Source organism: Antechinus flavipes, chromosome 6 (assembly GCF_016432865.1).
Source record: "Antechinus flavipes isolate AdamAnt ecotype Samford, QLD, Australia chromosome 6, AdamAnt_v2, whole genome shotgun sequence".
Classification (NCBI taxonomy): Eukaryota; Metazoa; Chordata; class Mammalia; order Dasyuromorphia; family Dasyuridae; genus Antechinus; species Antechinus flavipes.
In genome coordinates, this window is record NC_067403.1 from 117985687 (window position 1) to 118057775 (window position 72089).

The following is a 72089-nucleotide window of genomic DNA, read 5'->3' on the forward strand; positions in this document are numbered from 1 at the left end:
CATAGTGGGATGATTAAAATATACTGTCCTAGTTGAGAAGTGATGAGGAGTGGATGGTGGAAAAATGGAGTCCATTTATTTCAAGGACTTCCCCCTTTTTATACTCTCATACCTTTATGTAATAAAAACACTGCATATGCTCCCAGTATATATTGAGCATGTGGGACCACATAAACAATTTGCTATTGTACATAATTTGCCACCTGGTATCATTCTTCCACTTGGTATCACTCTGCTTCAATCACAACACAGGTTGTCATGCCCCCTGACTTCTCAGGAAGTCCGAGAGTCATTAGGGGAGATGGAGAGCCGAACCAGACATTGTCAGCAGGTTCCCTCTGGGCTGAAGGATCTTATATCTCACCTAGAGCTCCCCCACTGTCTGTGACCCTCTACACTGGAGTACTTGAAAGCGAGAAAGAGAAAGAGAGAGAACACATAGAGATATATGCATATATGTACTGTAAACTGAAACACAAACCCTAAAGAACCTGTGTCCCTTTTTTTCCCAAAGAGAAGAAAATTGTGAGATGCACAGGCTAGCCCTCTTTTCACATGGGAAGAAAACTGGAGGGAGATAGGATGATCTTGTGGAGAGACCAGCCTAATGCTAAAACTTTTTGGGGGGAAAGCAAGGAGAGGTTTATATTCTTTTAAGAAAAAGGGAAGTGGAAAATGGCTGATCTGGCAAGGGAAGAGGGCATATTATGGATGGAAAGTTCCAGAAATGAAATGGGGAGAGTTCTAGGATCAGGGGCCCTGACTTCTTGGTAAATGAAGATAAGCACAATGACATAGAAGGTGCAAGACTTGAATACAGACAAGAGGAGAAGAATGTTTAGGAAGTACTGAGCAAGGTCTTAAGTCTACAGCTTCTATTCAAGGTTATCCTTAAACCAATTAAGGATGGTTTTGTGGTTTCTGACAGCTACAAATGTCTCTAAATTCAGCTAGAGTTCATTCACAAAGAATTATTGGTATCTTGAACAGTTCTGTATCTGTATCTTGAATGGTTAAATAAGTGATACTCCATTCATTCAACAAAATATATTAAATGCCTATTACTTTTAATTCATTACATTACATGCTAGGTTAGGGGAAAGACAGTTCCTATGAAGTGTACATTTATTTCTCAACTTAAAACAAAGGATATTTTATTGCTAAATTTCACTATAAAGCATAACATTTTTCATCATCTTTCAGTTTTGTACTATTTCTATTGGGAAATGTCAAGGAATATAATAATAAAATTATGTGAAATACATATTTTAATTATGTGATAAAATATTTAAAATACCTAAAAATTTATAATACTCTAATATGGAAATGGCATTCAAGACAATTCACAAGTTAAACATACAAAAAGTGAAAATATAATACATAGCTCATAATTCTGATAGCATTTTCATATCCCTTACTTGCTCTCACTGCAAGCCCTAAAGCTATAACAATTTTGCCAAGTTTTTTCATCAGCTTCAAACTAACTTCACACTTTTAACTTCCTTTTCAAAGAAAATCTTTCCTTTTTTTCTCATTTTCTATCAATTAAACTTGTTGGACAGTTTCCAGACATTTTCACCTAGAAAATGGTGTACAATTTGTTACAGTATATGGGTTTGGGAGGAGAGAGGAAATTGCAGTGCAGAAAGATACAGACTAAAATGTTCAGTTTTTACCTGATTCTTCCTTAACTGTGGAGCTGTCCAATATCTAATGTTCTTCAGTGTTCACCTGGAAAAGGATCACTTGTCCTTGCCTTAGAAACAGATTCCAGAGTCTTTCAACAAGTATTTAATGATGACATAATCTGTATGGAGTACTTAATTCAAGTTAGAAGGATAAGTTATTTCTTTTATATAAATATCCAGTACGCAGGAAGGCATCAGAGTTCATCAAAAGAGACTTTGGCTCTGGGAACAAAAGAGATGGTTTCCTCTTCTACTTCAAATGTTACCTATCTGTGTGTCCTTGTAAAAGTCATTTAATCTCCTTGAGCCTCAATATCATCTATAAATTAAGGAGCTTGGATTAGATCATTTTGGTGGCTCTTTCCCTTTTAGATCAAGGATCCTGTGTTCATTGTAGAATAAAATCATTCTGCAACTTGGTCTGCAACCTTTAAGTTGTCCCAACACACACACACACACACACACACACACACACACACACAACACACACACACACACAAACACACATAATAACCTTGGGATCAACATAGAAACATTAGCTATATTAGTACTACCATGCCAGATAGTTTTCTAGCTTAGAATATCCTTGTCAAAGCTCACATTCCATTGGAATAAGTTTTAAGAACAAAGCCTTGAGGGAACCATGTCAGCATGGGATACTTTAAAACTTTAATGGGGCTAAGATATACCACAGTGGACAAAAAGAAAATATTATATTCCTACATAAGTTTTTGTGTTAAAAGGAGATAAGACTAATGCATAGGAAATAAAAACAGCTCTGAGATACCACTACACACCTGTCAGATTGGTTAGCACAACAGGAAAAAATAATGCTGAATGTTGAAGGGGATGTGGGAAACCTGGGACACTGATGCATTGTTGGTGGAATTGTGAATGGATCCAAGCATTTGGAGAGCAATTTGGAACTATACTCAAAAAGTTATCAAACTGTACATACCCTTTGATCCAGCAGTGCTACTACTGGGCTTATATCCCAAAGTGATATTAAAAAAGGGAAAGGGACCTGCATGTGCAAAAATGTTTGTGGCAACCTTTTTCATAATGGCTAGAAACTGGAAATTGAATGGATGTCCATCAATTGGAGAATAACTGAGTAAATTGAGGTATATGAATGTTATGGAATATTATTGTTCTGTAAGAAATTGCCAGCAGGATGCATACAGAGAGGCTTGGAGAGAGTTACATGAATGATGCTAAGTGAAATGAGTAGAATCAGGAGATCATTATATACTTCAACAACAATACTATATGAGGATCAATTCTGATGGAAGCGGCTGTCTTCAACAATGAGAGGATGCAAATAAGTTCCAACAGATCAGTAATTAACAGAACCAGTGACACCCAGTGAAAGAACTCTGGGAAATTTGTGTGGACCACAACACAGCATTTCTGCTCTTTCTGTTATTGTTTGCTTGAATTTTTGTTTTGCTTCTCAGGTTATTTTTACCTTCTTTCTAAATTCAATTTTTCTTGTGCAGCAAGATAACTATATAAATATGTGTACATATATTGTATTTAACATATATTTTAACATATTTAGCATGCCATCTAGGGGAAGGGGTGAAGGGAAGGAGGGGCAAAGTTGGAACAGAAGTTTTTGCAAAGGTCAGTATTGAAAAATTATCCATGCATATGTTTTGTCAATAAAAAGCTATAATAAAAAAATAGAATCTACCATTTGCCAAATTAAAAGAAGACTAATGCATAGGAATTAAAAGATAATAATGAAACTATATATTCACAATATCCACTCAATAAATTAAATTGTTTGGTGATTAACTTTAATTAACATAGGATCTCAGAAAAAAAGTAGATCAATAAAAGTTGTCATAATCCAAGAAGGCTTCAAGGAAAAGAGAGGGATTAACATGGGATCGTACAATTGTAGAGTTCTTATGGAAGTTAGGAGAGACATTGGTTGGAGTACTAGACTGGTATCCAGAAGATTTGAATTGAAAGGAGAGACATTGGTTGGAGTACTAGACTGGTATCCAGAAGATTTGAATTGAAGTCTTGTTTCAGATACATATTAGCTGTGGATCCTGGCCAATTCACTTAACTTTGTGCAACTACCAAATGAGATAATACATATAAAATGATTTACAAATATAAAAGTGCAATATCATTATTTGTAGTATACTTTTGCTATTATTAAATTCCCTCTAACTCAGCATCATTTTTATAAATGGATAAATTGAGCCACAAATAGGCTAATTAAATTTGCTCATAGTCATTGGTCATTGTATGAAGTGTATCATTTATATTGGTAGAGTAGAAAAGGAAGTATGTTTCACTAAGGAAAGTAGCACATTAATATTACAGGGAACACATATTAACATGGCCAGCCTTCATGGAACAAAAGATTCTAAAATAAAGTAAAAGTTATATCTTAATCCTAGGCAGAGTTCTGTGAAATAAATGCTTAATCAATGCTTGTTGAGTTACTGCCCAGTTTTTCATGAACAGTTATGTTGGGATGAAAAACTTTGTTAAATTGGAGCTTTCTGAAAGGCAGAAATATCATTTGGACTTGAACCAATGGGCAACAGAATTTTTAGGGTAATGCAATGAAACTTAGTTTTAATAATGCCTAACATTTATACAAGCATTTCCTTTGTGCCATTCGCTGTTCTATTAGCTTTACAATTTTATTCCTTTTGACCCCAGGAGGTAGGTGCTATTATTTTCCCCATTTTACAATTGTACAAACAGAAACAAAAGTTTTTCTCAAAGCAGAGAAACAAAAACGTAGGTCAAATAACTTGCCCAAAGTCACACAACAAGTGTTTGTTTGGGTCTTCCTGATTCCATCCCCAGCTATCTATTCAACTAGCTTAATGTGCCTTGGAAGGGAAAAGAGTGGGGACAAGAGATGCTAACTAAACATATTAAGTTGAGGGGGGCTTAGATTAAAGTGACAGTGGAATCAGAGTGGATATGTTGAGAGATTGGATTCAATAGGTATTTTAATGAACAGAATTGGATGACTAATGATAAAGTGCCAGTGAAATAAGTTCACAATGATTTACTTAACTATAGTGGTGACAATGGCATTAAGGAATTTTTTTAAATGCCTAAGAGAATTATGGGTTTGGGGACATTTTGAACTAATAAAAGAATATCTTATTGGATATAAAAATATACTTGGAAATACCTGAAGCACAGTCAGAAATACCAGGGATGGACTACATATTTGGAAGTTATTAACGTGGAAGTTAACATGAAGAAAAAAAAAAAGAACTCTCTCTTGGAACACATTGGGGGGGAGGGGAACCTTCTGATAAAATCACACAGTTGTAAAACAAAACCAAAATATTTTAGAATGTAAAAAAAAATAGTTTAAAATGGATCTTGAAAGATTAAAATGAAAACAGCTGAAACATGGAATGTTTTAGTATTTTTCAACATTTTCTTACAAATTATTTAAGCCATTCCCCCTTTAAGAATACAAAAATTTAAAACTAAATCACATGGACTAAGAATAGTGCTCAAAATAATCTGACTCTTTCCCCCCCTCCTACCTTGTTTATAGTAGCAAAATTTTTCTCTTTGGCTAGATAACTAATCTTGGTCTGGTTTGTGGTGATTATTGTTTTTAAAACAAAGGCAACATGTGAATATCAAAATTTCTCAAATTACACTAGTTAAAGGGAATTTGCAATTTAGCTATTTAAATTATCTATCTGTCTGTCTGTCTGTCTGTCTTCTGATCTATCTAATAAAGAACACAGATGAAATCCCATTCCTTCAAATACAACTAAAATTCATGGAGAACAGAGATACTTCCAAGTCTTAGAGGAATTCTGGCTCAGCAAAATAAAATTGAACCCTCTCTTCCAGTGTTAATTTTTTTGTTTCACTTTTCTTATTTGTTATACAAGAATTTCAGTAAGGAGGAAAATGAAAGGGGAATAAAATTAATGCTTTTTAATTAAAAATAAATTTTAATTAAAAATAGTAATAAACAATGAAAATATAACCTGTCTAGATAACTATTCTAAGATGGATTGCATCTCTTGGTGATCTACAATTTTTGTTCCTGCATCATTTATGGTACTCTGGGTTAGCTTTATTCTCTTGAAACTGAAATTTTTTACTGTGATAACTGGGTCATTACTATAGACAGATTTAGAATAGTGTGAAACTTTGCCAAGGTCTAGAATGTATAGATGGTAATCCCTTTCACTGTATTGTTTTGGGCTAAAACAATAAACACATAAAAATATTCTATATCAACAATGCATTATCTGTTCTTCTATGAAAGATAATTTTATTCATTAAGAAGAAGCAATATCAGATAATAACATTCACATTTGTGTGTGACACAATGAAATAAGCTTAACTCAATATAAGAATAACCATGGTGAACTCATGAAACAAAGAACACATAGAAAATAGCTGATTAGATTTCCATGTTAGTTTTACTGCAGCATTTCCATTAATAATCTGAGCCTCCATCCTCCCATTCTCTTAAGATATTTCAATTTGAAACCACTTCTGACTTCATCTTTCGTTGATGTAATTATCCTGATGTATAACAGCATTTTAATTGTATGTGAGGTAACTGAGTGCATTTTTATTCTTCCTCAGGTCTTTTCATCTCCAGTCACTGGTGAAAGTAATTTATTTAGCATATAGTCTTGTTTTGAAGTTGATGCTTGTTTTGAAAATATTAGTAAGAAACAGGCTTCTCAATAATGTAGAAGCATTAGGAATAAAACATTAAATTATAACTTCTGTGTAGAGTTCTGGCTCTCTACATCCCGGCCCTCTACACTGCTATGTGTCCAGATTTATCCTATATCTCAGGTATATCTGCTTATTTAACATGTCTCATTGTTTTTTTATGTGCAATTATTTGGAATAAAAGCATATATCAAATGGTCCTAGAAATTAATGTTATTTCTTAATGAAAAATCCCAGAGTATGTATATGTATATACATATATATGAGTATTTAATAAGATAATGTGCTCAAAAAACTTTGCAAAATCCCAAAGTAGTAAATAAATATGTTATAATTGTTGTTAACTATATACCATTGTTGTTATCTAATAGTGCTGTTCCTGAACTCCTTTTGGTATACTCATCAACTACTGACCTGCCAAATTAATTAGCTTTTAGAAAAGCTAGTAAGCATAGTAAGAACAATTTATACAAAATATGTCTCCCACAAAGTCTCAGATATACAGTGTCAAAAATGCTCATGATTTACCTGAGAATGGGTTTTAAGTTAGAATATAATGATAGTGAAGCACATGTATAAAGATGTGTATAAAGATAATTCATAATTCTTGTGATGGAAGCCTTAAATTTTCTTTGAAGAATCCTTTTAAAGTTACCCTTAGGTTTCTCTCTGTGCTATTCTTGGAGGGTTTCTCCCTTTCTAGAATCCTTAGTCAGCACCTCTGCCCATCATCAGAGTTCATGCTCCTGGAAATTGATGTTCTTCAGGTCATTAAGAAATATGAATAAAAGAGAAGGAAAAGGATAAGAAAAAGATGATGAAGAAGATGATGATATCCACCTCTTTTTATATACACCTTGATGTCCAACGCAGCCACCCCTGAGAATATTTGCTTCTTCTGTCTTCAGCAGCATTATCTTCAAACAGTATAAAATCCCTGAACCATTAGGGTTAGAAGTAGGTTTAGGCAAATCTCTCACATAGTTGCTTGGACTAGAACCAGGCAGTGAATATCTACAAATGTTCCAAGGAATGGCTCCCATAGGCCAGTCCATATCCATTAAATGTTTATAATGCATTTGGATTTACAAAACATTGTTTCCACAATAATCCTCTTAGGTAGGTAGAGCAAATATTAATTTTCCTATTTTACAAGTGAGGTAATTAAGGCTTGAGTATTTAATGAACTTGCCTATGCTCCCTCGACTAGTTAATGTTATCGAGGGACTTCATTTATATGCTTTCTACTCTAGTCATAAGGATTTTTCTGTTACATCATTCTGATGAACTAATGATAAATATTTATCCATTGAGGGTGTATTTGATTTGTGGAAATAACCAAAAATAATACAGAACTAAGTCTCATGGATAAGAAAATTGATCAAGTAGATAAATAATAAATTTCAGCTAGGTAATAATGAAATTGATTTTATGGTTTGTAGACTAGCTTTGATGGAAATCCCCAAATATTTTCACAAATAGTTTAGGCAATGACAAAAAATTGGGATACACACATTTTTAAATAAAACAGGTCATATATATATATATTATATATATATATATATATATATATATACACATACATACTTTAGAAAGTCTATGTATTACTTTATAACCATATGTGGTATTGTTTGTAATTAGCTACCAAGAGCTAAAATGAATTTTACACCTAAAGCATATCTATTGTATCATTATAAGGAAGTGCTTTTGAAAAAATGTGTGTGTGTGTGTGTGTGTGTGTGTGTGTGAATATACAAACATCAGATTCTTGCTCCAAGATAATGAGATATGTACAAAATTAGAATATTTCTAGACTATTGATGTTGCCTTCTTCTTTTACCTAGGACATATTTTCTTTTTTGCTTCCACTGGATCAATTTTCTCTCGTTTTATAGACTCCCAAATCTCCTTCATTTTCAAGAAACTTATGATCTCCTGTGTTGCTTCAACACATTCCTCTGAATGAACTGTTTCCTTAAAATCTCCAGGCCAAATAAATTACTGCCCTATGATGCTGAAGCAATTTGCAGTTTGAATCTTTGAGCATTTAGTAATGATTGTTGAAACAAAGATTGGCAAAAAAAAAAAAAAATCAAAAGATCAGACATGGGCAAATATCCCTTAAAAAAAAAAAAAAAAAGGATTGACGAATAACCAGAGATTGAAGAATAGTCTTGATATCTGACCAAATTCTAGATTTATAAAAACAATAATTTGCAAGAATTTTGAAGTGATTTTCCTCATTGGGAACCAAAATAGATACATGAAGATATCCCAACACAAAATAATTTCATTCCTTTTTTGATAGAGTTCCTCGGTTTGTTAGATTATAAATGCTATGGACAGAATATATTTTATTTTTGTTATGCATTTGACCATCTTGGTTTTGATAAGATGGTCAAATGTATTCAAAATGTTCTTTTGCTCAATGGATTTTGACAACCATGGCTAACTCTGTTGATTAGTGGGTCCTGGCAACTAGCAAAGGTTCTTTCTTCGCGTAAGTTAGGATTATTTTCTTTGTTCTATCACATATGACATTTTTCAATGACATATAAGTATACAGAGAGTATGCCTATCAATTCAACCATGACTTAGAAATAGGAAGGATACATAAGAAACTACATGCTAGAATCAAAATTGAGAATTATCTCATTAGGCTAAATTTATAGGCTACTTTAATGTACCATATCTAGAATAAATGTGAAATCCTGAATTTATGTTAAAATAGAATCATAGATTCAGCATTGGGAATGTATGGCTTGAGATAATAGATAAGAGCAACTGCTATATATATAATAAGCACAGGCTTATTGTGAAGTCCAAATGAGGTGACATTTGTAATTTATTTAGTAAATCTTAAAGTGTTATGTATTTGGAGGCCATGATGATGATGAAGAAAATGATAAAGATGATGTGCTTTCTATTCAAAAGGACATTTTGGTGCATTCATAGAAACAACTCCTATGATATTTGGTCAATTGTGACAACACGATTTAACTGTAAGTTCCTAGAGGGAAGGAACTTATTTTTTTTTCTAATTCAGCATCTAGCATGCTTCCTATTACATAGTGTATTCTTCATAAATACTTGATGATGGACTGTTTAATTATTAAATTATGTACCTAAGATAACATAAGTAATAAAAACCAGAGCCAAAATTTGAAATCAGAGAAGTAATGGCTCTATTGTACTCTACACTGGTAAGACTACATTTGGAATATTATATTCAGTTTAGTTGGGGGGGAGGGAGAACTACATTGGCAAATTAAAAAGCAAACATAGAAAGGTAACTATAATGGTAAAATATCTGGATGAAGTCACAAAGACTCCTGGAGAAGAAAATGATTATATTTTATATTTACCAGTATTGGTTTTGAAAAGTTTTTTTACATGCATTATCTATTCTGATCTCCATAATAAATGGAATACATATTATAGATATTATTACTGCCTTAAAATAAAAAGAACAAGACTCTGGAAGAAAATTTGATTGCTCATAGATACACATATAATGACTGTCAGAGGTGGACTTTGAACTTAAGGCTTCCTGACTGTAAATATCACTTTATCCTTTAAACTATGTGGACCCACACTACTACCCCACACACAATTCCAAATAGAATAAAAATCATCTCTCATGAGACCTTCAAAGCAAAAAAATTTTAAATGAGCATCATTATCCTCCTTTTACACATGAGGAAACTAAAGTTGCAAGAATGAGTTACTTGCTCATGGTTTCAAAATTATTATCAGAGTCAGGATTTACACTCAGATCTCTCTTGATCCCAAGTCCATTAATCTTTCTGTTTTACCAAGCTGAAAAAAAGAGAAATTATAGAGAAGATATTGGTATCAAGCAAAGATTTGGAATAGATTAACTAAAAATTCCCCACCAACTTTTGTCTATGTTTCAGACCTCTTGAGTTAATATTCCAATATCTCTTTTGGAAATGCCTTTATGTCTCTCCTTAAAGATAATTTTCCCTATTTTTCCTTCTAACTTACTCTTCTGTCATTCCCAAAAGAAACAATTGCTGTGACTCTATAGAAATTCAGTCTCTGTACTTTGATTTATATTTCAGAATCTTCAGCATCTATACTCCAAGGGAGTTCTTCCATATTCCATATTCTTTGTTCCACTCAGGCAGTGGGATGATAAAATGGTAGATGCAAAGCTTTCATTTTTGGTATACTAATTAAAGATAGTGAATGGAGGTAGACTGGATATGCATTTGGTTCTAAATTTCTAATATTTTGGGCCAACATTATAAATATCTAGTTTACCTACCACCCACCAGAACCTTGTGCAAAACTGTTAGGAAAGAAACCTGGAAAAAGTATAATCTCATGTTTTAATTGTGTAATATAAAAACAAAATAATCATAAAAGGCAACATTTCTTAAATATTTTTTCAGGGTATTAGAATCCTTTACTTTAAATAAAACTTTGAAAGAATGTAGTAAAACCTTCCAAAATTATTTGTTATAAAAATATTAACAAACAACCTGAGGTTCATTTAAAAAAAAAAAAAAACTTGGGATATTTCATGGTTCTTTACAACCATTTAAGAAACATATAACTTAGGAATCACTTCTTAGGAAGGCATCCTTTCTAAGAACTTGTATTTCAATAGTTTTTGAAGGTTTATAATGTGCTTTTACCTCAACAATCCTGAAAAGTAAACAATATAAGTATTATTATTTTCATTTTATAGCTGAGGAAAAAAATCATGCTCAGAAAAATTGTGTTTTTCTTAGGATCATTCCCCTTAGTCAGTGTCAGAGCCAGGTTTGAACTGAGGTGTCCTAACTGCAAGTTCTTTTGAATACATTATCTTGCTCATCTGTAATTTGTATTTAGTATGCCAAAGAAAAGTTGAGAGAATTATTTACTACTTTATGTGCTATACTCTTGGTAGGAAATACTTGAGGATAAATAAATTTAGGGAGTTGTTGTATAAAATTCTTAAATTTAATACTAAGCCTCCTTGAGCTTTACTCACTTTTAATTCCCACCTTTTAAGTATTAAGTGCTCCTTTTAAAAATTACAAATATATAACTAAATTCTGATTTGACAGATACTTCAGAATTAATCATACAGTTATAATGACTTAATTTTCAGGACCACATGACTTGGTGTTCTATAGCTTCTCAAATAAAATGAGAAGTTTTGGTTGTTTACTTAGTTGGCCACAGAAATCTTTTTTTTAAGTGATCAGGTTTTATTTTTTAAACAAAAATCAGATGTCTGATTTGTTTGATTAAGATTGAAGAACCCAAACATCCAAGAGAGGCATTTTCCCATATATTCCCATTAAAATTTTAAAGAAAAAGTTTAATTTATGAAGGAAAGATCTTTGTGCAAAGGTGGGACTCTAATATATTTGTAATATATGTATATAAATCAACAAGTATAATTTATTAAGTGATGTTTACTGTGGTAGGTGATGGGAAACAAAAGGACAACCCTCATAAATATGAGCACACATACTCATACATACCATACAATATTTAAAATGATAAGGCTATTTCACCAAATGTTTCAGTTTAAAAAACGGTTTCTTTGGTGCCCAAGGCAGCCAAAGAAAATTTCCAAGAACAAATGAGCATAGTTTGTAAATAGACTATTTTCCTAATGAGGAAAAAGGGTTATTTAAATCATCTCACTGCCCTGAGAATATATATCATAAGTAGTGATCAGACTTATAGCAATCTGAACATTCTAGGGAAGTCCACAAAGTAAAAGCAATCACAAAATGCCTCTAAATAGAAATTATTTTCCTGAAGCCTATGCACTTTACTTGATAAACCTCTAAACATTTTTGACTAAGCTTCCTGGGCAAATTCTTGGTTATTTGGCTTCCCTTGGCAACCGTCAGCTCTGTCTTGTGTTAGGGTGCCCTGTAGGAGGCAGATGGTCAATTTGGGGGATCACTACCAATTAAGAAAGCACTGCAGTCAGGGAGAATTCAGGGAATAGGCAAGTTAACTTAGCTAAGCCTCATACACTTCAATAGCCCCTCAGGGCATCCCTACATTAAGCCCAGTATAATAAATGATGTTTATAATGATGACCCTGAGTCATCAAGAAAAGCTTAAATTATGTTCAAAATATATAGCTTACTAAGGTAGGGATAAGGGTGAAGAGAAGTATATAATATACTTTAGACTCCTATAAAGAAAATTAAGGGTTTTTATTTTTGTTTTTTGGGGGAAAAAAGCTCTTTTTAGATTTTCATCTATTTTATGAATCGTAGAATGACATAGATTAATTAGGAGGCCTCAAAACCCATAGAAAGAGTTAGGTTTAATTTCCCTCTCTGACTCATGCTTTCTTTATGATCCTGAACAAGTTCATAGACCATGGCTATTGGTCCATTAGACTACAGAATGATCAATTCCAATGTAAATTAGTACATTGAAATATATCATCATTTGGGGATGATGGGTAGATAAGATCAGTCAATAGAATGTTTTTTGTTTTTATTAGATATTTAAAGAAATCATCATAGATTCATTTGTGCTTTACTCATTTATTAAGAAGGAAATAAGGAAGTTTTTATGGATACACAGGAAAAGATACCTGAGATTTCATAATTTCTTACTAAACTCCTTAAAAGACTATAAAGTTTTGTAATGATTTTTTCCCTAAGTACATGAAATAAGTAGAAATTTGAAACTGGGTTCTTGTCTTGAATTAAAAATCCTTAAGCATGAAATTATAATTTCATAATAGAACAGTATCTAGTACAATGTTGAGAAAAGGTCTTCTGTTCTTCTTTACTATGGAATTTAAATAACAAAATTAATAATAATAATAATAATATCTAGCATTCTGTAGCTCTTTAAACTCTGCAAACTCTTAGTTGTTATCTTATCTTCATGAACTCTTGAAATAATGTTTTTTTATATGTCTCACTTTATAATTGAAGAAACTTATGCTGAAAAAGGTTAAGTGATTTGCTTAGAGTAATACACTCTTTAGAAAGTGGTTGGGGCAAGATTCAAACTTGGATCTTCTTGATTCCAGGTCTGGCTCCAGGCCACTTAGCTGTTCCTTACTGTTAAATGCTCCCACACTAGACCATGTGTTCCTTAGAAGTCACTTCAGTTAAAATGATAGGGTTTAAATGATAGGATATAAGGCACTTTTTTTTTTCATTACAGCCTATGTTCTGTGAACAACAGGCCATATTCCGAGCAGTATCCAGAAAATTTATATATTTTCAACGCAGATTCTGGTTCATACCAGCTCAAAGGGGGAAAATTGTTAAATTTTCAGATTGTTTTGTTCATTGTTTAAACTTACGATAGTGATGGAGAAATGTTAATAATACAAATTAAACTTGTGTGTTTAAGTACTTTTTTACTCCTCCAGACAGCTGCTTAACATTTATCTACCCCCAATAGTTCTTTATTCATGTCAGCTTCCCTTATTTTTATGAACATTTCATTAAAAAGAGGGAAAAAACTTGCTTGTCACAGTCCTGAAGTATGCTCTGTGTGCCATCTTAAACCTCCCCTTTTTTTAAGATCACATAAATGAAATCTGGACTCAAGTCCTACCTTTCCCGTGTATAAGCTATATAACTTAATAAGTATCAGAGACAGAATTTGAACTCAGGTCTTCTGACACTAGATGTAACACTCTAGCCATTGTACAACCTAGCCAGCTCTTTTCTCGTCACCACTGTTATTTGAATATAGATACCATGTTTTAAGTATAATGGGAAGAACAGGAAAAGGAAAACACAAGGGCAACTGTTTATAACCCTAGTCTCTGTAATATGATGTGCAGAGAAGGGGAGAAGTTGCTGAGATTGCTATAAAAGGACTGCTGATTTTTTGGTGGTACTTAAAATCTCGAATGATTCTGTTTGTTGACTATGTACTTTCTGTCCTTTAGCTTTCAGACCCCTTTGGGTCTAACTTGAATAACTCCTCAAGACTTCTTATGATTGAGTTCTGGCATTATATATTTAAAAGTGCAGAAGCTATTAAATGTGTAATATTTTGTGACTCAGTGTATTGAAAGAAAAGTTCTTTGTTTGAGGTCTGGAACCTGCCAACCTACTTTATTATTGCAGAATTTCCCAGCAGGCATATTCACCCAGATTTAATTATTAAGCCATAAAAATATCTTTGAAAATTTGCCTTTATACTAAATGCCTTGAAGTAATTTAGAATTGCTTTCTCAATCATCTGGGATGGCAAATCAGTCTTTAATACCTAAGAAAAACACATTTTGTGAAATACATTCTGAAATGTTTGTGGAAAAGGAAAGTTAGAAAGTTGGCAATTGTACATGACATGACAAACTTAAAAACAGATAATTGGAAAGACTGAATGATGAAAAGGATCAGTGCTCAAGCTAATTTTTACATGTACATAGCCTGATTTCACTGTGTACTCTATATATCCCTACCTATTTCCCCTGACTCTTATTCACTCCTTATTCCTTCATTAATAGTAACAGTTTCTGGGGTTAGTTGGCTGGGCTAATAGATTCCATCTGTATTTCAGGTGTTGTAAATGACAGATAAATTATTTTCAGAGTGAATTGAATGATATAGGAAGTACATCAGGATGAACATATGACCTTGAACTTAAAGGCTTTCACAAGGAAAAAAAATATCTCTACAATCTCTTTAGTCATTTTGATTTGTAAATGGCATAACAAGTCATCCTTATTAACTGCTAGAAAAAAAGGAGTTGGATGGGACCATGGAAGAACTAAAGACTTTATGAAACAGGAAAAAAAAATTCTTGTGAAGTGTTTCCACGGGGACTTCAAAGTAATACAGTGATAAAAGCTGAGCTTTCCACATGTAATGACATTTACAAGATGGGTTTGGAATGTTGAATGTTTGGCAAATATTTTCTCCACTTCCAGCCTTCTTGAAAAGAAAATTATTTGCAATGGAGAAAATGAAATTAAATTCAACGTTCTTAAGTATTTATCTATCTTTTGTCATAGGATAACATAGGTAAAGAAGGTATAGTAAGGTAGAGAGCAGAAATGTGTTTGTGTATATGTGTGTGTGTGTGTGTGTGTGTGTGTGTGTGTGTGTAGCATTTAAAGCTATTAGGTATGAGTTGACATCACTTGACAAATAATAGAGCTAAATGAAAAGATATTGGACTTAGGAAGTCTCAGTTTGAATTTCAGCTCAAGTAGTTATTTAGTGATTGTGAGATTAATAACTTAACCAACAACACCCAGTAAACTGGAGATAATGATTTATAGATATGTAGATAGATATAGATATAGATTTATGCCCTATAAATATAGATATATGGTCATTCCCATTTGTCTCCATCTGTAAGAGCTACACTCTCATATCTCTGCCTGCTACATACACCTGGATGTCTCCTAGGCCTTTCAAAGTCACCTTGTCCAAATATTATATTTTCTCTTTAATTCATACTTGGTTTAACTTTTTGTAGTTTTATATTTCTACCATCTTTCCACTTACCTGTTTACACAGCCTACAAGTTACCCAAAACAATTCCTCAGATCCAAGAAATTTTAAGAATGATCATTTCCATCACCAAGACATTTTTCACAAACTTCTCCTACTGTTTATTCATATAACAACTACTATAACCTTCATCATCTCTCTAATAGAGTATTGTTCTGGCCTTTTTTTAGTTTCTCTGCATCCAGTCTCTCAGTTCTCCACACAGCTAGCAAATTGATATTCCTAAGGTTTAGGTACAAGCATGTCACTTCTTTGTTAAATTTCAGTGCCCCTTTTGCCTCTAGAGTAAAATGCAAAATATGATGATATAAATGTAGTCTATATTTCAAATCTGATTTATACACTATTATTCTTCCAAACCATATACTTTGACAAAACTAGCCCACTTTAATTACTCAGTCTATGATGCCATCTTTTATCTCCATGACTTTAAATATGTTGTTTCTCATTTTTTGAATATACTCTGTATACTCTTCTACTTTTTGGAATGCTTAACTCCTTTCAAAACTGAGCACAAGTACTAAATAGTAGAAGAGTCTTTGTTGATTATCTTGAAATTACTATATATACATATATATGTATATATGTATGTATATGTATGTATATATATATATATATATATATATATATACATATATATATTCTGTGCTTATTTGTCTAAGTACACATTAATTCCTCCCCAGTAGAACATATGCCTTTTGATGGCAGGAATTGCTCTGCTTTGGTTTTTGCCTTCCTAGTGCTTCCTAGTGCTATGCTATTATATCCAACAGCGTAATTGCACAACAAATGCTTGAAAAAGGAATTGCAAGAAAGTATTTGACAAATCTTAAAACATTAAATAAATGTGAATTATTTCTAGAACCTATATGTAAATAATACTTCACTTCACTGCTCTCAAATGTTGTTCTTAAGAGAGAAAAAAGTCAGAAAAGTTGAATCATTTCTCTTCATCCAGAAGTAGGAAAGAAGAAAACATAAAATCTACTATAAGTCCAACACCAATGTTGGATTGAATTATAATTTATTTATTATTCCAACTTATAAACATATCAAAGCAGAAATCCTCCAGGCTTGTATACAATAAAATATGACAACATTAAAATTAAATTATAAAATGTCAAAGATAAAGGGCTCATAAGCTATTTAGGCAGTTCTCCCAGATGTCCTAGGAAAGGGCCTCGCTGAACACATAAACCTTAAAGATGCATGTCTTCTTCTAATAGACATTTGGGACTCTACTCCAGCACCATTTTTAAGAGTACTTTAGTACTATCTACCTAATGATTAGACTTAATGAGAATTTCCACATTCCCATTAGATTTGAGAGCAATATGGGATTTCACCAATAAGAAACTGAACTTTTCATAGTCCGTGAAGGATACAGATCAAACCTTTCTTTTTATTTGAAATTCTCCAAAAATTCTCACTAATGTTAAGGAGCCTCAAATCGAAAGTTATAATTTAACTTACTCTTTCATGTAGATAAAATATCAAAGATAAAAGCCATTCTTAAAATATGTCCTAACTAAAGAGATCACCAATACTTCTACTTCTTTAATAGCTACTTTGTCTTCTAAACCATGCAAGAGCTCTCTAGTTCTCTATCACCTTCAATGTCTTCTTAAGTATAAAAAACAGAGACCTTTTTGCAACATTCGACTTTGTCAATCATCCCTTCTTGGTGTATAATGATTTCTCTTGATTGCATGCACCACATACAAAACATACAGTTTTCTGGTTGTCCAACTTTCTACTAACTCTTCTCCTTTTGATTAATGTGGATATTTCTTATATTTTTCTCCTCTCTCAATAGCTCTTTTTATTTGGCAAACTGACTCATTCTATGTCTTCAACAACTAGTGCAGATGTCTCTAGGATCTTTATCTCTACTCCTAAACTCACATCTGAACTCAGACTCACATCTTAAATTAGATCAAACTCAACATGGATTTATCACACCTACTATGTGCAGGGTACAGTTCTAGTCATGGAGATATAACCATTTTAAAACCAAACAACTCAAAATTAAATCTTACCTTTTCTGCTTATAGTGATTGTCACTAGGGCAAGTATTTTAAACATTCAAGACCAGTTTCTTAATTTGTGAAATAGTAGAGCCATGTTAGATGACTTTAAGATCCCTTCCAGCTCTAGATCTGTGATGTTAGGACATGACCTTTGATCTATAAGACCTTACTATATGCAAGAGGATATTGCATTTATATCAATAAGTATAATAAGAGACCTTGCATAACAGATTGTCCCAACTCAGATTCATCCTCTATTAGTTTAGGTTCAATGTTGGAATGAAATGAGATACCTTAAGTCATTCCTCATTTCAAAAATCATCATTTATTTAGCCAAAGCATAAAAAAGAATATGAATGAATAAAGCATTTAATAAGCAATTATACTATGTACTAAGTAGTGCACCAAGTGCTGAGCATATAAATAGAAAAGTAATACATCCTCTTCTTTGAGCTCACATTCTGTTGGGAAGACAACATATAGAAAGTTGCAGTCAAATAGAAAAAGTCACCTAATCCTTAGAGAAAAATGGCAAAGCAGTTCTGCTTCTTCTCTTGAATATCAGTTACACTGATAACTTCATATCTGTTTGTGATATCGAACCATTTGATAATATCAAGAATTTTATAGTTAAGAATTTATCTTGTGGGTCTTCAGGAACTGTGGCTATAAACTAAGCAGGAGCTGTTTCAAGACTGCATCTCCATAGAGACTGCTTCCCAGGAATGTAGCTGAGGGAACAAGTTTGGAAGCATTGCTATTTTCAATATTCGAGCTCAGTGTCCCTATCTGTCTGTTGGTGAAAATTAATCAGCATTTATTCCTAATGGTGTTTAAGAAGCTGGGCTCTCCCTCCACAATAATTTCCCTCCTTAATAACAGTTATATGAACTGGGTTGGAAGCAGGTTTGATAATATGCATGGCATTTTTGTCCTAAAGGTCTCTTTCTCAGGGTATAAAGGAAGATGGTGATCAAGGAGCTGATATTGGTTTGCTTTGCCTAGCACATGCTGCTTCCTGTATTTCCCTCAGGACATCTTACCTCTTCAGGTGTCCTGGCTTTCCTACCTGTTCACAAAAATATTCCAGCACTTAACTTGTGTAGGTAGATGCTTTCCCCTTATGGATGTTTGATTAGTCAGAACAAGACAGGATGTGATAACTGTCCAGGTCCTGAGATGTGTGCTGTTGAAAGGGCTCTTACTCCATGTCACTGAGCCTTTTTATGCCTTTAATGGCCACCTAATAAGCCAACTTAAGAGAGGGTCTATTCTATCCAGTTTCTAGAAATAACTTTGTTGGTTTTTATGGAAAAAGAACACCTTAACCCACATGATGCCAAAGGGAAGAAGGATCAAGGTGGAGGGAATAATGATTCTATTTCAAGGGTACTGTGGGCAAGAGAGTGATCCAAGCCCTACAGTTTAAGAATATTTCAAAGGAGACAGGACACCTTTAGCTGAGTGAATCCAGAAAAGCTTTTTATAGAAGATTCTACTTGAACTGAACTTTAAAAGAAAAAGCAAATTTTGATAGATGCAGGTGAAAAAAGGCTAGATGGTCCAGTCCATGTATTCAAGCAAGCAATCCTTAAAATTGTTTTTTGTGAATTCATAGAGGTGGGATATAGCAAGCCAGATTTAGGAAGTAGTTAGTAGTCCCTGATCCTCCAGTTTCTAGTAAGCTTCCCTTTCAGATGTTACAGAATATTTGATTTTTTACCTCTTCACTTTGGATAATAATAACCTTTATTTTTATCTTCTTAACAATGAATCCATACCTCAAAACCTTCCCTGTACCACAGTGGAGAACCCAGTAGTCTGCACATAGTAGCCACTTTATAAACGTTTGTGGTGGAATTTTGTTATGCTAATTCCTCACAGAATCAATTAGATAAGCCTGGTATTGAAGTGAGATTTAACACTCAATCACTCTTGGTAAAAAAAGGTTGACAATAGCATCTTTCATTTCTACCCACCCAGAGGCCACTAGCTTGGCTTTCAGCCCAGTCAGAAATTAACCCTTGTGGAAAAGCAGATAGACATCCTCACCCAAGGGCTAAATAGATAGCCCCTCTAGGACAGAGCCTGTCCTAGCTAAAGTGCCAAGTCACCCTCAGGAAGAAAAAAGAGGCAAAAATGGGTTTTGTGAGTGAACCCAATTGCACTACAGCTAACTTCTGACCCATTGCCAGCAACCATTAAGGCCTGCCTCCTCAGTTTTCATAGCGTCTGAAGACTCAGAAAATAAAGTTCTTATCATAAAACTATTTGACCCAGTCAAATGGTTCTATCTCAGAAATATATATGGTTTTATTATTGGACAAGGCATTCAATATGATGCACAATTCTCTCTACTTTCCTACTATTCCCAAAGATTGCATGGTACCTAGCTTATCAACCTGCTTAGATGTGAGCTCTTTGCAAGCAGAAATTATCTGCAATATTTTTAGTTGTATCTCCAATGCTTAGCACTTAATAAACATTTAGTGAATGTGTTTTTACTTATTATGATTCTTTTTAAAAAACGTATCTGTGGAAAATAGACCCTTTGACCAGTCAATTCAATCAACTTGGACTGAGTTTTCAAGCGAATTAATTATCTGTCTAGGCAGTTTAGGGTATAAATAATTGATTGTGTCAAAATAGCCTGCCTCTGCTTTGCTTTTGATGAAGGCTTGTGTAGCTTCATGTGCATTTAGGTTTATAGATAACCATAAACTATGCTTAAGTTTTTGTCTATGTGGAAGGACTAAATCCAGTTGAACCTGTCAAATGAAACAAACTGACCCTTTCCTCTTGCAATATTCCCTTTAGGCATCCTTCCACTTCTCTATTTAAAAATTACTGAATGTTTTAAATGTTTAAAATCCCTACAGGATGACCCATGAATACTGCAGGTCAGTTCAGGATTGTCTGGGACTCTGGAAGACGAAAAGAAAGTCTTTTTTTAATTACACAATTGGTGGTTGCCACTATCTGTGTCAAAAGAGAAGGGAGAATGAATGTGTTCTCAGTATCACAACTTTCCCTTCTCCCTAAGGGCCAGGCAAGGTGAGGAAAAATTAGGTCATCTTTACCTTCCTGCAGGCCATTTGCATCTAAATTCAGGGTTGTTAGAATCCTGCCCAAATTCTGCAGTTCAAAGACATCTCACAAAGCAGTGCTTCCAAATTCTGGGTCCAAATCTGTTACTTCATCATTACTTCAGTCCCTTTCATAAAGAACTTCCTCTACCTATAGTGACTTGTCTAAAATATAGTCTTCAGATTACAATTTAAATATAAATTAGTATTTATATTTATTTATGATCAGAAAGTTACCAATGTCAGAGATGAGACCTGAACTTGAAGACCTGCCCTCTCTCCTCTATGCCACAATGAATTATGGGTTTTAAGTGATGAAAAAACTATGCATCCATTGTATCCATATTTAAATAGAATGGTTGAGATAAATGATTTATTGCTATTTTTAAACACAGCAATGTGTCCAAAGGATAAATTCTATTTGTTTGTTAATTATTTTTCTTTAAAATACCTAATCTGTCTTCCTTTGCTGGTTTATTCTTCTTCATAATTAAATATAGCAATAGTTTATCTAATAAACTACGTCATTTTTGTTTATAAACAAAATTGTAGTAGTTGATTTTTTTTTTCCTTCTAGAGAGAGTGGTAAGTCTAGATGACTTCATCCATCTTTTAAAATTATCTCCTGACAGTATGCAGTAGTTATGGTCAGCATGTTTTATTTAGACTGTTTGGGGGCAAATGTTGTTGACCTTATGGCAGGTTCTAAGGTGATAACTATGTGGCTATTTCACTGCTGAATTTGATTTAATTCAAAATGAGTCTATCATTGAAATTGTTATTACTTTAGCTGGGATTTTTTCCCAAATTATGTCCAGTTAAGAAATTGAATAAGGTGAGAAAGGAATAGGAGGAAGAATCAGTTGTAGAAAAAAAAAATTAAAACAAATAGAAAAATGATGCATACACCCAAGCAGCAGCAAATAGACCCAAAAACCTAAGGTTGAGTTCTTGACGATGTCCTTTGTGAATAACAACAAATTAAGTAATACAAAAATTCATATCTTTGGTTAGAAGAACAAAAATTTACTGTCTCTCCCAAAGTTGAATGTGTCTATTACCACTGTCATGCTCTTAATCAAGAAACACAACCTATAGAAACTGACAAGGAATGTGTAATGGAGCCGTCTTGTTAAATGTCACTTGGCAGAAACTTCACATAACAGGACTAAGCATACTTGTTCACTTAATAAAATAAAGCAGACAGTTCACATAAAGGTGCATCATGAATTTTTTTCTATCTTAAAAATAACTACCCTAAATGTCAGTAAAGTTTGAATGTGTTCCTGTCATTGTTCGGTCACATAAAAATTTAAATATTAGCAAGACTTGAGTTCTAATCCTGCCTCAGACACTAGCTGAGTGAACATGGGCAAGTTGCTTAACCACACTTAGCCTCAGTTTCTCCATTATAAAGAATAGATAGTAATAGCATCTATCTACCAACATTGTGCTGGGATGAACAAATGAGATAATATTTTAAAACATTTGTAAATTATAAGTGCTTACTAATTAATAATAATAATTATTATCATTAAATAACTAAATTACTGTAACAATTAGTATCAGCTTTATTATTTAGTATTGCTGAATGAAGTTTCTAATATTTTTAAATGACTAATTCTTTATCACTTCCAAAGTATATTCCTCACAACAAGGAGATAAGAGTTATATTATATACTATATGCCAGGCCATAGGCTAATTGATTTAAAAATATCTTATTTGCTTATAATCTTATTATTATCCTCATCTTATAGTTGATAAAACTTATACAACAAGGTAGAGTGACTTTCCCAGTATCACATGCCTAGAAAAAGGCTGAAGCTTCATTTGAACTTAGTTCTTTCTGACTCCAGGCTCAGTACTCTATATTCTATGCCATCTAGCTATATGGGTATCTATGGGTATCTGTGTGTGTGTGTGTGTATAGAGATATGGATATAGATATATATAGAGAGAGACAGACAGACAGACAGACATAGATAGATAGAGATAGATATATATATCTTCTATTTTTTTTTCTTTTTAATTGGGCCTGTGCTTTCATCTACATAAGAAAATCCAAGTGAAGAAACTCCTTCTGCCAATGCAGATAAACATCTGCAAATTTGAGTCTGAAGAGAGTCATCCAGATTATTAAGTAGTCACCTAGGTAGTTTTTATGAGTGGGGTTATGAAACTGAGTCTGGCAAGGGCAACTCTATCCATCAAGTTATGCTTCTGCTTCTTACAGAAAAAAAGTGAGGATTGAAGAGATCAAGTGACTTGTCCATGGCCATATAGTAGAAAATAACAGAGATGGGACTCAAATTCATGTCTTTTATTCAATTCTAATGTGTTTTCCACTATACCATACTGATTTGAAAATGCTGCTTATACAAAATAAATTACCATGTGAAATACTCATGGTGTTTTCAGTAGGACCATATGCATGGGTGATAAGCTGCATTTTTCACTGCATATCAAAGCTGAAATGCAAATTCTGGAGAAAATTCATTTAAAGACCACAATGAGGGTATGGGAAAGTAGGGTGTGAGAGCCCATCCATTTATCAGGCACACATGATTGGTGTAATGAGCAAAATTGCCAACTTGTACCTGGGGAGTACTATTCTACATATTGCACGATAAACAGTAAATGGCAGGAAAAATGAAGTGAAATGTATGGGAAAATATGTGAGGAGAAAGGACTGGGAGAGGATTATAAAATATCTTTATGAACATTAACATAAATGATGTGTTACAATTTTATAGCGTTATTCTACTGACAAAATGTGTATATAGCAATGTTTGCATGTGTGCACTATCATTTAGAAAAACGCAGCTTATACTACTAGGTATCCGTAAAATCTATTGCTTCTTTTGTCAGCTGTGCTGATATTATTCAGGTATGCTAGTTAGGTGGCAAATTTATAGTGCACATGATAACTGGATTTCCTAAACACCTTCCTTAGTAAAACAGTATGAAATATAATAGCAATGAAGAACACCAGAATGTACATTTTGTTATTTTAAGACAGCTAGCAAAACCTTTCTCATGTTCTGATGAGTCTTCTTATTGTACTCTTTCTGTCTGCTAGAGAAGTATCCTCATAATTATTAATTATTCCATGTACTGTATTTGGACAGCACCTTAGTTTCCAAGTTCCAGCTATCAATTTCCTTCCAGAAAGTTAATTTTGCTATCTTTTTCACTGTTGCTCTTTTTCATTTTGTGATTGGTGTTTTTATTTGCTCTCTCCATCTTTGTACAGACTTCCCATTGCTAAATTCATTTTCCCTTTGTTTTTGGTATTTCCTTTTTTTCAAGATATTGGCAAACATTTATTCTTGTTCTCTCAAGCATGAATTTCTTTCTGAATCTTAGAAAGAAGGATGGATTAATACTATTAGTCGACATGCTTCTCTTTTAGAATATGAACCAGCTTTTAAATTTTGTTTTCCCCTGTTAATTTATAAATATTTTAATCAATAATTTATCTTTTATTTCCCAAGTGAGCCCTAAGCAGCATATTTGATGGCTTCTCACAAGTCATTTCAAGAAAACGGCATCTCTCCAGCAGCTGACACCAGTGAGCCTTGCTAGTTTCTACCTCTCCCGAGTCCCCATATTTTAGGGCTAGCCAGCAATCACACACTTACTCCATCAGTGAACCAATGAAATTGATGTGTTATGCAAGTTCCTTCACTCACTTTTGCTGAAGTTGCATTGTTTTGCCCATTGTATATTCAAGCAGAAGCTAGCCTGGAACAAAAAGCTAGCCATCAGAGAGAAATACTGTCTGTCCTCAATGCTGTAATTGCACTCTATCAGCATCAGCTCAGCATCAATAATTAGACAAGGGTCCAATAATAATGTTGGCATCCAAACAACACTGTCAAAACTTCAGTTATTCCCATGAAGTAATTTTTTCCCAGACAAACCAAGTGTTTAGATTTGAATTTTTCCCCTTATTTGTAAAGTTAAATATAAGCAAGGACTGATGACCTTTATATCATTGTTAATAATAATCTATTCTGGTTATTGCTTCTTATACCAGCTGAAGAACTATACTTACTTTCCTATATGACATATTCGCTTTTAAAATCTAATTAAAACTTTCTTTTTGGTCCTTAGGTGGAAAGATAGCTCTGCAGAGATGAGCTCTTAATTAATGCACTGAGAGCCTGTGAGTCCCACCTCTCAACAGGAATGATTGACGTCCAAGGATACATAAATTACACTAATTGAGCTTTGCATCCATATAGTCTTTCCACAGCCAACTCATCAGAGAAGCTAGGTGAGTAGACCAGCATAAAAAGTTATTTCAATATGCTCTCTGCTCTCCCAAAGGGAAAAAGAGAAACTTTTCAGACAGTTGAACATTTATTATCAGAGAAGGCAGTTTTTTTCTTCAATTTTAAGATGTAGGTTTTGTGATGTGTGGGGGGTATTTTTTTTTAATTATAAAAATTAGCATTTTAACATAGCCAGTTAAATTTAAATAATCATACTCCTTTCATAATTTTCAGACAGCAAAACCTTGCAAGTCAATTAATACATGCAAAAATAACTTGGCATCATTTGTTGATATTAATTTGTGTTGCACAGCAACCTGCAAACACATTATGAAAGAATTGTTTGGAATCAATCCAGTCTTAACCATTGAATTAAGCATCCAGATATTACTAAGAGTGCCCATTCCTTGCCTTTGCAAAACATCATCCTGAAATATTTCCCTGCATGTTAATTTTACTCTGAAAGAGATACAAAGGTTTTCTGAAGTCCCACTTTACTGTATTATGTACAGTCTAAATGGTTTATTAGTGATAAGCAATGAGATAGAAAATTTTCTATATATTGACATTATTATACTCACTGAAGTGTTTTTATTGATGGAGTTTGTGATAAAATTCAGCAATAGTGTCATTTGAAAAAAAAATGAATACTGCATCCTTAAATGCTTTGGCTCTGTATCTTCCTGCACACTTAGTTCAGGTATGAGATCCTTATCTTTTATAATACTTAAGAATCCATCTCCTTAATTGTTTCTAAGGATGATGCTGAGCCTAACAGAATTTGTTATTAAGCCTCCTTCACTTTTATAGAAAGGGGGGAAAATACTCACTTTTTCCAAAGCAGATTGTGTGTTCATCAGGAAAAAAATAACAAATGCACATCCACTTTACCTATATAAAATGTAAAAGCAAGGGAGGAGGTGAATGGTGACTGCAAGAACTGAAAGAGGTTAAGAAGCAATTAAGCATTGAAGAGAAACTTCAGAGTGAATGGGGAAGGTGCCAGAAACCATCAAAGGCAAGAGTAGGGCTTCATCCAGAAAAAGACTGAAAGGAGAAAAATATGTGTATATGCGTTTATGTGTTTTTGTATGTATGGACATATGCATATGCATGTATACACATATGTATATGCATATCTGTGTATAGGTATGTGTATAAATAACATATATGTGATACACTCAATATGCATTACATAGGTTTAAAACAAAAATTATAAAGGTTGTTATTTAGGTTCCCCAAACAAGGTTCTCTTTTAGTCTCTTGCTTCCCTAAAATTGGCAGAGTATGTTGTTTCCAATACTTCTGTATTTTTATCCCATTGGCATAATGTATTTTTCATGCCCAATGTGTCAAAGCATGGGAAATATCGAATCCTAGTTTAAAGAAAGGTAGGCAAAGAAAAAGAATTCTTAAGATGGCAATATTTTTTATTGAAACAGTTTTATTATTACCTGTGAGAAAACTTGAAATGGAGACAAATTGTGAATCCTATCAGAAAACTGTGAACTGATAATCTTTAAAAAATATAAACTGCTTTTAAAATTAGGACTGGATCACCCTGACTAGGATAGATACAGAATGAAATATTCTCCTTTGCTACGTAATATGCTTCATAATTTAGTAAAGTTGGCAAACTCAAACAGGATGTATCATGGATATAAAAATGGAAATAAATGCACCATTTACCTTTAGAAAAAAATCTTTTAGCTATAATGAACTAGAAATATGTACCTCAAAAGACCAAACAGTTAATTTTGGTTCTATCCAATTATGTGTTGGTACATTAAGTAATTTTCTATGAGATTACTACACAACATAGACCCATCATGAAATACTCTAAATGCAGGTTTACCCTTTTTGAGTTAACAAATTTATAATCATAAAAAGGCAACAGCTCACTATGAGCTTCATTAGTCTTATATCTGTGGAAATATTTATTAGCAGAAAAATTTAGCATATGTTCATAACATTGGCAGATAATCCTACTTAAATTCAGTTATTTTTAGCATAGCTAAGGAGGCATATTTTAATAATATTTGGCTAATATCTCCAAATTTAATATATATTAAATATATCTTATAAGTTCAATTTAGTTTTCTACAAATGTTATAAGAAATTAAAACATCTCTGTCCACCAATCCACACTGTTTACAAAGATTAGTCAGTACAATAACAAAGACTCAGAAGGAAGGAAACTCTTAAATGAACAGAATATATCTCAATTAATAAAAATCTCTGATAAATTCTATATCTATGAGTCAACTAACAAATCCAAAATTGTAGCTTTTCCCATTGTATCCTACCATTGGTATTCTAGCCATATGTCACTATTACTCTACTAAAGCTCATCACAGTCACCAAATATTTCCACATGAGATAGTAGAGCCCCATTAAATTAAATCAGCATACTCTTAGTATCTTTATTTAAAACATAATTTTACACACTTTCTTCATTGGTTGTTACTTCTTATATCAATATTGTTGTTAGATCAATAATAATATTGTGTTACCTACACAGTTTATTATGAAACTTCTGATAATTGTGTTAATATATGATCTTTGACAATATTGATTTTAAGAAACCATACATAGGGTAATAAATATAAGTATAAAATGAAATATATTAAGCATTTGCTAATTATCAGGAATAGTCATGTAAGACACATATCTTGTATTTAAGTTATATAGTGGAAAATTGTATTTGTATATTGGCATAATATGCCTGTGTATTAAATCATATGTAAATCTGGATTCTGGTAATAACTACCATTCATATGGATCTTTGAGATTTACAAAGTGCTTTACAATTATCTCATTTTATTCTAATTCTAGTTCTTCAAAACTCCGAGACTTGGATCAAGTCATGTAGTATCTTTTAACCTCAGTTGTCTTGGAATCTTCATGTGTAAAATTGTTCTGAACCTGTAATCACATAACACCAATGAAATTAGGAACCTTGATCCCTTAAAGAAGAGTTTTAGCTACTTACCTCATTGGCTGAGGACCAAATGAGACAATGGATTTGAAGTAACCTTTAAATGCTACACAACCTTTTTGGGGCAAAATATCCAAACCTATTATTTCCAGGGTTTTGAGAATCCAGTCATCAGTATAAAATAGCAACGTCTCTGGAAATTATCATCTTAAAAAGTTTCTTGTTGCTACTAAGAAATTATACAACTACTCATGATCACACAAAGTGAATGAATCAGAGACATGACTTAAAGGTAGATGTCACTTGCTCTAAACCTAGCTCTCTATAAACTCTACCATTCTATCAAACTGTAATATTGCTAACCCATCTATGTGTGATAGCTAGGTAGACAAATGGATAGTTAGTTGATAAAGATAGATAATATATGTATGTAGGGGGAAGTAGAGAATAAATATTATAAGTAAGATTGTAGAGAGAAGAAAAGGGAAATTTCCTTGGAGCAATGAATAAAAATGAAAAATACTTTCTTTAGTCTTCTCCAAATGTATATGTAGTTTTCTTTTTTAGACAACTGAGTTAATATCTTATCATTAAAATTAAATACTCCTAGTGTTAAATATAAGGTCCATGCTTTTTTGCTAGTAGCACTTCACACAAAAACTAGCAACATCAAGAAACAGATTTTTGTTAGATTAAAGGGTAGGTATACCTGCATGAAACAATCTGGATATATAAAAGCAGAATAAGTTGTAAAAATAAAATATGTTAGGTTGGATAATCATCTATAATGTTAACAGTCCAATTGCTTGTCATGTTGAGGAAGGTTGTGCTTTAATTAAGCAATAAGGCATGACAGGATGTGAATTATGGTATAATAATTCTTGTCTGGTGTATTGTTAGACAAGAGGCCGAAGGCCAGGTGTCACTGAATACACCATGCATAAATTATCATGTTGTAATTTAAACTCTGCACCATTGTGGTGCAATCTTAAAACAGGTTTTCAAAGATTTTGATAAGAAGAAATATACAGTAAATACATTTCATAAATACTCTGTCAATCTGTGTCTGCTAAGATATTGTAGGCGTCAGAGGTATATGGCAAAGTAAATCTTTAAAAGTACAAGAAAATATGGCATAGTTTGCAGAAAATTCTTTTGATCAGAATACATTCACTTGACTCTCCTCCTAGGGTTGTCATATAAGACCTGACTTTTGAGAAATTTAAAGAGAGGCCCTTCTTTGACTTTTCATTTCACAAAGCAGCACTAACAAACAGTTCCCACATAAATCTTCCTGAAAAGAGAATGCTCCTAACTGAAAGGACTGGGCAAAGGGTGGAGGAATTTGACAGAATTTTGGGTCTTTTAAAAAATCTGTGTGATTTGTAATCCTAACACTTTCTCCTGTAACATGTAATTTTGAAGGCCTTCCTTTGTAAAGACATTAAAACAGATCTCTTATCACAGGAAAACACATTGTTTGAAACATTGCTTGTTAAAAAAAAAAAAAAGAAAACTCATTTCTGCCTATTGAAGGAAGACTATTTTAGGTGAATGTGAGACTGCAATGAAGGAAAAAGTTTTCATGACTTTTCCATCTATCAGTAGCTAGGAACATTTCAAATAGTGATTTCTTTTGTAACATTATATTTTCTTGTTTTTTTCGTGGCAATATTATGCACTTCTCAGATAGTAAAGATAGTTGACAATTGTAGGTCTTTTGTTAATGTCATAGAAGATAACTTCTGTTATAACTTTACAACATTCCATCTTTTTTATGTTCTCCTTTCAATTAGAATATCTTACTATGTAACTGGTCCCATTTCTTTTTTTATTAAAGCTTTTTATTTTCAAAACAAATGCATGGATAATTTTCCAATATTAACCCTTGCAAAACCTTGTGTTCCAAATTTCCCCCCTTCTCCTCACCCTCTCTCCTAGATGGCAAATAATCCAATATATATTAAACATGTTAATATATATGTTAAATCCAATATATGTATACATATTTATACAAGTATCATATTGCACAAGAAAAATCATATCAAAAAGAAAAAATGAGAAAGAAAACAAAATGTAAGCAAACAATAACAAAAAGACTGAAAATGCTGTTATGAACCACAATCAGTTCCCATAGTCCTCTCTCTGGGTATAGATGGCTCTCTTCATCATAAGAGCATTGCAACTGACATTAATCATCTCATTGTTGAAAAGAACAATGTCCATCAAAATTGATCGTTGTATAATCTTGCTGTTGTCATGTACAATGATCACATGGTTCTGCTCATTTCACTTATCACCAATTCATGTAAGTCTCTCCAGGTCTCTCTAAAATCATCCTCCTGATCATTTCTTATAGAACAATAATATTCCATAACATTCATATACCATAACTTATGCAGCCATTCTCCAACTGATCCACTCAACTTCCAGTTTTTTGCCACTACAAAAAGGGCTGCCACAAACATTTTAGCACATTTGTGAGCTCATTTCTTTAACTGTGGAGGAGGTCATGTCCAAAATCATAGAACTTAAAGGACACTGAAAGATCTCACATATACCAGGAAGTCCTTGTTAATAATGTAAATCACCCTTTAAAGCTAATAAAATAAATAGTTGTCAATTATTTGTTTCCTCAGCCGGGTTTAATATATCTTATTCATTTCCCTCGTGACAACTTCTTGAGTTGTCACAGAACAGCTTAAGTTTTGATAATAAAGATCAAAGGAAAACAATAGAGAAGGTAAAGCATTGTTTCTGGATAAAGTGGATTTGTTGTTGTGTAATTTCCATGTCTGATTCATGATCTCATTTGAGGTTTTCTTGCTAAATATTCTTGAGTGGCTTTGCCATTTCCTTCTCTAACTTATTTTACAAATGAGAAAAAATGAGGCAAATATGATAAACTGACTTGTCCAAAGTCTCACAGTATCTAAGGCTGGATTTGAACTTGGAATGGCAAATTAATTTACTTCACAAACTTAGAGTCAGCATTGACAGAGACAGGACTATTACTAGACCATTTTTATTATAACTTGTATTCACATGAGTTATTTTTTATCCATCATTTTAGTAGTTTGATTGACATTTTTGTCACTTTTCTTACCTGACAATAAATATTTATCGATTTATTGATTGATAATTGGTTGGATTAAAAATTTCAGTTATAGTTAAATATCAGGAAAACTATTACCATTATTGACCATATCAATAACAAAACCAACAGAAATCATATGATAATCTCTTAGATGCAGAAAAAGCTTTTGAAAAAATAAAGCTCTCATTTCCTATTAAAAACACTAGAGAGCATAGGGGTGAAGGGAGCTTTCCTTAAAATAATAAGCAGTATCTATCTAAAACCAACAGCAAGCATTATTTGTATGGAAAGAACCTAGACACTTTCATAATAAGATCAGAAGTGAAACAAGGATGCCCATCATCACCACTATTATTCAACAACAACTTATTGCTAAAGCCAACTACAAATGTTGGCTTTAGCAATAAGAAAAGAAAAAGAAATTAAAGGAATTGGAATAGGCAATGAGGAGAAATTGCAGTTGTATCATTTTTTTGTCTTTACATGGCTTTACTGTCTCCCAATAAGACCACTGGGCATAGCAGGTTCTGGTTCATTTCAAGAATCATTCTTCATTATTGAAATTGTTTATTTTCTCTTATCCATTCAATAGGAAGGGATAGAAATAAAAGTTTAAGTCTATAATTTTCCTGACTGATTGTCCTAACCAATAGATCAATGATTCTTTCCTAGTTCAAAGAAGTCTCAGCATTTTTTATACTACACAGTACCAGCCCTGCTGCTTTCTTTTTTACTTGCCTCTCTCCGCCTTTCTACTCTTTCTTTCCTAAATAAGTACTAGAATTTGACTCACTTGAGAGCTGTCCTGGCTTCTTGGTGATACCAACATTCTCTAGTCTTGGTTCTCCAACACTCAATTTGGTCAGTAGGATAGTTTGTCCATTTTTCCTAGAAAATAGCAATATCCTTTGTTTTAAAATTTGGGGGAAGGTTTTTTCAGACAGAGAGTTAAATGACTTGCCCCAGGGTCACACAAATACTAAGTGTTTTAAGTCTGCATTTGAACGCAGGTCCTGCTGACTCCAGGGCTCTTGCTTTATACACTGTCCCTCTTTGTAGTCTATTCTTTTGTTATCTGCTGTATACTTTATACTTTATTCTTTTCACCCCTTTCATCCCCCCATTTCCCCCAATCAGGCTACAGTTAAGCATGGATATATATATATATATATTCACACCCACACACATGATCTTATATTTTTAAAAGGTTTCCTCCAAAACTAAACTACTAAATCAAAACAGAGTTCTCCTACTACAGAAAAATATTGCTTGCAGTGGGAGTTATAATAATAACCAAAATAAGTAATTGTCTCACACTATCTTAATCTGTCTGAGAAAAATCAAATTATTTCTTCCTTAATTGTCTTTCCTTTAGTCTGACTGACCACCAAAATTTATTAGATCTTGTTTTCAAAGATAATCAGTCCACTCTCAGTCTCTTACACCATCAGGCATTGTCAAAGCTTAAAGGAGGGAATTTGCTTTTACCAAGTTATAATGCTTCAGTTCTCCTAGAATCAGCCTTGACAATCCTTCCTTCTGCATATAAAAGAATTTTTCCTTAACAGATACCTTTCTTTACATTCATTCACTAAGCTGAAAAAGAAAACATTTTTTCTCTTATCCCACTGGTCATTGTTTACAGAATATCTCTGTCATAATCTCTTCATCTAAAGAGATTTATCTTCTCTTCTATCATCCTCCCAGTACTCTGCTCCGTTCTAAATTAAAGCTATTTAAAATCTTGTCAATTTTTTCACCAGGTCAGTATTATTTAGGGATGATATTGTCTATCTTCAAAAAAACTTGTTCAATGGCTTTGTCAGAGACTGCTATAGGCAAATGAATTGGTTAGGTTTGGGAAGTTGACTATATTGTGAGCCAAGGTTAATTTAGAGAAAAAGCAGGTAAATAAATCAATTCCCAGAACCCATCTTCTACTGAGAATCTACTCTTCTCACTTCTATCAGATTCTTAACTCACACATAGAGAACTAAGTCTAAGGTAGCTCCACCTGCTTTATTTCCAATTCATCGTTTCTATTTCTGAAAACAGCCATTCCTTATAGAATCTTTTCTCTGGTAGTTTGATTTGCAGTTCTTAATGCCTTCTGGTATTTACCACAATTAAAATCACCACAGCAAATCACTGGAAGATGCTGAATCCTTTCTCTGAGAGTCTTATTCGTTTGGAATTAGTTTTGTTGAGATTTCTTATCACAAAATATATTATGATTATAGGATTTGAGATTTTTAATGCTTAAATACTATAAATTCAACTCTTAAACAAACAAAACTCACTATGTATTAGCACAAGCTAATATATATAGATATAGATATAGAGTATGCCAGATTTATTATTGATCCTTTCACTTTCCTTCAGGATGAAGACCAATGGAAATGTTCCCTTATGATGTGCTAGCACATTGATCCACACTCTATCCTTATGCATAATACTTTAGATTAACAACAGTTCGTTTAACATTTTGATATTATAATTTTCATGTCCATTAAAGTCAGATTTCGGGAAAAAAAAAAAACATTGTTGGATGAAAAGAATGAAAAAAAAAGTTAACTCATGAAAAAGTGAAGGTCAATAAATCATTAGTACCAGCTATTTTGTTTCCAAAATAGGAAAAAAAATCGGATCTGACTAATCATGGTATATCATATAACCAGGAAAAGGGGAGGACCAGGGGGAAAAGCACTTCAAAATAGCTCACTGGCAATTTAATAACTAGAGGGATTTTATTCCATCTGCTAGAAAGTGTATGAAACCTTTCTAGCTTCCATTCACACCACAGAGATTTAGAGTTTATCATTGAAACCCAACACCTGATGTGGAAGTATGCTATTATAATTCATCTACAGAACCGCTTCTTGGCTTAATAAGTGTTATGGTGGGTGGTTGTTTTATTTTTTTAAGAAAAATAAGGATTCTCACATTTTTAAGTGTGAAAAATGGACACAAAGGACAGGAAAGGACTAAAATACTTGTGTACAAAGCTTTGAGACACCTGAAGGTAATCAGATCTGCACCTGGTTCCCAGTGAACAGGAGGTCAGGTGTGTTTAACATAAAGAAACACACTGAAAATGAGAAGGTTGTTTGGAATCCTCTCTCATCAGCCACTGTCAAAGCATAAAAGAGGGAAAAATGATCTCTCCAGCAAAAGAGAAAGCAGAGACAGCCTATGCTGTTTAATCCATATCTATTGGATTCCTTTCCCGGTTCCCCATCATTCAGGACCTGGCATACAGTATGGTCTACAGATGGAGTGTCAGTAGCAGCAGCCCATATGTCTCATTATTGACTTGGCTATTTGTCTAGTAAGTGGCCAGGTATTTTTGGATGATAAATTTGTTTCACAAAAATTGAGTTGTCCTAGATATAGAAGTATTTAAATATAGACATATAGATGTATTTAAGAAAATAATATCATCTTAGAGCCTAAGCTTTTATGTTTTTGTTATAAACAGAGCTACTAATTCCTTCTTGATGTTAGAGCTCACAAAATATTGGAAAAAGAATTTACAATAAGAAGCCCTAGATCCAAATTTTGGCTCTACCATTTGCTATCTGGATGACCCTGGGCAAATGATTTTACCTTTCTTGGCCTTAGTTTTCTCATCTGAAAAAAAAAAAAAAAGATAGGTTGAATTAGATTATTTCAAAAGTTTTCTTCAGTTCAAAATACTACTGTATCTGAGGAACCCTTAAAAGGTTACATTCATTGTATTCACAGGAAAGTATCTGTCATAGTTTTTACAATTCTTTATCCTATGATAAATTAGGCTCTGATTATTTTCTTTAGAGAAACACATATTAATAGAAAGTACTGAAGGATTTTTCCTAGTCTGATATCTGAACACAGTAGGTGACCATTAGATACTTGTTAAAAGGTTGCTAAAAGGGATATGCCATAATATCTTCATTAATTGGAAAGCTCCAGGAAAAATGTCACTTTGATTTGCCAAAGGCCCTGATTTGCCTGCGGTATGACCTATTAATGGAATAAAACTGCCATGGTAAAAATGGAAGAATCTTCTTCTTTAGGAACTCTTTCTCCAGCACATATAGTTCTACTATTTGACGTCTCAAGTTTTAGAAATGCTATTTCTTTGCTAACCATAAATCTGTAGAATAGCAGACAGACAGCAACCCACAGTGTCAACACACTTTGAAAGAGGACTCATAAAAATACAAAGTTGAAGTTATCTCTGGTGGCATCAGCAAAGCAAAATAAACATAGATGGGAAAATTAACTTTTTCCCCACAGTTTCACACAGGTAGGGAAATAACAATGCATAAAGCTTTTAGGAGTCCGTAAGAAAAAATGGATCCATTCAAGTTAAATTTGATTGGAGACCTATGGAGTTGGAAGTGGCTCTAGCAAAACAATGGAGGGAACTGGAAGGGATAGGAGGTGTTGAAATCATTAGAATATAGAATCAGATAGAAATATAAATGTAAGGTTGTCCATGAATCTCTTAACTGAGTAAATAAACTTAGACTGGAGGCAAAATCAATTCTCTTTCCTCAGATCAAACCAGTTTCTAGTGGTTAAAAGAATCAAATATCTTCAAAGGTTCTTTGATAAAAATGACAAGTAATTAAGCTAAAACTTTAGCATTTGTTAGCTCTCAGTATTTTATCTTAACTCCTGCAGCCAGTGGCACTGTCCTAAAGTGGGTTCAACTCTTGTTGCCCCACCCAAGAAATCCAGGGAGAAGTTCAAATTGTCTAACAATATCTTTTGACTTAAAGAAATACACTGTTGTTAAATATAACTTATTTTATCCTGTCTCCATTTCTCAGATAAAGAAGCTTTTGTGGATCTCTTAAGCTGTACTGAGTAAATAAATGGTCATATGTATATCAATGTCAAGGGCAAATGTACTGAGACAATAAATGGTCATAATTACCATATGTGAAATTTTTTTAAAGTGATTTTTCAAAGTTGGTTTTTTTTTTCCTTTTCTGAAAGTTTCAAAAAGACAGGTTTGGAGCACAATTCCTGGAGACTTCTGGATCACCTAAATTCTCTCCAGCCTATTCTGCAATAAAAGGATGGATTTGGAAAGAGAATCTTTAAGTTCTCTTCCATCTTCAACATTCTATGTTGAGATGAATCATCTGCCTGCAACTTTCAGATTAATCACAATTCCAGATGCTTAGGGGATGACATTTCCCAGGTGTTGGTTAATCAAAACATTACTTTATTTATGTTTTCACATATTGCTAACATAATACAGGCATATGTGTCGGAGAGAATTTTGTTTAATGGATTTAGTAGAGCCTTTTAATATAAAAGAGGATATTCCTCTTTTGCACTGAGTATCCTTGGCCTAGAAAGACTCCCAGCCCTTTAAGATAATAGCAATGTCTATTTTCAAAAGGTAGTACCAGTTCAGCTGACCTCTAGAATAAAGGACACTTTGCTTTCTATAAAATAATAGCACACTTAGTTTACAGGTGTGTGGATAAGAACAATGATTTGAATGGATTTGACTCTTTTCAGATGTACTTTACTGTGTCATTTTAAAAATATTTATGCTGTTATACTTTATTTTGGTCCCCAATTAAATAAAATCAGTAGGATGTAAGCATTTCTTTGGGTATGGCATGATTCTTGAGAGTACTCTGATTTCCACCAGGACTTAAGCTTTTTCTCTATCTTAGAAGCAACTATCTTAAGTAAACCAAGAAACATGGATTCAATAAATCATTTAAAACATATCTATGGTGCCAATATAATGATTCCTTGCTAGATCTTGGAGTTGTAAAACAGGGTAAAATGGATTCTTTAAAATAAACCTTATTACTCAAATATATTATCTCTGAACAGCTTCCTCTATCTAAAATTGAGTCTTTTAATCCAACTGTTGTGTTGCAAGACACCAAAATAAACTTGCTATTCTGCGTATTCTTCCTTTGCAATGGCTACCATTTAAACCCTTTCTTTTGATTCATAAACCTACAGAATCACAGAATTCAAACAGTGTAAGGAACATCAAAGGCTATCTTTTAAAATGTAGAATAATTAATAATTGATAGCAAAATTTTATATAATCTTTACTATGTTTCAGGCACAATTCTTGAGTGCTTTACAATTATTATGTCATTTGACTCTCATAGCAGTCCTAAAAAGTAGATGTTATTATAATTCCCCTTTTATAATTGAGTAAACTGATGGAAACAAACCCTAAGTAACTTTCCCAAGATCATACAACTAGTAAACATCTGACTCTGGATTTGAATTCAGGAATTTTGACTTGAGAATTGAAGATCTATCCATTGTGCTCCCTAACTCCCCATTACATGAACAAATATCTTCTTTATTCCCAACCTGACAAGTTGTGATTCAGCCTTGGATTAAAGATCTCAAATGAAAGATAATCATATACTTCCTGAGGCTGTACATTTTTTTAAATATTTCTAATTACTAAGAAGGTTTCCTTGTGTCAAATATGAATATTCCTTTTTGTAGTGTCACTACTTCCTTTATCTAAGTCCTTATTAACTCTTGACTAGATTGGACCCATATTTTTAGAACTGTTCTCCTTGCTTCCAGTCTATTTAATCTCAAGTTATCCTAGTCTCAGGTCATATGAATCCTGGATCATATCATTCACTTGTTAAAAGACTCTTCAATGCCTCTAGAATAACCCTAAGACTTCTTCTCAGCATGGCCTTTAAATCCCTGAATAAGATGATTCTAACCAATACCCCTAATATCATTTCCCAGTCTTCCCTTAAATGTACCCTCTACTTTAGCCAGATTTTTCATCTACCTCAACAACTAAAGTGCCTTGGGCCAGACTCTTTAAGTCAACTCCTGAAAAATATACCAATGACATTCCCTCTTCTATACTTTCACTTGTTCTGCTCCTCTCATTTGAAAAGCCCTCTATTTTATTTCAAATTCCATAAGTCACATACTTTTTTGAGGCCCAGCTTAAGACCTGGCTCTTCATTGAATTCTTTATCCCAATGTGTATTGTAGTATACTATTTTCCCCAGACGCCTGACAAAAAGAGTCTTAACATTTGGAAAATAAAGGGTTTGGATAACACTCTAAGATAACTTCTGGCTCTGTGATCTTATGAATTGTTGATTATCCGTGAATGTTTCCCTTCTGGTTCTCCTTATGACTCTGAACTCCAAAGCCATGACTTAATTATATTCTTACCCAGGAATCATCTGATCCTTTCTCATTTTGGAAGATCTTACAACTCCTCTATACCCTTTTTCCCATTGGCGAAATAAATAAAAATATATTTTGGTTTATTTCATTAGGTATTTCCCAACTAAATGATTTTAACAATCATTTTCTATTAATGAAGTTCCAAATTCTCTTCTTCACTTCTGTTTTTACCACCTCCTTGAAAAGGCTAATAATTTGATAAAAATTATACATGTGAAATGATGTAAAACATATCTATGTTGGCCATGTTCCCAAAAAAAACACATACAACAACAAGAAAAATAAGGTTAAAAAATCTACTTCAGTCTGCACTCAGAATTCATCAGTTTTCTCTCTGGTGATGGATAGTATTTTGTTTCATGTGTTCTGTGGAATTACCTTAAAGCATTATCTTGATCAGATTAACTAAGTCTTTCAGTTAACTGTCCTTACAATATTGCTATTACCATGTACAATATTTTCATGATTCTTCTAAATTCACTTTGGGTGAATCAGGGTTAAGTCTTCCCCAGTTCTTTCTAAAAATATCTTGTTTATTATTCAAGCATTCCCCAATTGATGGGGACATCCTCCGTTTCCAATTCTTTGCCACCACAGAACAGCTACAATAAATATTTTTTGTACAAATAAGTCCTTTTCCTTTTGCTTCATTCTCTTTTGGATACATACTTAGTAAAGGTACTGCTGGGTCAAAATTTGCACAACGTTATGACTCTTTGGATATAGTTCCAAACTGTTCTCCAAAATGGTTTAAGATTCACAACTTCAGTCGTGCATTAGTGTCTTAATTTTTTCCCATCCCCTCCAACATTTGTCATTTTCTTTTTTAATCATATTAGCCGATCTGATATTTGTGAGATGATGCCTCAAAGTTGTTTTGATTCGCGTTCCTCTAATTGCAAGTGATTTAAAACATTTTTATATGACTTGATAGTTTTGATGTATTCTTCTGAAAAGTATCTGTTTGTATCCTTTGACCCTTTATCAGCTGGGGAATGGCTTGTTAGTTTTATGAATTTACTTCAGTTCTCTATAGCTTTGAGAAGTGAAATCTTTATCAGAGAAACTTGCTCTGAGAAACAAAACAGAAACTGTTTTCCTTCTAATTTTGACTGCATTGGTCTGTTTGTATAAAAGCTTTTTTTAAATTTTATATAATCAAAATTATCAATTTTATTTTATATGATCCTATCTCTAATTTCTTTGGATATAAATTCTCATCTTATCCATAGATCTGACAAGTACATTCTTCATGCACTCATTTTTACCTTCTCTTGATATATGGCATCAGATGTTGGTTTTTGCCAAACTGCTTTCCAGTTTTCTTAGCAATTTTTGTCAAATGTTGATTTCTTGTTTCTAAATCTTGGGACTTTGAATTTGTCAAACACTAGATTATCAAAGTCATTTACTAATGTTTATTTTGTATCAACTCTATTCAACTGATTCACCATTTTATTTCTTAGCCAATATTAGATTGTTTTGATGCTTGCCCCTTTGTAAATAGTTTGAAATCTATTACTTCTAGTCTTCCTTCCATCCCTTTTTTTTCATTGATGCCCTTGGTATTCTTGACCTTTTATTTTTCCAAGAGAATTTTTTTAAATTTTTTAAAACTTTATTAAATAATGCTTTGGTAGTTTAATTGATATGGCAGGAAATAAGTAAATTAACTTAGGTAGAATTATCATTTAACTTATTAACTCAGTCAACACATGATTAATGAATGTTTCTCTAGTTGGTTGATAAAACTCCTTGAGCTTGTCTTGGCAGATAGTGTTTCAAGTATTGCTTATTTTGATTTAATGTGGAATTTCTCTTTCTATCTATTACTGCTAGTTTTTATTAGTAATATATAGAAATGTGAATATTTTATGTGGGTTTATTTCATATCCTTCTGCTTTGCTTAAGTTGTCCATTATTTCAGCTAGTTTTTTAGTTGCTTCCATAGTGTTCTCTAAGTATGTTATCATATCTACAAAGTGATAGTGTTGTTTCTTCTTTCGTCTCTATTTTGGGTAGAAACTATCATCCTTTATCCTATCAACTTCTCAATCTTTGGAATTTAACACCTGCCCCCCACAAAATTACCTTCTCTCCTGCAACTCCCAATTTTTTTCAGATATGTTTTTTGTCTTCCCTTGTAAGAGTGTAAACTTCTTGAAACTAGGAGCTGATTTTCTTTTTTACTTGTTTTTGTCTTTACTTGTATATAGTACTTACCACAGTATCTGTGTCTGCTACATGCTAAATATTTAATAAGCATTCCCTTTTTTGCCTTGTATTTACAGATTATGTCTTCTCATAAGGATTTTCTAGATCAGTGGCCTAGTCTTAAGTAACCAGTGTCTTCATTTTAGAGATAAAGAACTGAGATTCATATAGGGAATTCAACTTACCCAAAAGTTATAAGTGAGAGATTGAGCTAGAATTTGAACACAGTTCTTCATCTTGTAAATCTAACATTTTTTCTCAGTCTCTGTCCTCTTCTGCCTAGTTCAGTTCCTTCAGTGTCCTAAACCCTAATTAAATGTTTGTTCTGGTATTGATGGATATGGTAACTTGTATCTCAGTTGAGAAGTTGCTCAAATGTCTTCTATTTATATCTGCAAACCAACCAATCCACATATAGACAGCTGTAAATCTGTCCCCTAATTCTCCTAGCTATCCCTTGAAGAAAAACTGCATACTTCTGTTTTCTCCCAGCAATTGCCCATATAATAGTGGGATAGAATATCATTCTATAACGGGACATATATATATGTCTTATTTCCCCCTATCCTGTGATGATCGCGTATTTAAAATCAGCCGGAGTCAGGAATTCAGGTTAAATCTTCAAACTTTATTGAAGTGAAGAGGCGAAGAAGGATTGCTATAGCAATATATAGGAAGCCAGCTAGCAGAGGGAGATTGGAGGTGAAGGGCGGTTATGATAGCAAAGCAAGCAGCTGTGTCAAGACACCAGCCAGCAGTCTCTCTTTCCACTTCCTTTTCCACTCCCCTGCCTCCACCCACCAAAATCATCATTTCCTATACAACACATCAGGACTTGCACAAAGAGTGGGTGGGGGTCATTCTTTCTCCAAGCTTATATATTAATAGAGTATGGTCCAATTACTATTTAGCCTCAAGTGCTTGGGACCTCAATGCATCAACTCAAGTCTCAGCCTATTACATCTCCCGCTTTCTTTTGTTTTAGAACACAAGTGGTCATGCCATCCCTGACTCCTCAGGGAGGTCAAGCCCCCAAGGGGAGGTGATCACACCCTCCCTGACTTCTCAGGAAAAGAGGTGAAAGCAATAAAAAGGAGATAATCACACCCTCCCTGACATCTCAGGAAGGGAGATGAAAAGCACCAAAGGGAAGTGGGGATTGCTAGTGGGTTTCTGGGCTGAAGGATCTTATTAGAAAAGGTATGCACAAACCCATCAGCATGGGAGGTATTACACAAGCACATAGCAACAACACAGAGGCTATTAGTGATGACTCTCCCCACAGTCAGTGCAGGCTTGATGTGTTGTAACAAACATGAATTGTACATGCAAGTAATGGTATAACAAACAATATAAATCAACATGGTGTTGTAAAAGATTGCCAGAAGTCCTAGAACTAGAGTATGTAAACAGCAGTCACACATACGCCTTCTTCATCAGCCAAGAGATAGTCCAAAACCAATCTGTTGTCCATTGCTTCACATATCAGGAAATCCAATGATTCCCCCCAAGTTTTTGAAATCCTGAAAAAGTCTTTTTATGTGTTAGGGAATCCAATGATTCCAACAGATTTTGAAGTCCTATAACAATTTTATCATTTCTCAGAAAATCCAATGATTCCTGAGGGCTTTCAAGTCTTGTGTCTCAAAGAATCCAGTGATTTCTGAGGGTTTTCAAGTTGTACAACAATCTTATGTCTCAGAGAATCCAATGATTCCCAAGGGTTTTCAAGTCCTACAGCAATCTTATCATGTGCCCCACTATGTATCAAATGTATGTTGCTGCTGCTCTTGCTCCAGTAAGAAAAGCATTTCCAAAAGTTATGCTATTACATTATATGGATGATATATTGGGATGTGCACCTGAGGAACAAATGCTAGAAGTATGTCTACAAAAGACCATAGAAATACTAAGATACTACAAATTGTACATAGCTGAAGAAAAAATTCAAAGACATGCTCCTTTTCAATATTTAGGATATGAAGTATACCCTAAGGTGCTTACAGTACAAAAACTGTCCTCAAGAACAGAGAAGCTAAACACCTTAAATGATTTTCAGAAATTGATAGGAGATATCCAATGGATGCCACCAGTGTTAGGCTTGACTACCTATCAGTTACAACCATCATATGACATTTTAAGGGGAGACAATGTTTTAAATTCACCACGCCAGCTTACAAAAGAAGCTCAAGAGGCTTTGAGAAAAGTTGAACTGGCTTTATCCAATGTGGTTGAAAGAGTCACTCAAAAACCCTTGGAAATATCAGTTTTTGCCACACAAGAGGCACCCACAGCAGTCCTTCATCAAGGAGACAGTGTGATAGAGTGGGTGAACCTCCCAGCACAATCAAAACAAAGCCTTACTCCTTACTCAGTGTTTGTGGCTATAATTTTATTAAAGGCCATTTGTACATTTATTAAAGGCCAGCAGTACAATTATCTGGGACAAGACCTGACAAGATATACACCTTTTACACCAATACACAAATTAATGTGTGCTGTGAGACCATCCAAGAGTGGCAAATTTTATTAGCCATGGCTCCAAATTTTACACACGGGTCTCTAGTAAAGATAACCAGACTTTTACATAATTGGTGATGGATTCTTGAAGAAAAAGTTTCTAAAGTTCCAAACACAATATTTGTGCTGTGTACTCTCATGACTTAACTATAAAGAGAGTAGTCAGACCTCCTTTTCAGTCCACTCAGCAGAACAAATTATATGTGATCATGCTAGCTTTCACTTATTGCCCAGGAGACATAAATATAATATCTGATTCAGCCTATTCAGTAGGTGTGGTACAAAGAATTGCCACAGCCCAAATAAAATTTGTAGCTTCTAATATATGTCAGCTCTTTAAGGAACTTCAAGAGCAAGTGAGAAAGCATTCAGGAAAGATTTATATCTTGCATGTCCTCTCACATAGTGGACTTCCAGGTCCTATTTTTGATGGAAATTCAAAGGCTGATATCTTTCTAACCATGGTAGCCAGTATACCTTTATTTCAGGAGGCCCAGGAATCCCATTCTAAATACCATCAGACTGCTTGAGCTTTGTGTTTACAATTTGGGATAACAAAAGAGGAAGCTAGGAGCATGGTAAAAAGCTGTACGGCTTGCCTTCCTTTCCACGCTCCTACACTGCCTCCAGGGAAGAACCCTCATGGTTTGAGACCCAATGAAATCTGTGAAATGAATATGACCCATTATAAATCTTTTGGTCGTCTGTCTTTTATCCACGTTGTAGTAAACATCTTTTCAGGATTCACTTTTGCCATACCAGCAGCAAAACAGACAGCCCGAGTGGTCACTGAATTCCTCACACAAGCATTTGCCATTATGGATGTGCCACAAGCAATAAAAACAGACAATGGTCCTGCATATACCTCAACCATTTTGCACACTTTTGTGCACAGTATAAGAATTTACACACCACTGGCATAACCTTTAATCCTCAAGGACAGGCAATAGTAGAGAGGAGAAACAGAGACATTAAGAAGCTGCTCCAAAAACAAAAGAAAGGGGGAGCCATAGGTAACCCTAGAGAACTTCTAAATCTAGCCCTTTATACTATTAACTTCTTGATTTTTGACAAAGATGCACTGACTCTGGCAGACAGGTTTTTAACCCACCAGAAGGGCAGTGTCCAGTGCGAGCAGCTCCACTATCTTTAGATGATCTCCAGGTGATGTGAAGAGACCCAGAAAGTGGTGAATGGAAGGGACCAGATAGGCTAACTGCTTGGGGGAAAAGGTTTGCTTGTATCTCTACAGGTGAAGAAGGATTGCGATAGCAATATGGGCAGACAGGAAGCTAGCTAACAGAGGGGGATTGGAGGTGAAGGGTGGTCGCGATAGCAATATGAGCAGCTGTGTCAAGACACTAGTCAGCAGTCTCTCTTTCCACTTCCCTTTCCACTCCCCTGCCTCCACTTACCAAAATCATCATTTCCTATACAACACATCAGGACTTGCACAAAGAGTGGGTGGGGCCATTCTTTCTCCAAGCTTATATATTAATAGAGTATGGTCCAATTACTATTTAGCCTCATGTGCTTGGGACCTCAGTGCATCAACTCAAGCCTCAGCCCATTACACTATCCCATGAGCATCCCACATTCTGCATATCAATCAAAAAAACAAACAAACAAACAAACAAAAATAGGCAATCTTCCATAACCTTCACCTAGGTTTTTTAAAATAATATTTTGTAGAAATCCCTTAGTTTGGATTTTTTTTGTTTCTGTTTTTTAGAAAAAAAAATAACATTTTTTAGGAAAAAAAAACCCTCATCTTTAGAGTTCTATTCCATATACAGGCATCTAAATGACCAATAATTTCAGTCCTTAATAGCATTCCTTTATTTAGGGACATTTGTATGGCTTGATTTTTTTTCCCCAGATCTAAACAGTCTTTGACTTTTTTCACAATATCACTTGGAATATATGTTTTCATATAACACATGCATAACAAAGTGCAAATAATTCTATATTTAGAATTTGAATCCTTTGAATTTGAGAATTAAATTTGAATTAGGAATTTGGGACTTATTATCAAAGGGCCCTTGGGTTGGTCAGTTTACCTTTGTCAGTGTCATCTAAAACATGAGTAGAACCAACTAGATAATCTCTAAATTCTATTCTAGCCCTAAAGCTACAAACTTCTACCATTCTATTGGTTGACATACCACAGATCTAAAAAAAAACCTCTCTAAGTGCCTTTGAATCAGTATAGCTTGGAACCTGGCCAACAGTCAGCATTGTCCATAATTTCTTGCTAAGAAAAGAAGAACAAATCAGGGCAACACTTCGTTAACAAAAGATAAGTAGAACTAGAAGTCACCAATGCCTATTTGCAGATTCCTTCTCTAATCTTAGATAGTGCAGCTTCTTTAGTTCAAGTTTCCAAAAAAACAAATCAAATGTGAACTCTGCTCTAGGCAGGTGTTATCAAAGAGAAAGAGAAAATCATTTGTTCCTTTATTTTTAATGCCTCATCTTTACAGGTTCTATTCCATACACAGGCATCTAAATGACCAATAGTTTCAGTCTTTGATAGCATTCCTTTATTTAGGGAAATTTGTACTGCTTGATTTTTTTCCCTCCCAGATCTAAAGTGTTTTCAATTTATAAGAGAGTGTTTGAGATTTCCCAAATAAACAATGTTGAAAGAATAAAATCTATGCTCTATACTTCAAGGTGGCCTAAGCAGTCAACAGGAGTAATAGGAATGATTAAATGCTGTCACATGAGGTGAGGTTTAGGATCTTCTTGCCACCTGACAAGCAGTGACAATCAGGATGCACTGGAGCAGAGCAAACTCCAGTGGCAGTTTGCTGTGAGCCTGGCTGCTGTCAAAATTGCTGTTTACTAAATGAACTGCTAGATATATCACCAACTGAAGTTTTCACCTTGACCATACAAATACTGAAAAAGGTTTACAATGGAGCGCCATCTTGTACCCCTTTCACAGTACCACTCTATTGTCATATTCATCATTTTCTGACTACCAATCTTAAACACTTACCACCAGATATCAAGATACCCTGCATCTCTGCACACTTCTGCATTCTGGTAGAAAACCAGTCCCCTCTGCAAAAAGAACCCTCCCTAATGTTAATAGCTATCTAATATGACCCATATGCCACTAATCATGCTCTGTGATTTCTTGTGATTCTTTCTGTCACTTGCTATTTTTGTCATAATTCCACATAAGATATATAAAAAAATGTCCATCCCTATCTGAAGCCAAGTTCCAATTATACTTCTGTAACAATTGGTTTTGACAGAGGTAGTCACAAATAGGGTGACATACTTCACACCCAAAGAGAAAGCAGTGAACTTGGCTTTGTTGCCAGTTGCTTGAAAAGTTGAAAAAAAAATTACTTTTTCACCCATGTGGTTTCACAGGTTTTTATTAGAAACCACAATAGACACTTTTCACCAACAGTAAATGAGAAACCTTTCAACATTGTAATAACACAGGGATGGTTTCCCCTCCTCTGCTATCCTATGGGAATTCTTCCATTGAGTTTCCATAGCTTGCAGGGGATGAGGAGGTTGCCAATGGACTCTATATCATAAGCTCCCTCAATTTTAACATTTCACTCTTGTCATATTTTTTCATATTTGGGGGAGCCCAAAAGTAAAAGACATAATTCCATCCTTCACTCCTAAGGGTGCTAGTTATCTAGACAAAGAAATGGTCAGATAGCTGATTAAGAACTTTGTCTTAGAAGCTCGAATATTCTTTCTTATAAAGCTAATCAGAATGGTTTCCTCTCTATATATTACTATGTGCTTTAACACAGTGGGGCACATGTCAGAGAGGCGGGAAGAAGCAACATGAACCTCAGTTAGAGCACTTAAATTGAGTAAAAGTAAATTATTAATTCATAAAATAATAAAATTCTATTGAATGAAAAATAATCAGGACCACAAAGGCCCAGGTTCAAAATAATTCATGAAATCCATGATTTAGAAGTTTCATCTTCTCTACCTGTGGCATAAAGCACCAAACAAAAGTGTTCCATTTTTACTGTTATGCAGGAAAATATATTTTTTAAAAGGGCAGTAAATTCGTTTGCGCTGGAAGCATCCATTTTCTTGCCTTCATCACTGCCATCTCCCACTGTTTTCTTTGATCTATGATTTGCAAGCTGCTATTATTATTTATGTGTTCTGCAATTACCACCAGTGACACCTCCCCTTATCCAGCCCTAAGCCACAAATATGAAAGGAATAAATGCCGTTTATTGTGACAGTCTGCCTTTAGTCTGGGCAACAATGACAAACTGCACCACTGACAGCCAGTTACTATTTCTACTACTGCTCCCCTGTTCACTTCCTAAGCATTCTCCAGAATATGACAAAAGATGGACTTGCATAATATGCTTAGGAAGAATATGCTATGTTCATTTATCTTGCAAAGACACCATGTTCCAATGGATATTGAGAAACCGAGGGCTAGGTTCTGATTTTTAAGTTGATATTTATCTTTGGACTAGGGACATTCTTCTATGGTCACTTAACAAGGGTTGCTAAACTTTAATGAATTTAATTTTAAAACCATTCAGTCCGCAGATATAGCTGAGTAGGTGGTGACTGGAGTCATTTGTGAATTCTGGGAAGGTGTCCATTTACACAACCTGGGAACTCTTCAGCATAGCAGGAGCTAAATAGAATTATCTGAGCTACCGAAATGCTCGAACATTTCCAAAGGGCCTGGAGCTAATTAGCTTTTTAAACTATGTTAGGATGATATGTTTACTGGGTAATTGTACCTTGCAGAGTAGAATAGATTAATAAATAAGAGAGTCATTACTGGTTTTGTAGGCTCAACTTCTAGCTAAGTGCAGGCTTGTAAATATTTGAAAGAATGCCTTTCTGTCTAATTTCATTGTCAGGAATGATTATCACAAGCTATCAAATAAAACTCATCTCTCAAGGATCTATCATACAGGTAACTTACTATTAGACTTCCTTTTACAAAGAAAGGTGCTTAAAAATTGTTTTAGCTGAAAAAGACCTAGAAAAACTCTAATCCAATACCTCATAAAGAAACTAAGCCAAAAAGGACATAAATAATTTCCCCTAAGGCTACCCGGCAAAAGAGGCAGAATCAGAACTGGAATCCAGATTTCTTGACAGTATTCTTTTCTTCTGTATGCTAGTATAGCACCTCTTTTAATGGATTGTGAACACAGAGAGCCCCTCTTGGTTGAATTGTTTTTTTTGGTTGAAATTTCAACCAAATAATAAACTAGGCAAAAATTATCTTTTTTATTGTAGTAATTTTGTTTATTTTTAATACATATTGTTTTATGAATCATGTTGGGAGAGAAAAACCAAAGCAAAAGGGAAAAATCATGGGAGAGATTAAAAAACAGAAAAAAGAAGTGAACGTAGCATGTGTCAATTTACATTCAGTATCATTAGTTCTTTTTCTGGATGCAGGTATCATTTTCTGCAAAAATAATCTTTTAAATAAATTTGAAATGCTTTTTTTATCTAATGCTTATCTATCTAATACTTAAGTGTATTTTTCCATTCATATATCCATGTTGTAAAATTTTCTGTTGTCAGATTTCACTGAAATGGAAGAGTTTAAACAATGGACACATAGAAATCATTATTAATAAGCTACCATTTCTACTATTCAGCATGTTAAAGTTTTTTTTTTTTCCCCCACTTGTAGGTTCACTCTATCATATTGAAACTCCACTTAACTTCAGCAAGCAGAGATAGAGCAATACTGTATTTTTGCAGCTGAAAAAGGCATTATTACCAATTTAGGTACTAGTTTCTCTGAAATTAACTAGGCTAATCTTTGAATGGCAGACATGTAGTTTATCACCTACATGAATTGTGTTTAGCTTGACAGAATTTAGAGATTCTACACTCACAATCAGAGCCTTTGAGAACTCAGTATCATTTCCACACCACAAAGAAACATCAAAGAAATTTAGAGTAGACCTTATGATAGGGTCCTTCAAATCTTGTCCTTCAAATTCTTAACCCATTTTTTTCTAATTTTTTTATAATTACAAAAATATGTCAAGCACGTATATTATATATATAATTACAAAAATATGTCAAGCCTAGAGCTATAGCTCTATCATTCCATAATCTTGTTCAGTCCTATTAATGATAGACCTGATAAAATTAAATTTTAAAAGTTTCCATGTCATAAGTCAAGATTTTATTTTGTTTTTTCATCAAAAAATGGTTTCCATAACAATGAACATATGGAAGGATCTGAACATGAGTCACACGAGATAGCAATAGAACATACATTGAAATCTTCATCATTGGAAAGAATATTTAAATCTCTCATATCACAGATCCATTTCAGGATTTGGATATTCTAGCATTAAAAAGAAAGCAGAAAAAAATTGCCTCCATTTATGAAACAGGTAAATAAATGTTTCCTTAGTTTGAACAGTACAGAGGAAATATGAGCTTTAAAAAATCAGTTAATCTAACCCTTTTTAACCCATCTATAGAATATGTAAGTGGAAGAGGATGTGCCTCTGTCCACAGAAGGCACCAACTACATAGAAAACTCACAGAACATTGGACTTATAGTCTATTAGTTTGATTAAATTTTTAGAATGCTTTGCATTTGGCTTTAGAAGCCTTGTGTTCAAATCCCAGTTCCTTTATTTACAATCTGCTTGCCTTTGGGCAAATTAGTTAATCTTGTTGAGCTCCCATTCCTTATCTATAGACAGGTTGAATGAAGTATCTATTTTTCTTTCTGGCTCTAAATCTTTCTATTGCACATTCCCAGCACTGCTTGCCTTTTGCACTTGAAGGTCAAGTATTTAATGACTTCCTCTCCAGAACATTTCCCTCCCACTAAGTTTTTTTAACCCTTATGCATCACTATTATACAATATTTCATGGGGTTTCTTTTTTTTCCTACTGCACATCTTGCCTTTTTTTTCCCCCCTTCTTATGTATTCTGATTATTTTGGCATGTATCGTTCATAATGTACCATTCTCCATCGATAGAGATGCTCATATCTTAACCAAACGATTCAAAATATCTCATAATATCATGATTAGTTGATCTTTCAAGACAAACATTCACAGTTGTATTGATCTTTTTTTTTTTTTTATATATATATATATTTACCAGCTGGTTAAAAAACTCACTCATCATTTTCAGTCTTACAAGGTATTATCATTGTCATCATTATTGATGAGTAAAATAAAAAATGTACTACACACATGAATGATAAATCATCTCTCACAACCACCACATGAGGTAAACAATGAGATTTGTTAGTTATATATAAGGGTGAGAAGAACATAAACAATTTTTCTCCAATGAATGAGCTATTTAATATAATTAATGGATGGATAAATATGTAAAAATACTACCTGAGTTACAGTTCTCTTATTGTTTTAAAGTAGAGAAATATCCTCTGTTTTTTTTTCTGAAATATATGTAATAGAATGAGCAGTCATCATCATTTTGAACTGTTATTTAAGCAAACAATTGAAAAATGTCTTATTCCTTCTATAAGTACATAATCCCAAAAACACAACCAGAAACTATTTTCTTTTTATTGTAAACCACCTTACAAATATCGCATTGAAACTTACTATTATGTTTGAAGAGATCTTGACTTGCCTAATTGTAACCATTTAATATGGTCCCAAGGGTGTCTTATAGTCCAGGGTTTAGCACAGTACTAGATATATATCCTAATCCATACTGTGTAGCCACATTTGCTTATAAATATCCTATATACAGACACACACATAGTATATATATATACATATGTAGTATTCCTATGTAGACATGAATATGTGTTTGTGTATCTATATATACATGTAGGTACATTTATATGCACATGTATATATAAATTTGAAAGGGCCAGCCTCCAAATCAAAAATGCCTAGTTTCAAGCCAGTTGTGTTCACACAAACCTACGATTGTTACTAATAAAGCTGAAGTTATGGGATTGATGGAGTTTGAGAGTTCTGATCTATAAGTAGACTAAATTTAATTGAGTGAATTCACTAAGTATGACACCAAATGAACCTCTCAGAGAGGAAGACTCACAAGGCTGCCTAAAGAGGACTGAACTTGTTCAGGTTGGCAATGGAGCAGGTTAGAGTTCCAGTGATTATCAGTTATAAAACCTGTGGTTGCTACTCTTTCAGCCTAAGCAAGAAAGAGAGACACAGTCTCAAAAATACAGTTATGTTCTGACACAAATTGTCTGGGTGATCCCTTAAACCTGCCTTAACATCTCAGAACACCAGATAATTCTTCTATTTGATGAGTTTTATTATTGATATAATAAGCTCAAATCTGTATTTTACTCACTGGGAGTTTTCTATATAAATAAAATCACAGGTGTAGTAAAATGCAAATATATGCCTATACCTACTCTGCAAATTGGAGTTCTAAAGAGTTGCCTGAGGCACTAAAAGATTAAGGGATTTGTTCAGTCACCTGGTCAGTATGTCTCAGAAGTAAAATTTCATCCCATTTCTTCCTGATAATTGAATCTGGTTTTTGAACTATTAAACTGAGAGCAGCTTGAAGACAGGGACTGTTTTTAGCCTTTTTTTGTATACCTAGCTTTCAGCACAGTGCCTGACACACAGTAGGTGTTTAATAAGTGTTTTTGATTGATTGATTGCTTATCTGGCTAGAAAATCAGTGACTCAATCATTAAGAACTGTGTTCACAAATCTTTGTCTTTGTCATTGTGTCAAAGTGTCTCTCTGCCTCTGTCTTTCTCTGTCTTTTTTATTTCCCCAAAAACTATTTGCATACACCCAAGAAGGAAGAAATAATGGGAAAAACTTGTGCCATTCTCAGTTGTGCTCCATTATATACACATACATAACTGTGCTAATTCTAACTAATTGTATCTATAATTTCAGGTAGCACTGATACCAGTTCTTGCTCTCAGTATTCTTGGCTTCTATATTAGGAATGACTTGATAACTTTGTTGTATTTTCTTATAGAAGCTTAGAGCCTATTCCCTCACAGATGTGTTGAGTTACAAACTCCTGTGACCATAAATTTCTGAGAAGAATTAAGGAAGGGGACTGGTGACTGAAAATTAAAGTAGTATAGTTTTGTGATTGTGCCACCCTCAGTGTTAGGCAGCTAGTCTATTATATAGAAATGCCCAAGATAAAACTAGATGCTACCATTTTGCATTCTGATTCACTGTAAAATAAAATAAAATAACAACAATTTACAAATTTAAAAGAAAATGTGTGTATAACTCCCCAAAAAGCCCAAGTTCTCATGAATTGTGATTTTTGCAGTACCTCAGCTGCCTTTACAGTAAAAGGAAATCTATTAAGAATTTTTTTTTTCAATAGAAAAAGGATGTGTATTCCCCACATCTTCAAATCCCATACAAATTAAAATTTTAAAATTTACACTATTGTAATGTTTTCAATGATCTTTTATATCTGTAAAAATTATAGAAAACCTACAGATATGATCGGAGGCAGTGAAGAAAAAGATATTTCCCTGTGGTTAGCTAACCATATGATCAAACAACATGAAAGCTATTTCATACTTTTATTTGTTCCCATTAAAACTTATTGGACTCTAATTTTTTTTATCTTTCTTTGTAAGGACATAAAAAATAGAACACCATATTTTAAGGATTAGGAAAAGGTATATAAATTATACCATTAAAAAAAAGAACATTGATGATGTAACTTCAATACTTCTTTAATTTTGAAGAATCAGTTCATCATGGAGTCTTTTTCTGGAGTTGCTATAATCTTGATTTTATTGCAGTGGTGCCATGCAGTGCCACTGTAAATAAAACTAAGGGTTGCCATCATAAACCCACTTTTTCTAAGAGGAATATAATTTGGAAAAGACATTTTCTTTCTAATCTGGTGTTTATAGTCTCATAAAATTTGAGGTACTTGTTTTGCTCAGTAACTTCAGCTGAATGATAACAATTTGTACATCTCTTTATTGAAAATCTTTAACAGTTATTAAAAATAAATAGTAATCTATATAAAATTGCTTACAGTCTTAAGGAAGGGAAAGATGAGGGAAGAAGAAAATTTGGAACTCAAATTTTTTAAACTGAATGTTAAAATTTGTCTTTATATGTAATTGGAAAAAAAAATCCTATTTTTAAAAAGAATAAAATACAAATTGGCAATTTGTAGAGGAAAGGTGTCTAAAGTAGCCTTCCTGTTTACAATTTTGTAAAGGCTGAGTTCTTTCCCCTATCAAAAGAGAAGAGAAAAAAAAATTTTTTTACCCCATTAGAATTTTAGTGTATGAAGTTGTAATTGACTAATTTTTAGCATGGCACTTTTGCCAAAATAGAAATGTACAATGTTGTGATCACATTTCAGTTTACTTCATTTTATAATTTTATAATAATTTAAACTTGGGATCTTAGAAAAAGGGTGTTATTGTACATTAAAGATGTATATAAATTGACATATATTTGAAAACTTTTATCAAAAAGCAAGTTGTGGATGTGAGGGAGATGAGGGGAAAGGAAGCTCTTAGTAGCTAGAAAAGGAAAATATTTCTTGCTACAACAAAACCCTTTCTTCCTGGATTATATTTTTAAAAAGGAATGAAGCATACATCAGAATGTGCAATAGGTACTGCATGCTCAGCAGATGATCATATTTCCATGAATATGAGAATTCCATGACAAAGAAATGAAAATGAAACAGGTTGCTACATGTGGCATTATTTCCTGAAGTTTTATTTGAGGACAATTTCTTATCTCCTAAAAAATGTTGACTCAAGAAAAGCAATTTTTTTCCAGACCTCTGAGGGTACAAATAGTTTTCAGAAATGCAGACAATCATAAAAGATTATTAAAATATCCCTGGCTTATCAGTGGGAATTGAAATATACATAAATAATGAAGGACAAATTATTTTCTCCCTGAACCAGATGAAAAATTCTGTTCAGACAATGTTGTCAATATCAACTCCAGAATGAACAACTTCAGTTTTGGCAGAAAAGAGGAAGGAAAGAAAATGACCTTGTCTGTTGTCATTTTGAAGAAATGCAGAATTGTGGACTGGAAAGAGCCCTGAATTTAGAAACAGGAATTTTAGATTCAAAAATTATCTCAGTTACATATTATCTTATGACCTCAGTGTCCTCCTCTATAAAATGGGAGAGTAAGGAACTTTATTGAAAGATCTCTAAAGATTCCTCTTGACCTAAGTCTTTTGATTTAATTTGAAATGATAAAAAAGAAATAGTGGGATTTAAGAAAGACATATGGGATCATAAAGTTTTAGAGCTAGAAGCAATCTGAGATCATATAGTCCAATTTCCTCCCTAATACACTAACCCTCATTATCATATCACTAAAATGTAGTTATCAAGCTGGCCTTCTAGACAGCTAGCTAACTATTAAGCTTGGGGCTAGCTGGTAATGATAGTCTTCTTTATTAAATTGCTCTATTCAGAATATAGATCTAGGGATGAGATTTCCAAAATATATTGATAACTATCACTACAAGATCAGGAGGAAGTAAAGGGACAGGACTTAGAGAGCCCACGAATGACCTCTGAACACCACTTATGGGAAAGGTATTGATAAGATGGAGAAACTTCACAGGAAGGTAACAATCATGGTGAAAGGCTTGTGTTCATGCAATAAGGAGTATCATTTGAATTTGTGTAAATTAGACAATGGAAAACTGGAGAGAAAGCAGAGATGGTGTATTAACTGTCTCCAAGGAGTTCTACTTGACCACAGAAAGCAGAACTAGAAGAAATAGAGAGAAGTTACAAAGAGGCAAATCTAGGCTTGATATAAAGAAAAATTTCCTAGCAATTAAAGTAATACAAAACCGCAGTCAATTGTTATACACGATACTGATTTTCCCATGACTAAAGATTTTCAAGCATACATAATGTAACCATTTGTTAGATGCATTGAACTAGATGGTCTGTGGGTTTCCTTTCTGACTTAATTTTGGCATTTACTTTCTCAACTGATGAAATACATTTTTTAAAATTAAAAAATAATAACCTTAGAACAAAAAAGAAACAAGAATTTGTAATCTCTCATACTTTTAAAGTTTTCCATATATATTATTTTTAAGAAAGTTCAACATGCTCTGATTATGATAAACCCTAAATTCTCCAGAAACTTTAATGTTAAAAGCTGGACTGTTTTGATTTTTAAACAGTTTGCACCCTCCATTAAAATCTGCCAAATATGTTCTTTGTTAATTTATTCAAGAGTTATTATGGTCCACTATTCCTCTCCAGATCCATCATGGTTTTGTTCTGCCATCACACTCTCTGACCACATATACAATTTCTTTCCTAGCTTTGTTTTTACATGCTAATATTTTTCCTATTAAATTTCATACAATTCAGTTGTACCTATAATTATATATTCTGGGTATAACCAGGTATCAAAGTGAAACTCACTGGCCTATAGTTTAAAGACTACTCACTTTTCTTCATAATTGAAAACTATACCCTTTTCTGATCACAATAGTTCTCTAACTCTTCACCATCTATCAAAGATCATTGACAATGTCTCAGGGTTAACATCTGACAATGTGTTCCAGCATTCCAAGATGTAGTTCATCTAAACCAGATAACATAGTTCAAAGGTCATTCTCCTTGTTAAAAGCAAAATAAAGTTCTGTAGCTCTGCCTTTTCTGGTAATAGTGATCATAATTCCATCCAACCCAACTATTAAACTAGCACCTTTTTGATCCTTTCATTTTTCTCATACTTTACTCATAACCCCACATTTTCATTATCCTTAACTTATCCAATCAGCCTCAGCTCGTTCAGACCTTAGGACTTCTGGTACTATTTTTAAAGGATATTTTTAAAAATTTAAATTGGTGTGATGACATTGTTCTCTTTAGGGAAAAAGTCCCTGTATCTGTTACATCAAAATTCTTTATGTTTGTGTTTTTAGAATTTCATTCTTAATGGCTTTCCATCCCTTTTGGTTTAACTTCTCACCTCTTTTCTCCCCTCACTTGTCCTCCTTTTCCTTTCCGTTTTTTCCTCTTTTCTCTCTTTCTATTATTTGCCCTGTTTTTTCTTCCCATAATCTCCCCTTCTTTTTTCTCCATATAATTAGGTCACACTATTTTATCCAGCCTTTCTCTGTCTAAAACCATCAAAACCTGTTCTCCCCCAAATCTAGACACTTATTAGACAACTCCCAATTTCCTCATCTTCTCTTTCATAAATTCTAAGATGTATTTTTCAGTTTCCCTCAAGCTTCTTATATGTCTACCCTTGAACATATATTTCTTAACCTTTTTATTTTAAGAATTAAATACAGCAGCACTGTTGATTTTTCTACATTATGGAGGATAAAAGTAGCATTAAAACAAAACAAATTATTAGCTCCTCTGCTTTTCTGCAAAAATAAGATTACTACATATGATTGGCTATTGAAGTACTCCCATTTCAATAATACTATGGCTGTATCAAGCTTCTGATTCTTACTCTTCCTCTAATTACTCTTTTATAAATGTCTAGAGATAGTTTACTAAAATGATAGTATTGCTTCTGTTTCTGGCTTCCTAGAACTTCACACAAAGTTTTGCATCTTGCTTTCTTTCTCTTGTTTTTGGATTTCCTCTAATTAGTGTATCCTATGAAAGTGGAATACTACTTTTAGTAGTATTACCTTATTTTCAGATACTATCTTCTTACTTTCTTTATTTTCTAAAATTATTACTAATTTGTCCTCCTGGATTCTCTTATTCTAATGATCTGAATATTAGCAGAAGCATGAAAATATGTAAGAATTATTGAAAGAAATTGGGAGATATGGTTGAATGTGAAATCCCACAAAATTTTTGTTATTTAAGAAAAATTTATGATTGAATGAGTAAATATAATTACATTAGTCAGAAAATTTTTCAATTATTTACACATCTTGCGTTTTGTCTCATTGGTGTTTTCTTGGGAAATAAAGACAATTTGTACCATAGCCAGAGGCACATAAAAGTGAATATAAAATATTAGATAAGACTATTGTTATTTTAATGTTTTAATATGGAACATAATATAAACTTCTATTATAATGTTATTCTTATTTTAATTTTATTCCAATTATAACTTCAGGAAAAAGTATTTCTTTTTTTAAAGATCACAATTTTAAATTGTAGTCAAACTAGGAAAAAGCTTCATAAAAATAGATTAGGAAATTTAATATATGGGGGTAAAGTCTTATATTTTGGGTACAATGACAAATTCCTAGAGACTATCAAAAAATTTTAGTGATATTGAGTCTTGGTTTATGCCATCAATTAAACTGGTCTCTTATCACACACTTGGAGCAGATATTACAGCAGTTCTACAAACTACTGATGACTTGCACAGCAAAATAACTATGCGTTTCCTCATCAAAAATAAAGCTTAAAGCCTTCTACAAGTATGCTTTTATTATTCTATTGAATGCATTCCTGCCAAAGACACAAACAATATCAAATGATTTATTATGATGTGATAGCAGAAGACATAAAATATTTATGGGCATAGATGTAGTCACAATCTTATGGGCAATTAAAACATAAGAACAACATGAAAACATAAGACCCATCTTCTATCTCCTTTGGTTTTCTTCATTTCCATTTCCTTTTCTATATTTTTTTATCTTGACTTAGAAATTTTGTTTCGCTGTGAACACTTGAAAGCTTTCAATGTAATGACCTTCAAACTAACTTATTTCATGTTTTCATGAAATTTCTTTTCCCTTTACGATGGATGCTTATCTGTGTCATTTCATGTGTGAATTTCATTATGAAATTCATAATTGTTTGATTGAATTCTATTGTGTTGCAATTTTCTGAAAGCTTTTCTTTAAGTCAGCTTGGCTCTTTATCTGTATATGACATTTATGCCGAAAATCTTTTATAACTTGTTATTAAGATTCTCTTGCAAAGAATATATTAGAATGGGAATAAATGTGACTTAAATTATTGGCCTGGCTCTGTGACTTTGGCCAAGTCATTTAGCTTGTGTGCTCACATATAAAAAACATACTTTCCTCACATATAAAGAATATACTAGATGATTTTTTATTGTCTTTTATAGCTCTCTAAATTCTATGGTTCATGTGAATTCAATCTAAAGTTGATTTAGACTTATTCTATGTGTTTGACAGTATTTAATATAGAGCATAATAGATTTCTGTGTTAATGTTATATTGTTACTTTAATATTTCATTCCAATTGTAATTTTAAAAATGTATTTCCATGGTTTTAAAAATGGAATTCAATCCAATAATCTACTGTTCTATCTCTCTCTCTCTCTCTCTCTCTCTCTCTCTCTCACACACACACACACACACACACACACACACACACACAGTTTCATTGAGAGTTTTTTGATTGTCATTGAACTTTTGGGCCATGTATAAGGATCAATAACGCCTAATGATAAAAAAAAAAAAGCACTGAAGTAACAATTCAGTGGATGGACATCAAGTTTTATCTATGATGACTATGGCCTGGGCACACTTGGGAAAGGCATTTAGCCTGTGTGCATCTCCGTTTATTTTTGCATAAAATAAAGGGAATGGAGAAACTAACTTATGAGGTTCCAGCTCAAAACTTACGAAACATGACACCAAAGGTAGAGAAAGGATTCTACATTTCTCTACCCTTTAGTCCCATCACCTCCAGAATTGTAGCCATAGAATGCCAGCCAGAAACTACATGTTTCTCTGCCAACTATGGTTCCCTGAATAATCAACTCTTTCAACTCAGCCTGCAAATTAAAGGATTCATAGTAATAATACCTCAAGGGCTAGAAAATGGCCACTTATGTTGTTTACAGAAAATAAGCAGAGAATATCTGTGTTCTTCATGAAATTTGGAAGAAAAGTACCAGTAAGAAAAAAACTAAAAAGAACCTTAAATTTTTCTAGACTAGAGGAATATAAACAGATATAGTAACAATATGGTAGCAGAAAGAAGAAAACACCAAGAAACGAGACAATCAGGAGAAGCTTTCCAAACAAGTGCCATAACTGAGATTTGAATGAAAAGAGATTTGAAGAGGTAGGAATGTGAAGGATTTTCCTTTCTCTGCATGAAGAAAAGCCTCTGCAATGACACAAAACTGGAGGATAGATGGAATGCTAACTTGAAAAAATAGCAAATAATGCAATTTGTTTAGAACATAGAATATGCAAAAAGTAGTCAAATAAAATAAACCTGGAAAGGAAGAGTGGTAACAGAATGTGAAGATTTGAATTATCAAATTAAAATGTTTGCATTTCACTATTGACCATAAAGAATCACTAAAAAATCTCTTAATTGATGGAGAAACATGAGCAAACTTGTACTTTCTGTGGATTATTTTGTTAAGTCTGTAGAGGATAGATGAGGAAGTGCAGACACTTAATAATGATCAAATCATATTGTCCTGTTAATTTCTATTGATATATTAGTCCATTCAAAGATGTAAGGCTTTTAAACCTCTTATTGTTCAAAAATAGGATAGTTTAAGCTTCATATATGAAGTGTATTTGAGTTTTGTTTATTTATATCAATCATGCCTGAGCTTTGGATTAGTAGTTATTCATATTCATTCATTGAACCAGAATTAATTAAATGCCTGCTCCTATGTGCAAGAGGATCTTCAATGTTGCCATTGATCTTGAAGTCTATCAGTATATTATACCATGAAAAGATGTTGACCTTCAGATCATTTATTCTGGAATGTGTCTATATACAAGAGGTATTATTTTTGTTGTTTTAACATTGTCACAAAGGTTTTTTGGTTAGCTTTGTTTCTTTCACATATTCATTTCTTGGGCATACATTTACTGAAATGCCCTCCACTTTATGCAAGACAGCCTGTTTAGTGCTTTGGGAAATATGCAAAAAGAATCAGTATTTTGGGTACACGAAAAGTGCTAGCCTCTTTACTCTCTGTTGTTCTGATGTCTTTTCTCATGTCATCCTTTAATCCACAATTCTGCTTAACGGGAGAAGTTATCTAGGAAAAGCCACCTAGAATTCTGTAACCAAGACTTCTGCAAAAGGGAAACAACAAGATTTACTTAAGTAGATTTTAATAATTCATAATATTTCCTCTTTGAAAAAAACTGATCTGCATTCTAGAGAGCAATTTGGAACTATGTCTAAATGGCTATAAAACTATGGATATCCCTTGACCCCAAAATACTACTAGTAGATCTATATTCTAAAGAGATAAAGAAAAAGGGAGGTCTTATACATGCAAAACATATTTTTAGTAATTGTTTTTTTATAGTGGCAAAGAATTGGAAATCTTAAGAGATGACCATTTTGGGAATGACTGAACAAGTTGTGGCATATGGCTGTGATGGAATACTATTATGCTGTAACAAATGATGAGCAGGATGATTTCAGAAAAAAGCTGGAAGGACTGATACAAAGTGGAATGATCAGAACCAAGAGAACATTGTACACAATAAAAGCAATATTGTACAATGGTCATTTGTGAATAATGTAGCTAAGTGCTTTCAGAGAAAGAATCTCTGGAGTCTAAATTCAGATCAAAGCATTTTTTTTTACTTTCTTTACTTTGGGATATTTTTGTCCACATCTTATTTTGCAAAATGGAAATTTACTTTCTTTATTTTTGAGTATTTTTATCCACATTTTCTTTTACAAGATGGAAATGGAATTTTGCCTGATTGGCTATGTATAACCTATATCAAATTATTTGCCTGCTCAAAGAGAGGAAAAAGGATGAAGGGAAAAATATTTTTTTTATTATAGCTTTTTATTTACAAGTTATATGCATGGGTAATTTTACAGCATTGACAATTACTAAACCTTTTGTTCCAATTTTCCCCCTTCTTCCCCCCATTCCTTCCCCCTGATGGCAGGTTGACCAATACATGTTAAATATGTTAAAGTATAAATTAAATACAATATAAGTATACATGTCCTAACAGTTATTTTGCTGTACAAAAAGAATCAGACTTTGAAATAGTGTATATTAACCTGTGAAGGAAATAAAAAATGCAGGGATTGGGAATTCTATGTAATAGTTCATAGTCTTCTCCCAGAGTTCTTTCACTGGGTGTACCTGGTTCAATTCATTGCTGCTCTATTGGAACTGATTTGGTTCACCTCATTGCTGGAGATGGCCACGTCCATCAGAATTGATCATCATATAGTATTGTTTTTGAAGTATATAATGATCTCCTGGTCCTGCTCATTTCACTCAAACATCAGTTCATGTAAGTCTCTCCAGGCCTTTCTGAAATCATCCTGCTGGTCATTTCTTACCGAACAATAATATTCCATAATATTCATATATCATAATTTATTCATCCATTTTCCAATTGAGGGGCATCCACTCAATTTTCAGTTTCTGGCCACTACAAACAGGGCTGCCACAAACATTTGTGCACATACAGGTCCCTTTCCCTTCTTTATGATCTCTTTGAGATATAAGCCCAGTAGTAACACTGCTGGATCAAAGTGTATGCACAGTTTGATAACTTTTTGAGCGTAGTTCCAAATTGCTCTCCAGAATGGCTGAATGTATTCACAATTCCACCAACAATGTATCAGTGTCCCTGTTTTCCCACATCCCCTCCAATATTCCACATTATCTTTCCCTGTCATTCTAGCCAATCTGACAGGTATATAGTACAGTATCTCAGGGTTGTCTTAATTTGCATTTCTCTGATTAGTAATGACTTGGAGCATCTTTTCATATGGTTAGAAATAGTTTTGATTTCTTCATCTGAGAATTGTCTGTTCATATCCTTTGACCATTTATCAATTGGAGAATGGCTTGATTTCTTATACATTAGAGTCAATTCTCTATATATTTTGGAAATGAGGCCTTATCAGAACCTTGGACTGTAAAAATGTTTTCCCAGTTTATTGCTTCCCTTCTAATCTTGTCTGCATTAGTTTTATTTGTACAAAAACTTTTCAACTTGATATAATCAAAATTTTCTATTTTGTGATCAATAATGATCCCTAGTTCTTCTTTGGTCATAAATTCATTCCTCTTCCACAGGTCTGAGAGGTAAACTATCCTATGCTCTTCCAATTTATTTATAATCTCATTCTTTATGGCTAGGTTTATGAACCCATTTTGACCTTATCTTGGTGTACAGTGTTAAGTGTGGGTCAATGCCTAGTTTCTGCCATACTAATTTCCCATTTCCCCAGCAATTTTTGTCAAATAGTGAGTTCTTACCCCCAAAACTGGGGTCTTTGAATTTGTCAAATACTAGATTATTAAAGTTTTTGTCTGTTTTGTCCTTTGAACCTAATCTAGAAAAGGAAATAATTTGAAACTTTTGAAAAGTTCAAATAAATGTTAAAAATTGTTTTACACGCAATTGAAAAAATATATATGTATAAAAGCCTCTTCTGATGGCTACATTGGCTGTCTAGCCATATACATTGTAATGTTATACTCTTTTTCTAGTCTAAAACTGAGTCAAAGTTTGAAAATGAGAACAGAATTCAGTTGCAGGGAAGAAATCATGTCAAAGTCAAATAGTCTACATCATATAATTTCATTTGAAAAAAAATAAACTGCCCTTAGTATATATATGGGGTGTGAGGGTTAGTGAAGAATGGTGGAACAGGATTTGTTTTTTAGCCACATTTGGTTTTAGCCACATTAATTCTTAGGTAAGAAAATCACATTTTCAAAAAAAAACAAAAAAACACAATATTTTTTTCTGGAAGCAACTGGGAAATTTTTTAAAGGTCAAGGAAATTCAAATGTATTTGATGGACCTTTCCTGAGAAATCACCTTTAAGAAATAAGAGCTGTTACTCAGCCATAGAAAAATAGAACTTTTGAAAAATCCATCAGTGATAGCACAACATTTCTGTCCCTGTAACTGAAATAGAATGAGCAAAGCAATACTTTTATGATTTTTATTTCTTCACACATTACACAAATCTATATGCATACATGACACCATATACTTCATTACAGTTATCTCACCTGAGGAATAAAAGATGTGTCACTATGATTTCTGTTTTTTATTTTTTTTTAATTTTCTCATTTACTGTGGACTTAGCTAGCTACAAATAGGATATTTTAATATAGTAAGAAGAATTAAAAACAAGATTGTGAAAGAACTTTAAAAATTTATGTAATTACAAATGTATACATATATAAACATAAATATATGTATATAATTTAACAATGTGGTAACACAATTGCTCTATTATTCGTTTGTATTTTTTATTTGTACATTAAAAATATTTTATTGATGAGCTTTTTTTCCAACAAATATAGCCACTAAGTCTCTTCTTCTCTCCCCAATACATTTTGGTATTTTTCATTTATATTAATAAATTTGGAGAGTGACCTATTTTCTAGACTCTCAGATGGAATAATCAGAATCAAAAGGACTAGGCAGCTATTCCTGCTCACTTTTTTTCCCCTTTTGCTTAAACAATTGGTAACTCTAGCTTAGACCCTAACTCCAGATGGTAATGCTTTCATCTCTCTATATTGCCTTTGTTTATACTTTATTTCAGAGCAGAGTGAAAAACAGTGAGAGGTATCTCAGACTATACTCAGACTTATAAGATGATTACCTGCCCTCTTTTTCTAAATTGTGCTTTGCTTCTCTGGTGCACATTTTATTTACTTTATTCTTTTCCCCCCTTTTCATCCCCTCCACTACCCCTAAGCAAACTACAGTTAAGAAAGGATATATTTATGTATGTATACATATATGATATGTAGATATATACAAGCATACAATATATACAATCATACACACACTCACACGCATGCACACCCCACATACACACATCTTTCCTATCCCTGCTCTTTAATTAAATTCTGCTTTATAACTTGCCTTACTATTACTTAATCTTTTCCCAGATAAGGATCCCTCCCTTGTCTTCTTCCTTCACCTTTGTTTTTCCATTCATCACTCCCTCCTTCCCTCTTTATGACTTTATAGATTTCAAAGAGTGCTATACCCTTCATGGTATATATATATATATATATGTAGTGTTGCCTATTGAACCCATACTCAATGTGAGTAGGTTTCGAGAGCTACAAGCCCTCCTCCCCCTCTCTAATGTTTCTGTGTCTATTCTTCCTCTGAACCTTATTTGTACAATATAATTACTATTTTTATCTTAACTCTGCCAATCTTTTTTTTGAACTACTCTATTGTGTTGATGTGAATCTTAAACATATAGTATACATTTCTCTTGTAAAAAAAAAAAATCCAACATAAACAATTTGTCCATGCTTAAACAGTTTGTCCAAGTTCCTTAAAACTGATCTTTGATATTGGCTAAATTTTTTTGTTAAGTTCAGGTTAACAGAAAATCCTTTTCTTTAAAACTTTCAGAGAAAGTTCTCAAACTGCTCATAATAACATATTTAATTTTTTGAAGACCCTTCTAGTCAGAATATCTTGAGCACCGAAACTCAATTTCTCCTTTACTCTAACCCCCTGTTCTGTATTCAGTGGCCCACATATCAACAATATAATCTTCTACAATGAATGCTTTTTTTGAATTTGAAAGATAATTCTGAAGCATCCATTCAGATTTTGTTTTAGAGTGAAGTTAAATTGCATCTTTAAATATAACTTCATGGCTTTTCCACCCAGGGTACCACGCTGCTGAGTCATTATGTTAAGACTATAAAATAAAATAATCACAGAGACCTACTAAACAATGCTACTACTTTTGTGAACTCCTGGAGTGAACAACTGAAGAAATTTTCTTAAAGAATAGTTACTAATAACACACATATCCAGTGAGTAGCATACCCAAGGAGAGAGGTTGACTACATAACTAGACATGAAATCAGGAAGAGCTGAATCTATGTTGGAATTCTTAACTCTTATTAACTGCAAGTCATTTAACCACTCTGTTCCTGAGTTTTCCATCTGAAAAAGAGAAATGTTAATATCTATTTCACTGGTCTGTTGTGAGCCTCAAATACGATAATGGACCTAAAATGAATCACAGAATTTAATGTGCTTACTAATTGTCAGTTAGTAATATGTTGTCTATAATTCACTATGTCTATAAAATAATTCTTCCTATACTTAAGCCTGGTAAGTTTACTCTACCCCTTTAGTATTCATGTCATTTTAATTTCAGTCCTAAATTAATTACTCAGACTTTATCTCTGTTGTATTGCATCTTATTTACATCTTTCCTTCACTTCAACTTGTCAACATCATTTTGCATCTTCATTTGTTTTTCCATTGTACTACTTAATTTTGTGTCAGTAGACAATTAATGAGTACTATCTATTTCATTATTCCTCTCTCTAGTCAGTAACTTCCTTCAAGAAGCATTTATGGAACACCTACTACATGCTGAATACCTTATTAATTGATTAAGATTTCAAAGAGGGGTAAGGTTTATTGTTGTTTTATATTTTTGTATTGTTTTAATGAAACCAGAACCTCTTCCCTGAAGATTAAAATTCAGTTAGGGAGATCACAACAAACAAGTAATGTGAGAATAAAGTGATTCTTCCAATAAGCAAAACATGATAAAATTAAAAAAACATCGATGATGAAAGTATAGGCTAAACTGAAAAATGAAGAAGAGTTATAGGTTAACGAAATTAAAATGTTTTGAGTTGATCATTAAAATTGGTGACAAAGATGAGTGAAAAAGAAAATAATAACCCTTATGTAAGAAATGGCATTTATTAAGACAGGGAAGGTAGAATGAGAGGTAGACACCTCATTTACAGAATGCCAAGTGCAGTGGTTTGGCTGAAGTAAGAGGCAGATTGTTGAAACATAACAGAAATGAGTTGCATCATTCTAGACTTGTGCTCTCCCCACAACTCAGATCTAAAGGGTGAGTTCTCCAGGGGATTACTATCCCCATTTTAAGTTAAGTTATGAATTTCCACTCCTGAAAATATCACTCCCAAGACTCCACTAGTGCATATAACTTTAGTCAGTCATAGAACACAATTACCTCAAGGAAAAGACATATACTGAAATTATATCTTATGAATGGTAGCAACAAAACAACTACCATATAAATTTGGGGTATGCCATCTCACACAGATACAGTCATTGGAAAGAAAGCTTCATACTTCTCTTCTACTTATTTATAACTCCTGTAAACTGTCCAAACCCTACAATCCTCTCAGATTGATTTACAAACTTCTGCAAACTATGTCACTGGATGGTAGGAAAATTCCTTAACACCTACTTTGCATATATATGCTGAAAATTTTAAAGTATTTCAGGTTTCATGGAACCATGTTTATTATTGTTTCCACTCTATATTATTGTCCCTACACTGAATTCATGATCTGTCAGCGCAACCTGAGCTTGGAGAGAGCATATGATACTCCTCCTTCCTACACTTCCACACTGGAACATTCTTGTAGTGAGTAGGAGATGTGAGTCAATTAGCAGTCACCATTTAGTAGGGTTACAGACATAAATGTTGTATCTAATGAATTATCATCATCAAATTTTTTGGTACATTGCAACAAAAGGCATGTATTTCCTAAAACATAAATCAAATAATGGAAACAAATTAAATCCCATCAGAGTCTCTTGGCTATACAAGCCACTGCTTATGGAGACTGATACAGTTGTAGAATTTTAGAGTTCTGAGGGACTTCAGAAGCTGTGCAATTTAGCCTTTACTGAAATGTTCTTTATTATTGAGCTGAAAACTATCATCATAACTTCCCCATCTGGATCCCAACTCAGCTCTCTAGAATAATTAAGTTTTTTGATTATTCGAGGCAAAGTTTTTTTCTAATTTTTTGTACAGTCAGAAAATCATGTTTGCTGTATATAGAAAATATAAAAGTAAGGTGTTCTATTTGTTGATCCTCATCATTAAATACTAGTAATGTTTCTACTGTATGAAAATTGAGGATAATTGCAATTAAAAGAAGAGAGAGTCAGCACTCTCTATCCTCAAATAAGTTATAAAAAATGAAATTAAAAAATCAAATGAAATAAAAAAACTAACCCAGGGCAAAAGAATTTAAAAATTCAAAATAAACTGCCTAATCAAAATGTTAAGATATGTCTTGGGAGACATTGTGGGCATGTTAGAAAGAACATCGGATTTGGAGTAAAACAATATAAGTTTTAATCCTGTCTCTTTCACTCATTATTTGTGTTTTAGGCTAGTCACTTATCTTCCAAGCCCCCGTTTCCTCATCTGCAAAATGAGGGGACTAAATTAGATGACCTTGAAAGTACCTTTTAATTCTAAAATATTTCTTTGTATGATTCCTTTATATCTTTAAAGTGTATATGATTCAGGAAATTAAAGAGATCTAAAAGTTTGGTTGGTACTGCAGTTTGCCTTAATCATAATCATGGCATCATAAAATTTCAAGATTGGGAGTGACTTCAGAAGCCATCTAATCCAACCCCAATACAATCCCAAGCAGGAATACTATTATAATATCCTTGAAAAGGACATATAGAGAATCTACTTAAAAACACTCACTGAGGAAAAGTTTACTATAAGTTCCACTTTGGAGCATCTCTAATCTTTACAAAATTTTTCCTTATATTAAACTGCTCTCTACTTCTTGTGCTCATCAGTTATAATTTTGTTTCCTGGGTCCAAATTAAATCCCTATACCACATAGTATCATTTTAAATTCTTTAAGATATACTTATTTCCCCTTCGTCTTCTCTGTTCCAGATACACATTTCATTTCCTTCAAACAACCTTGTTTGACAAGATCTCAGACCCCTTTATCACTTTGGCAACCTTTCTCTAAAAGCTCTCTAACTTATCAATTCTTGAAATGAGGCAACCAGAATTGAAGGTAGTACTTGAAATAGGTGTTGATTAGAACAGAATATCACCTTCCTTGTTCTGGACAGTTTATTTGTCTTAATATTCTCTAAGTTTCTTATCTTCTTTGGCTTCCATTTCACATTTTTTACTCATCTTGAGGCATGAAACTAGCAAAAACTCCCAGATTTTTCCCATTTTTTTGTCTAGCCACCATGTTTTATCATACAATTGATTATTTTCAAAGCCAAGCATATAAGTTTATATTTGCACCAGTTAAATTTGGATTTGATACATAATTATAGTCTTTTGAAATATTTTTGGATCTTTATCTCCTGTGTTACCCATCCCCTAGAGTTATTTTTTCTTACCTGTAAAATTTTTATAAGCATGACATTTCTGCTTTCATTCTCAATATTAGTGAAAATTCTGGAGAGCATAGGTCCAAGGACAGATTTCCAGAGTACTTCACTCAAGAGGTCAACTTGGCATTCATCCATTCATGACCATTCTTTGGATCAATTCAGTCAATCACATACTTTTGAATCTATACACTTATATTATTTAACCTAAATATCTCCATCAATCAATAACATTCAACAAATATTCATAATTTTCTATGATGATAGCAAATAAAATTTAACAAACTGGCTGAAACCTCTCTATGATTTCTCCATTGTTCTGTCAAAAGAAGGATATAACCCTGTCAGAAATTAAATGAAGTTTCTTTTATTATAATTAGGTCTTGATGATAACATTCTGTGTGTGTACACACACACACACACACACACACACACACACACACACACACACACATATATATATATATTTCCTATTTAAATGCTCACAAGTTATCCTATTATTAAAGAGAACATTTCTTCATCTCCTATTTTATAATCCCAGGTATCTTTTCTCTATGTTTAATGAAAGATTACTTACAGTGACTCCACAATTATATATATTAGTTCTTTCAGTATCTAGTAGTATTACTTGAGTGAACCTGGAACTTCAGTAAATTAAGGATAGGAGATATTCTATTGTCATTTCTCATTTATCTTTGTTGTCAGCTTCCGTTTATCCATTCTTCTGTCTATCCTTGATTAGAAATCAGTCTACTTGATAGCAAGAAAAAATTATGCTGAATAAGAGTTGAGTTCAATCTGTCATCATTTATCATCATCCTGGCCATTCCAATGTGCAAATGCTCACAGTTACTTATAGCTTCCATGAGCTAGATAATTCTGGATTAAAAGAGATCTTAGAGGTCATTTAACACAACTCCCTCAATTTACTGACTTTATTGATAGTGACATAATTGTTGTTACCAGCTACATGGAATGACACTCTCTCTTTTGTCTTTTCAGTATCTATCATGAATTACTATTTGACCTATAAGTCATGAGTTTGTGGCATTTGTACACGAATTTTGATATATTTTTCCTTAGTAGAATTCTGATCACTTTTATTCCTTAAACATAAAACCCAGGAATATGAAGTGATAGTTTAAATTAATTAGAATTTGTTGGTTCATTTTCCCCCAGAAATGGGGAAGAAGAAACAACATTCAATAGTAAGGATTTTGTTATCATTTGGGGGTATAATTAGTGTGAAGAAAGTGGATACAATTTTACTAAATAAAGCCCTAAGCTGTTGATGCAGACATATGTGGTCCCCACACTGGAGAGTCTTATTACAACTAATATAAAGTGGTTAATTGCTTCCAAATGGAGATCAAATCATAAAGAGAAATATTTATGCTGACTAGTAGAAATAAAAGTAGACAATGTGCACTATTGTGTTTTGCTTCAATTTTCTAATTCTCAAGCATATTCGTTTATTTATTAGACAATATTAGAGCATCTCTTCCTCCAGAGACAGCTAAACTTAGGGCTTATGGTTGGGAAAATAAGAGTTTCTCTTCAATTTCCTTGAATGATTCAGTAAATATGCCCATTACTTACTCTACAAGATAATACAGTATTTCTTGACACTGATGGTTAAAATCTCAGTGAATTTAGTTTTTGTTTATGTATATTAGACACTCAAGTACTGTCATATATTCAAGTTTCAAAATGCAGTCGTATTTTTCACATCATTTCATTAAAGGGTACCTTTCACTTGGTTATTTAAGGCTGGCATAAATAGCAATCATACTGTAGTGTTTCCCTTAAAGTTGTTAAGTGTTAGGATAGATGCCCTTAGGAATAACTTTTATTCAAAGAGTGATATTTCAATTGATTGTAAATGGGGCAATTGAATGATGCTTCATTGCACTAAAACTTCAAGAGGCTTTGGTAAAAGATTGGAACCTAAATGAAATCAAGCCCTGTTCTAAAGAAATCATCTAAGTACATTCACAGGGTGCTATTCAACTTTTCATTTTGAAATATGTTTACTGGACCTCTGCAGATCATAAAGTAGAGAAACAAGTCACAACATAAATGTCTTGATGGTGGGATTAGAGTTCTGTCAAAAATGGGGGAGAAAATATATTTTTCAGTATGTAATTATGTATGAAAAGTTGATTGCTAATGGATTTATGTATTTCTATCAAGGTCAGATAGGCAATTGTTATTTATGAATTATCTGAAATCTCTTATAGCCACTTCTAAATCATTTTATGGCATCTATTTATATTAGACATTTTTGCTATTTCAAATGTTTCTCTTCAAGAATGGCCCCCACCGCACCCCAAAGAGTAATGTGGTACATTTTGTCAGTTTTGTACTTGTTTTCAAAACCTCCTTTTATTTTAATGGAGAGCTTGCAATTAGCCCACTTCGCCCTATTGAGAAGCATCATTGTAATAACAGCCTTCCTGGCAGTGCTTTTGTTAGGCAGATTTTAAAATCAAGAGCCTACAAAGGTTGGAAAAAATCCAATCTCATAAAAGTTCAACAAATCTCTCTCAAGGTCACATCAGTTAAGGTTACCCAGGTTTTCCTCCTCAGTAAATACTGCCGCTTAATCATGTTGGTTGTAAATTGTATTAAAAACTCTAATACTTACACAAAGCTTGTTTGTTTCTTTTCCCCCAAAGTCAAAGGTTTTTAATCATTTTTGTGTGTTCATTATGGACCCCATTAGTAATCTATTGAAGTCTATGGACCCTTTCTCAGAATGATGGAATAAAACAAATTTATAATTGAAGGAAGAACCAAATTTAAGTTACAGCTTTATAAAAATAAAGATCTGATTTTCCCCAAAGTTCACTGATTCCCTAAAATTTATCCACTAACCCCTTGGGGGGTGGGTTTTTATGGACTCCTAGGTTAAAAACTTCTGCACTAACTGTAAGAAAAGCAAAACTATACAAAACTACATTTATTCCAGTATATCAATAAATTAGAGATATTTGTTCAGCCTCCCTTGCCACCCCTCCTCATCACTGTATCACTTTCTTTGGAGCAGTACACAACATTCCCATTGACAGCCCCTTGTTGTGGGAAGAGTCAGGCTTCTGCAAGCAGTCTCACAGAATAATACATCCAACCAGGGCTGGCCAGTGATCCAGCTGCATGAATGAGCTTAATAGTCAAAGGGCATGGTAATTCTCTCCATCTGGCTTTTCTTTCTTTTCAGGCAAAAACCTTCACCTGGTGTTTTTGATTCATGTGCTCTAATTATGATGGCTGCCATCATCAGCCCTGTGGTTGACATCACAAGCTTGCTGAGCCTTCAGTGAATACCATAGCTTGTTAAGCGACCATGTCAGCCTGATTTTCGAGCCCATTTTGGAGCTCACCATAGGCAGAAATAAAAGCTTCGGGAATCTCTCAGTCTTGCAGGACAAGCGCATTGTCTTTATAAATGTCTCCTCCTGATAAGCAAATCCAAATATGGTTCATTCACTCTGGCTTTGAAGGCACAGTAGGGAACTTGGCTTGCCTGGTGGATACAACAAAATGCTTAATATTATCACTTGGTATAGAGCTAAAGAACTGAATTTCCAATTCCAAGATAAAAACCTTTGCTCCCCAGCTATGATCAAGAGTTTGAAATTTAAATCAGGAGTCTTGAAAGCTATTCTAACTCTCAAAAGGCCTGACTTTCCCATACATACAAAGATGAAAATGCTGTGTTTGCATTAGTATTTGGATCAGGGGGAATTCACATAA